Source organism: Dermacentor silvarum, chromosome 3 (assembly GCF_013339745.2).
Source record: "Dermacentor silvarum isolate Dsil-2018 chromosome 3, BIME_Dsil_1.4, whole genome shotgun sequence".
Taxonomy (NCBI): Eukaryota; Metazoa; Arthropoda; class Arachnida; order Ixodida; family Ixodidae; genus Dermacentor; species Dermacentor silvarum.
In genome coordinates, this window is record NC_051156.1 from 160,747,973 (window position 1) to 160,820,061 (window position 72,089).

General features: G+C 45.5%; 1 long non-coding RNA gene across 1 annotated transcript; it reads left to right on the forward strand.

Moving 5' to 3' along the window:
* The first annotated feature begins 17,582 nt into the window (after positions 1-17,582).
* LOC125944559 (uncharacterized) lies at positions 17,583-28,789 on the forward strand. Its single transcript, XR_007466272.1, has 3 exons — positions 17,583-17,692; positions 21,045-21,086; positions 28,692-28,789. It is a non-coding gene; the product is annotated as an uncharacterized LOC125944559 (long non-coding RNA).
* Positions 28,790-72,089: the final 43,300 nt, after the last annotated feature.

The following is a 72,089-nucleotide window of genomic DNA, read 5'->3' on the forward strand; positions in this document are numbered from 1 at the left end:
TCCAGAGCAACTACAGCGAATGCTGGACCTCGGGGCCTGCACCGTACGAGCTCGAGCGAAACAAGAATAGAAATTTACTGGGGATGGTAAGTTTAAACATGATGATGCACCAAATAGATAAAACCTAATGGAGAAGAAGAATATAATTAGGTTCCATAAATTGCGTGAATGTCCAACTCAATAAAATAAAAATCAATTCGATTCACTTTTCGTGCATGTTTGTCAGGTGCATATCAGCTAGCCAATTCGGTACTTATGAAGGTATTTCTAGTTTTCAACAGTGAAAATCAATTAGGTGGGAGCAAAGACGACTTTACTTATCCATACAACTCTATACTTTGCCTAATATCTACGACTGTCTAGATATAAGGCCGCGCTGTTTCCATTCTATTGCCACACTACCTGAAAATTTTCTTTTGTCATTTCTTTTTATATTTCATATTACCATACGTTATTTACATGCCAAGTGAGGCTGGAGAGTCATCATACCTTTTATAAGAATATTATTAGGCGTATCAGATAAAGTGAATGGTGTCTTCAACAGACACTCTAGAATTCCTGGCAAAAAAACAACAACAACAAAAAACATAGTTAAGCCTCATCGCGGATCCTTAAACATAACGGTTACCTTAATATATTACAGGAAGTGTTCGGTGTCTAATCCAGATGTTTTCACTCATACCATGGGCCTCCAAACGTTTGGCTAGAGTGCCCGGTTGGTGACCAGTGCTTGTCTTAATGGCCAGAAAAAATGAATAAATATTAATGACAATAAATTCATAAACAGGTACTGAGCGTTGACTGAATGAAAACTTTATTACAATTATTAGACATGATTTCTTCAAATAGCTTCCCATTCTAAATAGCTGTGTTGCCTTTTTGACATAACGTCGAGAAAGGAAGTAAATAACCATTTTGTAATCGGAATTTCGCATCTACGGCGATGTCTGCGTGGGTATACTGATATAACATATATTTTACACATTCGTGGTGGCAAACAATCTTGTTCGGATTTCCTCGAAGCACACAGTTATTTTCCTTGCTCGCAGTCACTCTGTCTGCACCAAAAAGGTTGCCATAGGACGTTCATATGGTCTGCTAAGCGTCACCATTCTTTAGAAAGATCCCTTTGCTCTTGGTGTATCCTTACCGCAACACCGGTATTTCTGCGAATCAGTGCTGACGTTTGTTCGTATTGCTTACGTTTAGGCAGTGTAGAAGCATAGGCCAGTTAGTGTAGTCGTGCCAAGAACAAAAGAGCTAAGTGCACTAGACAGAGAGGGCTCGTGTTGTTTCGTCTTCGTTTGTGTCCTGTGTATTGCGCTATTTTATCCTTGACAATACTTACCTTTAATTTAAGAGTTGCCAGAAGAGGCGATTCGTGTAAGTTGGAGTATCATCTTATATGAATAAAATGCGACTCGAAATTAACATTAAGTAATTTCTGGGGTTTTACCTGCCATAACCACGATTTATTTATGAGGCACGCCGTAGTGGGGGACCTCGGAATATTTTCGACCACCTGGGGTTCTTTAAATTGCATCCAAAGCGCGGTACACGGGTGTTTCTGCGTTTCGCCCCCATCGAAATGCGGCCACCGCGGCCGGGATTTGAGCTCGCGTACTCAGGCTTAGGTAGCGCAACACCATAGGCACTAAGCAACCTCGGCGGGTATTTTTGCACACTATGTTGCCTAACTTTGTATCGAATTTACTGGTAGAAGGCTGTAGCGTTTATGCTGAATCTTTAGTGGAGTCTAGACTAGCCGATAAGGCTACGGGTCCGAACTCTTGCGTGTTATTTGCTGTGTTCTATACTCATAAATAAATCAAACGAAATGAAATCAAATCAAATCTCACTAACAATGATGTGATGAAAATCTTTACTTTTTTTTAAGGTGCCAACCATGGACGTCATGCTCACGATGCCGTGGCTCCCCTTCCCCTCTCTGGCAGTGTCCTTCACCATGTGCACTCGGATGTACAAACCTAAGTTGGCGCCGAACATTGATTCGGAGTGCGAAGACAGCATGATGCCGCCCAATGGCACAGCGGCAGTACGTTGTTCAGCCGTTGACGTATTCATTTTTATTTGCTTTGAAATAAGAGGTGTGATAACGTAACGGTAATTCAAACTGTTTCTATTTCATTTATGCAATTAGGCCTTACGAGTGGTCGAAAATATTTCGGGCTACCCCAGCTTAGCCTGTCTGTCACGCCACCTAATGAAAACCGCGAGAACGCCCTATCTGATATAACGTGTACACACTGATTATGCATAATTAGATTGAACAAGGGAAAAATTATTTCACATACGCACCTTCTCTTGCCCTATAAGCCCGCTGCACTTGGTCAAAAGTTTTAGGCTGCGCCCATTTCGCATTTCTATCGCGCGACGTCACAACACCGCAAAAACTCACCACGGGAAAATGACGTCTACGCATTAAAGATGCATTAATATGCGGAAAGAAATAGAACTTTTTTTCGGAATAGCGGGAGACTCGCCCGTTCTAAAAGTTATAGAAGACGTCTGCCTACCGATCGCTCTGACACTGGCTACACTCAGATGCCGGGGTGAACGGATTCATTTGCGTATATTATAAAATGTTACGTGGTAGTATAGCGCTCTCGAGCCCTTTCGACAAGTATACGGCATCGCTCTGCCAACTCTTCTTCGCCGAGTATCCTTTTTATGGACATCTTACAGCGAAGCTGTTAAGGGCTCAGTCTCCGATGGTCGTGTCCGCGTGTAGAAAAACTGTCAGCCCTTCCACTGGGATGTAGACCAGCGAAGCTGTACTATGGTGGGAATTATGTCTTTCCAATTATGACTGTTGAGATATGATGGTGTAATTGGTTATTTGAACTATTAAACAATGAGAAATACATATGATCCGGTGGCTTTCATTTATTTAGTTACCACAGAGACCATGGCCTTTTGGTGGCTACAGTACACCGCCATAGGGTGTACGGCAAAGGTTGGCACGTTCTTCATAAACACGTCACCGAGCGTTCGGTGCGTTCTTGGCACCGAACGCGCGAAGAACGCCGCCGCCGTCTGCAACAGTTCTGCGCGTTGTTTGTGTGACCACACACAACCACTGTCAAAACGCTGGCCTGAGCAAGCGCGCCAGCAGCAGCGGGCGAAGGTTCATGCGGTCTATCACTTCAACGGAGACTGAGCGGCGAAAGGACAGCGCATACAAATGTAGGAGCCGTGTTGCAGATCGCTTCCAAGATACGGTGCGCGCGACCCCCCCCCGCCGCGCAAAGTACAAGTTGCTCGCAGAGCAGAAGCCGCAACCCCTCCCTTCCGCGTTGCCTTCCCTCTGTCCTCCTTTCGCGTGGGAGATGGAGTCGCCCGTTCCCCGTCGCTCGTTGCGTTGTTCCTCCGAACGAACGGCACGCGGCCGGGCCATAGCGAGTCGTAAGGGCAACTGAAAGGAGCGCTAGCGCGATGTGTACGTGACGGAACGGCTAAACGCCGTTGTCGACACTGTTAAGGGAGAGGCGGGAGACAGCCTAGAGAGAGTGGGCGTCTACTACTAAGTGGTTTGTTTGGAAAAGGAAAGGTTAGCGCTACCTTCTGCAGCCCTTGAAGGAGCATGGCTCAGCGCCAAGAGTGCGTCTCGTCAGGCGGCAGAGGCCGGCAGGGCTGCGCGTATGCGCCGCAGTGGGAGAGCGGGCACGCACACGCACAGTCTAGGGTGCCTCGATGCCCTCCTCGCCCACCGCTCCCCTTCCACTGGGAAGTCGCGTTTGCTCTCCGCCGTGCGTTCGCTCCGCGTGAAGGTGCGTGTCCCTCGCCCTCGGGCGCTTTCACTCGCCCATACAGGATACGGCCAATGAGAGTTTCTTCTATATCCGGACGCGACCATCGAAGAGTGAGCGCTTAACAGCTTCGCTGCAAAAAAAAAAAAAACACTCATTATTGGCCGTATGCTCTATGTGCGAGTACCAGCGCACGAGTAACGCGCGCTTTCACGGGGAGCGAACGCACGGCGGAGAGCAAACGCGACTTCTTCCGTCGCGCGAAAGGTCGTGGGGGGACGGGAGGGAGGGAGGGGAGGCGGCCTCTTCTCAGCCAACTAGCTTACCAATGCGTCGGACTTGTCGGACGCGTTCTCACCTTCCTAATGGCATTTAGAGATAGCGCGAACTTTGTTTCATGTCAAGTGCAGGGGCGCAATAACGTAAAGGTATTGCAAACTTTTATTGCGATAACTATTTTAAGGACACTCCAGGCGCATTTCTGCCATCGCCGTCGTCTTTGCCGTGAGGTTCCGTGTAAAGTCCACGTGCGATCAAATCGTCGCCGCGCGCCGTACACTTTATGGGCGAGCCAAAGCGTGCGACGGTGAACCGGCAATCGCGACTCGCGCACGCAAGGGCGGGAAGCCGGAAGGAAGCGCGCAGTATTATAGTCGCGCACAACGCTCCGGAGGATTGATAGTGAGGTGGAGGGGCCTCCCTTTACTGCGGCCGCTTGGTCCCACTGCCTGGAAGGCTCCGGTGGGAGGGTAAGGAGGGGCTAGGTCGCGTACCACGCCGTGCGCTCCCGCCCGGGCGGCTGTATCTTGAGAGGCACCTGCCGCGGTTATTGAGTACACCCTCCCTGTGTTTTCGAGGCTAAGATCGCGTTGATGCGAGCATCGGCGTGAAGCTCAATTCGCTTGCTGCTGCAGCAGCGCCGACTACAGCGTTTTGACAAGTTTCCGCGGTCATCGAGTGAGATGCGTTCATGTTTGCTTGTGCGCGCGTGACACCATGCTTGTTAATTTAGTTAGTGTGCCTATGTTTACAAGTTTATACGCTGATAAGACTATAAGTATAAGGCCGATAAGTTTATATAGCTGCGCACTAATTTACTATCGCAATCGATGCTTCGCCTTTCGAGCTAACCTGCGACTTTTTCTTATTCCACTTCTGCAATCAACCCTCCACGACTGGTCAAAAATGCTTTACCAGTTTTTTTAACCCCAATTTCGCCTGTCCGTCACGCGACGTCACGAAAGCCAATCTACTATGACGTGAACACACTTATTAGGCATAATTAGACCGAACAAAAGAAAAATACATATTTCTCATTCAACGCCTTTTTGCCATCAGCCCTGTGCTATTGGTAAAACGTTTGCGGGCCGCGCCCACTTCGCCTGTCTGTCACGCTACCTCACAAAAATGCGAAAGCTCATCGCGTCAAAGTGAAGTGTACATGTTAAAGATACATTAATATGGCGAACGAAAACTGATTCTTTTCCGGAGAGTCGGAGACTGCCCCGTTCCTAAAGGAATAAAAGATGGCTGCCCTCCGGTCGTTTAGGCTCTGGCTACTCGCACCTGCCGTAGAGCATGGATCTATTTGCGTATAATCAAACGTATTGCGTGGCAGCATAAAGTTATCGAGCCCTTTCGGTACTATACATCCCTCTGCCAACTCTTCTTTCCTGAAGCTCGGTTTTTGCGGCATTCTTAAGCTTCCGTCGCACGCCGCCGCGATCTTCGACCAGCCACCGCAACCTAAGTAAGGGGAAGCGGACCAATTGCAAACGCCGGCACCACCCTCCACATCCGGTTATCTATTTTCACTGCGCTGTCTTGGCCCGATCCAACCCTCGACACTTGAGCGTGCTCCTGACTCTTGTCCGCCGATTAGATAAGAAAAACCGCTCTATGTAGGCAATGTTTTTTTTTTTTCTTTTGTAAGCAAACAAAAGTTACGTCCTATAAACGAGGGTAGCATTTGATTGGTCTATTCAGACATGGCTGCGGGGCACTGCCCGATGCCTGCGTCGGAAGCTGCGTAAATTTGACGTCAGGAGATCGGAATAAAAACAGCTGAGAGTAATTTTACTTTATATAGCCCCAGTTTCGGCGTCCCAGGTCCCATACCAAGATTTTAGGATTTAATTTTATGAATTCATTATATACATGGTCGGTGTCAGACACAAAAAGGTTCCACAGTAGACACTGCAGCGGGAGCTCGTTCTCAGTTGAGTAAGAAGAAATTGTCAAAACGCTGTCAAATTCCAAAGCCACGCGGGCCATTTGCAGCTTGTGATGCACGAAGTACTCCATTCGATTAAGCCAGCCTTGCTTTTTTGGGCCCTTCTTTCCGCTCATTGAACGAAGACAGTTCGATCTTCGTGTACGCGTATCACCTCACTCACTGTAGTCACATAGAGGCTCTATCCGCCGCGGCCAACCACCTAACATCACAATTTCCAGTTGGCGATTTCGTGTGGCTGTACACCAGTACATCAGCGCAGTTTATCCCAAATACTGCTCACTACAATCTACCATCGTTGTCTTGGACCGTTTTAGTAAAATAAAATAGGCGTTGCCATTTCTCGCCTCACCGCACATATCCAGGAATTTTGGAGATTGCCCCTGCGGCCATCTTCAGACGTCGCCACAGTGCACCAGCGTAACATAAAGGCAGCAGTTTTATTGCGATAGCAATTATATGAACACTCCAAGCGCATTTCTGCCGTCGCCTTCGCCGTCGTCGTCGTCGCGTCGCCATGAGGTTCCGTTTAAATTCCAACGGCGATAAAACCGTCGCCGCGCGCCGTATGCTGTATGTGCGAGTGATCCTCGCTTGCTTTCACGCAGAGCGAACGCATGGCGGAGTGCAAACGCGAAGTCTTCCGTCGTGCGAAAGGCCGTGGGGGGATGGGAGGGAGCACGGGAGGCGACGTTTAGCTGCGGCACCAAATGAGTAGTCTCGCGACCGGGCGCAAGGCGAACTGGCGACTCAATCTCCCACGCGAATGGAGGAAAGGGGGGAGACATCGCAAGAGGGAGGGGGCGCGGCTTCTACTCTGCCAGCAACTCCGTACGTGTACTTTGCGCGGCTGAGGGCTGTCGCGCGCACCGTATCTTGAAAGCGATCTCCACACGGCTCTTGCCTTTGTATGCGCTGTGCTTTCGCCGCTCAGTTTCCGTTGAAGCGATAGGCCGCACGAACATTCGGGCACTGCTGCTGCCGCGCTTGCTGACGCCAGCGTTTTGACAGTGGCTGTCTGCGGTCATCGAGTGTGATCTATTCATGTTTGCTTGTGCGCGCTTACACCATGCTTGTTAATACAGTTAGTAAGCGAATGTGCCCAAGTTGATCCAGCCGATAGAAGTACTATCCTTACTCCTTATAACTCTCTACTAGTAAATTTGCTATCCCAATTGATGCTTTGCCAATATCGCGAAACTGCGACTTTAAAAAAATTATATTTCATAAGGCAGCCTGAACTTTAATACATTTCAGTTAGCAACGTTGACAGGGCACGTCCTTCTAATAACATACGCATTTACGCTACTTATTTGTAACTTTGCGTGTGTGTTATAGAAGTCAGTGTTTTAACTCTCACCAAATATCTGCTATAACGCAGCAAACTCGTTACGACAAATGCCGTAAGTACACGTGCTAGTAAACGGGCGTGCTCTCTCGACGTTGCTAACTGCGAGGTACGAAATTCAGGCGGCCTTCTGAAATATAATTGCTTGAAAATACTGCTCATTGATGTACGATGGTGCACTGCGGTGAAGTTCTACAGATAGTTGAAGGAGCAATGTCGAAAATTCCTGAACATGAGGGTACAACGCAATGCTGAGACTTAGGTCACGCATGTGGCCACTCCGAAGCCGCTAATGTCTGAAGCTGTGAGGGAATCAGTGAGGGACGAAGTAATACGCTTCACCTATAACTTCAGCAGGGATCGTTTCCAGGGATCAATTAGAGTTACGATATAACCGCGCCTTTGCCCTGTATGGCGTTCAGCATCTCGTGTTTGAAGATAGGCCTCTTTCGCCCACATAACATTATATTTAGGTCTCTGACAGGCAGTAGGAATTCCTTACTTTTAATTCTTTGTAAACATTTTGCGAAATACATGAAATTTTGAGGTCTCAGTGTTGTCATAATATCTGTTATTCGAGGTAATCCAGAACAAAAAAACATTTAAATTGGTTTCTTCTGCCTTATCAGGGGCTCAAATCTCGAACTCGCAGCTTATGAATATTCGTTATTTCAATCTTGGTTCGACATACCTCTTCAAAATCCGGAGATTTGTTTAGCGATCAGTGCATTCCTAATGAAAGTAGTAAAATAATTTGCCTGAATTGTCACGACTGGGCGTTTCACACAGCGAACGTCTTCCGCCATCTATTTTCTGCAATTCAAACTTTGAAAACAACGGTCTTATTATACTCTTCGCTTTCTGGGCCCGAATTCACAAAAACTTCTTACGCTAGAATGTTTCGTAAGAAAGAATTTTAACCAATCCGGATGCCAGACATATCATTAGCGAAGGCAGCCAGCCAATGACAAAGCGAACTTACGAAAGAAAAGCTTTGTGAATCTGGCCCCTGGGGATTAGAAAGAGCAGTCATTGATAATGCTGGCAAGCCGGGAATAAAATGAGCCCGGTGTGATGATTGCACTTGCATCTACTGCATTTTTCTACTTCCGCTATTTGGGAAAGGAGGTGGAGGGTTGAGAAAGTCAGCCATGATGCAACAATATGTGTGGCGGTGAAGTCATGCAACGGGTATCCGATGTACGTCCAGCCAGCTTAGCGTAACACATTGTCTATCTTAAATTGTTTATCACAGGGCCGGTAACTTAGCTCACTGCGTTTTTGAGTGGTCTGTAGATTTCGAGTCCACTTTAGACCATAAACTTTATCTATTTGTGGCTTTCTGAATGTTATTAGAAACGCGTTATGTTGTCAAATAAAAAAAAACAGCGATGTTATTTAAATGATAAGCTACTTCTATCAACTAGAGCCACCATACGTATTTCATGTGTTCTGCAAACATTACATGCCATGTAACCCTCCAATGCTCTTTCCTTTTCAGTTTTGCAACTTCGGTATAGAAGCTTACCGGTCCCCAATGTTGAATGTGAAACAACACACGATATACGCCATAACAGGTGGGACGACCCGACCTGCTGGCAACCTACGATAACGCCGATACCATAAATTGGAAGGTAAGGTTAGCCTTTTATAAAAAGCGATGCGGGGCTGAGATAGTGCCGCGATTATATTCCATTCCTGTCCGTTTCCATGCCTTACCAGTTGTCTGAATTGCACTACAACTACGTTATCGCATGCATCAGCCGGTGGGGAGTGGTAGATGAGAAGACGGAGAAACGATATCGACTGAAAGAGAATCCCAATAGTAAGCAAGCACCACTCGCACGCTGAAACTTGCAGGCATAAAATGGTGCTGCTGTTAAGCGTTGCCTACGGACCCTGCGGTCAGTGATGAATATAAATACATCTTGGGTGTCGGTCACCATGGTGTACAGTCCCAGCTCAAAAATATTAGCACAAATGACTGGTGGCCGGAGCGGCAAAATCACGACACGCGGCACAAGTGACTGGTGGCCGGAGCAGCACGCTCCATTTTCAAAGCAGGGGTGGCCGTCAGAAAGCGTGTCGTGATTTTGCCGCTCCTGCCACCAGTTAATTGTGCCGCGTGTCGTGCTTTTGCCGCTCCGGCCACCAGTCATTTGTGCTAATATTTTTGAGCTGGGACTGTTCGTACAGGAACAGTGGTACAAGAACGTTATTCGTTCTAGGTGTTGTTTCTTCCTTTTTAAGAATAAAAACTTCCCATTCCCGCTCTGCTCCAGAAAAAAAAAGAAGATTCTTGTTTGCGTGCAGGCATATTGCCTCAAAGGTCAATGTGGTCAAGCATACTGCCTCAAGGTCACCGTCTACAATCATTGTTACCGTCGTCATCTTGCTTCTGTCGTCACACACCGGATCCCGTCATAAATACAGTTGCTTGCTTTACACAAGCACGCGTAGGTGCATCTGCTAATTCTTCGAAGAATCCCAAACAATGCTGGATAGCCAGCTATCTTGAAAGTGCATCGCAGTCACATCGATTCCCACAGCACGTAGCATCTCCACAATGTCTCGCTAAAATATTTACTGGAGCTCTGCACTCACGTAACGTATAAAAAGCAATATTCTCTTTGTTTTCGAATATCAAGTGCATTTACTTGTAAGTTCAATGGCCTCAGTGACCATATATGGCATTGGGCATTTCTTGTACTGCTTCTCAAAAACATTTTAATATTACCTATTGGGTAAAACTACAGTGTTGAAGAGTAGGATCTGCTGTCCATACTCTATACGCTTCAGTGGCAAGAAAATTAGTGAATACATTATTCACAAAAAAAAAACTGCCTCAGGGAAGGCGCGAAAAATATGCCACCGAAAAAGGCAGTGAAAGAACACCTGCAAAAAAAAAGTATGTTTCTAAAGAGCAAACGAATCCTCATGCGCAAATTAAAGACCGAGAAACATCAGGCATAGTTAGGAGAAAGTAGAAAACGAAGCATAAGCACTGCATTTAGCTTGCTGATGAGCTCCTGCTTTCTCTCTGGCAGTGGCAAAACGGTTCCGATAAACAGCAATCAAACTCGCTGCAAGACCAATTCTTTTGAGTTGCTCGATTCCAACATGGCAGTATTTTGTGTTAGCTCAACCCTGTACATATAGTGGCCGAACGGTGTATCCTTCAAAGTTGGCTGCGTCATCGCGATAATTGTCTACATTCGAGCATACGGTGCTCCGCCTGGTAGGCGAGCGGCGAAGTTGCACGCAAATGTCCGTAATTCTTGGGCACGTTGTCGCACACTGTTCATGCAGTGCGCCACATTTCCCTGGCTCTGTAGTACGCCGTGCACGAAATGGCGGATTCCGACGTGTGAGCATTCAACTAACATTAGGCCCGCGTCCAATACTTTTGATAGAGAATTCCTGTCATTTTCATTTTGCTGCATGCAGCAATGTCATATCACATAATTCTTCTCTATTGGTGCAGATGTGCAGCATCAAGCGGCGCTACCGCGGAATCTCTCTTGGCATGGCTCTATTTGATATCGAGTGCGAAGATTGGGCCGACTTTTGCCAGACCTATACAAATGAGTTGGCAAACCAAACCAGAATTCGTGCAGTGGTCGATTACTTCCGCCACAAGGTGACTGTGAGGGTGCACTCAAAAGTCAGCTGCCCTTGACTACACGCAAAAACAACCACGGCCCCTTATGCTACCCGTCTACGAAGAAACGTCATATGAATGTCTCTGTGTCTTGTTTGTACCTCTCTACGCCAAATGAGCGTGTAGTGGAGAGAACAATATTGTGATTCATTTTATCAGGGGATGTGAATTTGCGCCCCTAAGGTAATGTAAGCAATTGAGGTGAAACTTTCAAAAACCTGTCGGTCGTTTACTGTATATTCATATTGAGAGGAAAGTCTAATTGAAATTAAAGTTGTGCCTTTGGCGCTTCCGTTAGAGAATTTCTACTTTGCTTTTTGAAATGCTGCGAAGCGCGTGAATTTTTGTTCATAATTTCTCAATATAGTCGGCAGGTGGTAAAATTTGTACGAGTACATTTCTTGAAATTACGCGGAAAATGGAGCACAGGCACAAAGTGAACTAGCGATGGTGCAACAGGATGGAGAATTGAATATTTATTAATGCATCTACTTGGATTATTCGCCTTCAAGATAACAGAGTTCAGTAAATTAAGTAATTGAATGATATCTTTGAGTTTCCTTGCTCTTTTACTGTTAATGTTCTTCAGAAGGACCGCCTGTTGGGCTAGTTGGTCTAACATAGTTAATTTCACATATATCGGAAATAAGTACACATACACGCGAAGATGATACGATAGACACGGACGAGCGCTTTTAAGAACCTTCCCACCATAAAATACAAATCAAACGCTCGTCCGCGTCTGTCCTTTCTTCGTGTGTCTGTGCGCTTGTTTGCGCTATATCTGAAAGTAACAATGTCATGCAGTTCGTAGAAAATATGTTTATGTTATAATAATTTTTAAGAAGGAATAAGTTTTACTTCATGTTCGACTTTGTTGTGTACATAACTCTAGAGATCGCGGGCAGTTCACCATTAGAAGCTAATACTTGAAAAGCGTCTTTCGCAGTCGCTAGAGATGTGCCATATTTTTTTTCACCATGGAATCATGCCTAACAAGTCAAAGTAATCTAAGTGCTCCATGACAGCGAAAAAAAGTTCTGTCGCACGTAAAACATGTACAAAATTTGCAGCACTGGTGCCTTGTACTTCAGCAGCCGTAGTTAATTTGCTGCTACTACTAGTAGCTCTGCTCAACGCATTACAACAATGTTTATAGGATCGCCAAGTATTCCTTTTGTAGCAGCGTTTATTGATGGTTTGCGTTCACCGACAGTTAGCCTCGAAAATTGCTGAAGATATTTCACAGTCATGAGTACTAGAGTAGTATGTGCGGATTGGCGTGGCCCCGCAGTCTTGACCTGCAGGCCAGCCGTTGTTGTTGCCTCAAAACAGTGTCCAGTCTGACAGGGCTCGCGACACTGCTCGCGTGTTCATCCTCCTCTTCAGCACGCGGATCACCCTGGCAGTTCCTACAAGTAAAACGCCCGCCTAGCCAGGAACAGCTTCTTATTTGTCGTTTATAGTATTTTATGGAAATACGAGCACTTTCTCTTGAATCAATGAAGAAGACTGCTGCAATAAACATGTAGTTTATTTCTTTTTACGCCTGGCTAGAGAAAACATCTTTCACCAAGAAAGTATTTTTATAAGCCGACTGCTAGCTTCAACAGTACCGTGATACCACTTCAATTCGACACCGCAAGAGCGATGCCTTGTCGCATCCGAGCCCTAACACCAGATTTCCGTAGATAATATTGGCGGAGCCAGTGTAGCATTACTTCCGCCTGTGTCTGAGTGGCGGAGGCAGCGTCAGTAGCCATAACAGCGGAACCGATGTGACGCCCGCTGCGGAGATCCAGGGCCGGCTTGTGGCTGGATTACCATGCACCTCCACCAAAATGTTACGGGGAGAAAATATACGTATTTACAATATACGCAGTTACAAGGTTGTAGCTCAGTGGCCAGGGTAACCCCATCTACTAGTCTCCGAGAAACTTCAACCTCCTCTTCACCTCCCAACGTCATTTTGTCCACAGTGGCACAAACTCATACGTGGCATTACATTCAGACAACAATAAATGAGTATATGTGACACAGGCTCAATTCCGCTTAGCACAGCCAAAAATATTAAAGATGTTTTGTTGTTCAACAATTGCTCATATCCAGTCGCACATGCGCACTGACGCAGGTTAAAGTCGAGAGGGTTCATCGGTAAGCGCCACATACACAGAGGCGCATACCAAGTCACCAAGTTAATGTGAAAGAGGGTCATTGAAGAGGGGCACCAAGCTAGGGTCAAACACCCAGTTACCCATGTTAACTGGTTTCAAACGTCGTCTGGTTTCAAACCTCGTTCCCCCTGCACAAGCCCACCGATGCTCTTCCCTATAGAACATGGGCTACGCAGCGGCCCAATGTGGTGGGAAAACAGTTAGTGACAGACACCGGACAGTTCGTGAAGTATCCTATAGGAATGCTAATCGCATTCCTTAAAAGGGTCAAATAGCATAATACAGTGTCAACTAAAATAAGTTGATTAACGCTAATCAAGATTATTTAAGGGTTATTAAGATGGTTTAAGCCTAATTAAGATTAATAGTGATTGCATTACTTCAGCCCAATCAAGAATAAAAAGCGTAGTGAAGATGAATTCATAGGACATTAGTTAGCCCTAATTCAGTATAATTATGGTTACATTATTGTCGTCTAAGAAGAATTCCGACTAATTGGTTCTTGAATTATTTAATTGAAACGGGTCATTGCACTACTTGAAGCACATTGCGTCATCTTAGACACATTGAGCGGTGGTATGCGAATTGGGCCACTCAATCAACAAATCGTTGCATGCGCGGGAGACGTGTGGGAACACGTCTGGTCACTTGGCGGCGACGTTTTCTGAGTTTCCCTCACACACGTCATAGACGTGTGTGTGAGAAAACCGACACACGTGGGGAGCCGACACATGTCATAGCCGACACACGTCATGGGGAGCCGACACCGGGGGCGCCGACACACTTCATAGACGTGTGCGTGCCAGATGAGTGACTGCATAGAATGCTTACGCACTACCTGACGAGATCCACTAGAGAGTTTCCGCAGTAATTTTTGTTGACGCTTGGTGGCGCGTCCTCCTTCGTTTCCAAACGAAAAGTTATCTTTTTTATCTTCCGCTGAGATTAAATGTTGATAAAATTGTGTCCCCGTGGCAGAAACGCCAAACAAAAAGGTGGAGTGTGCTGGCGATCTACCATGCTGAACGAACATTGCATTCATTCGATCTGTCGGCTGAGTGCAGTTCTCCCAAGTGTGAATGTGTGATCCCCGTTTTACTATAGCTTTGCTTTGTCAGCCTACAAAACAATTCACAAAATCATAGATACTTGCACGTGTGGTCCTGAAGTGAAATTGTACAGGCCGCACTTTCGGCCACGTACAAGCATTATTAGGACAGTGCGTCACCACACACAGAACACACAAGAACACGGGGAAATACGTTGTCCTTGTCTTTTGTGTTTCGTATTGTGTTACGCATTGGTAAAAATTATGCAGAACCAACTCGCCCAAAGCCCCCCCTCCCCCCCCCCCCCCCCCGTATTCAAGTGTACAAGCACAACGTTTCAGCGAGTTACAGATGTGAATTAAGAAAATAAAGCTGTACAAGACCCTCGCAAATAATCCATTCCTGTGCTTTACCACGTTTATGTAGAGCGTCAGCGGTCCCGCTCTACGTTTGGTTGTTTGTTTTTCATCAGGAGTGGCTCACACCCGCTATGGTGTATTAGCGAAGAATCGGGAGTTCGCGGAAAATAATTCGAGTCTAAAAAGCAACGCTTAGGACATTTTGTTTTCGTAATAAAAAGAGTAAAGTCAGACAAATGTTTGTTTAGGCTACCTCAAATCTTGTGCAGCACTGCGGCTTCAAGGTCGCAGTAAAGTGTAATGCCTTTCCTAACAAGTGTCTGCCTTAGTGTATGCTTTAATATACTTCTGTTTTCCTCTTTCCTCTTTAAATTGTTATTTCAATGTCAGTTTAGAACACCGGGAGGTTGTGAGAGTTGGTAAAGATTTGCGCTTGGAAATGTCAGGTGTAGACAACACTTTCCGTGTTTCAGGTTCGAGCATTTCAAACTAGAAATATCAATGATTTATTTCTTCTTGGGGTATTGCCTTTCAGCCTTTACCCTGCTAAATAAAAAAAACAATTTGTTGTACTTATTATTTCCTTGGCCAATATCTTCTTTTTGGTTTATACCACACAACGCAGTGTTGTGTGAAGACGAAGGTAAAGAAGAACAGGCAAAGATGGTGAGCGTAGCTGTGGTGGCTATCGTATCCACTATATGCGCGGTAAGTCTCCCTTTTTTTTTTTCCTATGTGCTGGCTGCGAAGGGTGCGACGAATAACGTAATCTCAAGGACGTTTCGCTGCAATTTTACCGTCTTGATGCTATGTAACTAAACAGCGAGCTCATAAATAATTCACACGAATATCTTTTCCATGGCGCTTTATTATTTTCTGCAATACTGGAATGGCCATTTTTGAAAGTCTTAGGTTGTTTGCGAGCTTCATTTCATGAAGCTTTAGGTAAAAGTTACATTCTTCCTTCACATTCGCGATGCCCAATATGGCTTTGTTTTTCCTGTGCTTTCACTAACTACTAAACATTGCAAGCGCCATATTCAACTGATATTAAAACGTTCTTCACGTAAGCGTGAAGTTCGAGCTTTCTTTTTTTTTCTATGTAGATACGACCACATAAAGCCAATCGCAATTAAGCCAAGAAAAGCATAAGGCAAAGTTAACTGTTCAGGTGAGCTAAATTTGGTCGTAAATGCAACTTGTCACCGAGGGAACCGAACCTAAAACACCGCACGGCGCCCACAATCTGCCAATTGATTTACAGTGGCGGCTATTTCAGCGACCACATTCCTGGCTATTTGTGTGTATGTACTAGCTTATGCACTGGAATTTTGTAAAGAGCCACTAACCACCATGATGGTGGATTTGGAAGAGCCTTTTTGACCACACCTATCACAAAGTGCGCATATGAGTAGCATGACAATTTCCAATGAAACCTCACGTACAAACTAATGGCGTCAAAAGAGTGCTGCAACGCTGACTTATTTGCCAATTTTCCATGCGAGGCATGTATGCAGTGTTTGAGCTCAGCGCTTGCATTGCACTCACAATACAATTCTGTTTTGCGTGTCTGAAATGCCTTAAATTCCAAACGGCTTGTATAGCGTCGATACGCTGGTTGCACTGTACCTTGAGGTATATAATTGCTCCAGATCTCCTACAAACTTTGGAATGCATCTCTCTCTATTTATTTAATTATTAAACTAAAGCGATTTGCCCTTTTTAGATCACTTTATTGACCTTTCATGCCACTTGAAAAAGAACATTGAAACTGAGGATATTGCGCATCGAAATGACTTTTTTTCTGCAAATTTCCACAATTACAGGTAATCAACTCTTTTTCTCTGGTAACCTGTCTTGTCAACATGGCAACAGTTTTTCGGCGTAAGTGATTCTTCTGTTCACTATTGCGTTATGCTCACGGTTCAGTCATTTCGGCTTTAACTAAAAAAATGTAAAAAAGTGCGCCATATTGTAGGGCATTGTGCCCTCGATGTAGACTCATTGTTGAAAGCTTTCTTATTTTGTATATTGGATGCGACTACAGTGCTTAAGAGCATGATGTGAGGTCGTGCAGCACATTTCAGTGTGTATAAGTATGAACCGAGTTATTTGGCGAAAAAAAAGTAACTTAATTCAAACTCGATACAATAAAGTATCCACCCAAGAAAAAAATTCAGTGAGACCTCAAGGAAAATTTGTGACCAAGGCCATTTGCGACTGAAAGTGAAAACCAAAGATGTGCTCGTAATTACCGAAAAATCAAAATGGAAAACACTGAACTCACTTAATGACAGCCTTCACGACAGGGATTTTATTCTTTCTTCCTTGGAGAGCGACCTTATAACAATGAAACTACATCAATGGTATGTTTCTTTAGGTCCGTTTTCTTTCATTGCAACGGCCCTTTATTCCTACAATTTCCCCCCCAATATCGCCATATATTGCTGATTTCCCTAAGACACCAGTTAGACAACATTCCCACAAAGTAAAAAGGGTAAAATTTGTTTCACACCATCGCTTTTTAAATATCTGGCATTTCACACAATCAAGTCTCCTTAAAAACTGAATTACTCTACGGGGTGGACATTGCCCACACGAAAATTGAAATTATACATGCGGATAATTAACAAATTATTGATAATTATGCATTAAAGAAATATCTTAACGGCGAATACATTACGACATGGCTCTTTTTTGTTTTTGGAAGTAAGGTATATTTATTTGTTTATATATTTGTAAAATACAAAATTTGCGAGTCTCTGGCATATACTGCCCAGCGAAAAAGGTATTTTGGTTGTTTCTTACTTAGTTTCTTTTGGCGTAAATTACCCGCCCTTGCTGTGATTGCTCAAAGACTTGTGCGCACGTGCCTATGACCTGGCGCTGTATCGCTGTACCTCTGCACAGAGAATTAATGGTACTCTATATATTGTTCTTATACTGTCAATGCACGCTTTCTTTTTTTCGGTGCAGCTCTCGACTGGGTTTATTTTACTTGTACCTACCGGACTTCAACTACGGTGGGCCTTTCATTAGCCTCTACCGGAATAAGCCTCGTCAGTGACGTCCTGCTGCTTCACTCTGTCAACTATGGAGTACGTTTCCGCAAAAAGCTGTTTAACTTTACTCAGAGGTAACGGGCTGTTGCCGTACTTTTTGTCTAATCATTGAGCAAGTAAAACATCGTGAAATACTGTGTGCAGTTCAAAGGGCTCCGCATCAGGCCTAATTCAAATTTTAATAATGCACTAGAAGTTTTATGGAGCCGTCTAGAGATCATCCTTGCGTGAGACATTTAATTTATTAATTGCGAACATACAACAACTCGATGCGTCGTATTGCCACGTAGCCATGAGGTGAGCTTTCCTGGCCACGAAGACACCCTCAGCTTCTTCCACGACAAGCGCCCGCAAGCGTCTCTTTTTCCCCGCCTTTTCTCGCACCATAGCCGAAGGACCACGTCATGTTTATGTCGGTAGGCCCATCCCCCTTTTCTTAAAACATGATTAGCATTCTTAGTTTCCTACTTCCGTCACTTTGTGTCAACCTGTATATCGATCTATATAGTCTCTTTACACCACTCTCCAATAAAAAGAAATCCACGACTAAATGTTATTTGCACGCCACTTGAAACGAGAGGACTAGGAAACGCCAGACACAAGCGCGAACTTTCAGCTGGTTTTAATGGTAGGAATTTGAGTGGTTTTATAAATACATGTGACGTAACATGAAAAACATAAAATATGCATGTGTAATCGACAGAACACACTTGTCCACGTGCATTCGCAACAACAAGATAGCCAGTAAAATACTAAATATTAAGTAACAGACCTAAGGCACCCATATCGATGTTACTTATTATGTAGAGGTTATCTGACTATCTTGCTATTGTGAATCATAAAAATAATGCAATAATGCACTTCCCGAGTAGTTACCCCATGCACGGAAATGCCAAAGCAGCTCCGCATCACAGCTGTTCACCGCAGGTGGCTCATACCGAGACCGCCACTACCGTCACCTTGGCCAACTATATTACTCAAATGACACTCTAGCCTTTCTGGCTGTGTGGCAACGGGAGCATTGGTAGTGCAAAGGGCTGCCAATTAACCGCAGCAGTTCAGTGCAGCAGGAGAGTGCGGCCTCCAGAATGCACTATGGATGACAAGTATACGCACTGCCCAGTGACTTAACTCATCCGCTGCTATCGAACGCTGAGTGAAACGAGTGAAGGCGCTTTGGTGGGCACCTATGCAGAATTTGTGTGCGTCGTGCACTTCAAGGTGCGCGGAGATGGCTGTATCCATGACAAACTACGATAACCGATAGATACCGAAGCCACGCAGCAATATTCGCATATACAGGCGAGTGACGGTCGTTTGGACCAAATTTTAGGCTGCAGTTAAAGGGAGCAAAACACGTAGCCATCCATAATATGTGGGCAACTGCCAATTTTGAAGCAAGATTCCCGAGCAAAATGTCCCCAGATTTCTATCACCCTACAGAACTCGCTGCACAGAACCACTCCACAGCCAAGTGGTGCAGGACGCGAGCCCACAGGAAAGCGCAATCCTCGGAGAATTGAGGGAAAAAGTACGCGAAAGAAGGAGAGAGAAGCTGATGCCGCGTCCGTAGCGACCCCTCGCAGTATAACGCAAATTGCAATAAATTACAAGTTATTCTAAAACACACTCAGTTCACATGTAGCACACCCTTTAATGATTATAAACTACCATAAATTGTGCAACACATGCTGTAATTTCTGCAGCGAGAAGCACATAATTGTGCAAGGAACGGTAAAAAAATAAACAAGGACGAAGGAATGCAAGACAAACATGAGTACTCGTGTTTGTCCTCTTTCATTCCTTCTTCCTCGTCCTTTTAGAGCGGAGCTCTTAGGTGCCTATCCTGCGTTGAGAGTCGGCGTCCCTCGTAACCAAGCGAACGAGCGCAGCGAAAGATGAAAGGGGGAACCCGGAACACAGCAGGAGATGAAAGACGGCGAGAGTGAAGAGGGCGCGAGGAGGAAACCAGAGGAGGAGGTTGCAGCAGAAGCGTAAGGAAAAAGGTGGAGGAGGAGAGTATGGCGAAAGGCTGAGGAGGGGAGCGGAATACCGCACGATACATGCTCAACGGCGGTGACCAGGCATGCGGCGAACGCTATGGAAACAAAGCGCTGGCGTGGGCTTGGAACCCACTGCGCATGCGGTACATCGCCTGAGCCCCCCGGCGCTAGAGAATGCGCTCCGCGCGAGCCACACGTTCCCGTATTCAGGCGTTCTTTCTGACCAATGAGCGATGCAAGCGGTGGAAATGCTTCATCTGCCGCTGCTGGTAGACGAGCTGCCCTAGCAGAGGCTCAGCACCGCTGCCGAGAAGACCCTGTCGTTCAGAATCAAAATCTTGTGCAACAGTATGTCGCGAATTCAAAACACCTAAACAGTTCTGCTCAAAATTCGCCTTATGAAGTATCGTAATCGCCGGTGAAGCTTTTTTTTTACGTTTCTTTGCGCACTTCAGTGCATCCCGCTGCAGAAATTATGCCATGAACATAAACCAGCTCGCCTACATCGCTATTCTTATTGTATGATAGAATTTCACCAGAATACGTTCATATTTATTTCCACGAATATTTCCATATTTATTTACATATTTATTTCCTCTTGTGAAACGATAAACAAATGACAGAAGGCGATGAAGGTATTCCCTACGTGACTTCTGTTTGTCTACCGCCAATCAGGTAACGCCCAAGTGATGATAACCCATGTGTGAATCTAAATAACCCAATGGCACTGCATGCGTTCCGAAGGTTGCATTCTGTGTCTCCATACGATTAGTTCATTCATCTGAAGGCGTTGCCAGAGCTCGCAGAGATCGCGAGTTTCGCCTGGCTCGAAAACTTCTGCATAGCGCCCCTAGCTTCAAGGTCGCTGGTTGCTCTCAGGATTTCAAAAATAGCGCGACAATTCTTCTCACAATAATTGGTACAAACTAGTTGCGCAAGGCGGCATATGTTTTTCGCTTCAAGCGCAAGAATGTTTCACACGTTCCTCGGTATGAGAATTGGAATAGTAATGAACAATATAATATTCTACCGCTACTGCTGAGTACTTTTTAATAACTTGTTTACCAAGAATGCTGTATTGATGCAACGTGAATTGGCTCCTGTTTAGCCTTCTATTGTGCATTGTTTTTATATTCCTGGAATTTAAAGTCGCCGCAAATATCGTTAACGTCAGTTTTCTATGACGTGCTCTTTCGTACTTTGGAAAAATAAACAATGTTTGAGTTCATGACTTAGCTGTACATATGTGGCACCACTGCAATCGCAACCACTTGCTGTAGTTACGTGCTTGTTGTTGTTGTAGTTATTGTTGTTGCAGAGAATTATTGTTCATTTTCACCCTTTGTACAGAGAGTAAAGGCTGCATTTCGTGGATGTTTTCGCAGAGCGTCAAGCAGCAATCTTCCACTCCTGAAGCCGTTCCACGAGTAAGTTGCGAAACCACCCTCCGGCAGTCATATACGCTTGTCGTATAAATTACAACAAAACTGAAACAAATGCAGCCTTTCATCCATAGTCTTGCATTCGTACTCATCATATTATCGGACGATAATACGTGACATGAATATAACACAGAAACCTTAGCAGGTTGCCTTTAAAGGTAGTTTTCCACTCAAATGCAGTCCAAACCTGCAAAGGGAAGCAGTATGGGTTGCCTTCGCAGCTTCAGGCTACACTGGACTAAACACCAGAAAGACATCTAATAAGCAATTCGCAAAACCAGTATGCGGTTGCTTCCCAGATGCATGTTACATTCGAGTTCATAATATTTGTATCTATTTTATAAAAATATCTTTCCATTTCGCATTGAAGTAAACGCATCGTCGTTCCAGACAAGTATCTATATTGAGGTCAACAGTGATATACATTCATTTTGCTGTTTTAAATACAATGGACGTAAGTTGCGAATGCAGCCGATTGTAGGATGCGTATGATGGAACCTCCCTACGGATTTTAAGCTTAAAGGTAGTTATATGGGAGCGATGTGAAAATTATTGCGCGGCTAGGTGTCGCTTAGTTTCTGACGCTTCGCATCAGCTAAAGTGCGTGATGGTAAGTATTTATTATTGCGCTACCGCTCTACGGCCACCTAATCGTTAGGCATCATCCCAAGACTCAGTGAGTCAATTCTCGATCAAAGAATAACAGATTTCCGAAATGATGTCCCCACTGCGGATGCACGGCTGCAAGCATATTTTGTACTTGTACATCCAACGAACCTGATATTAGGTTGGCCACCCACCGAACATCGCGCTGTGTATCACTTTCTTCTATGCCCGATCATGGACGTTGGACACAAGGTTTTTCAGGCGCATTTTCACGATCCGTCTTTTGCACAATGCAGCCATACGCACAGAAGCGCCGCATGGCTGTAGATTTCTTTCATGCGTGCGTAATGGTCGCTGCAAACTCATTTATAGTCGCGATTCCGCGTTATCCCTCGCCACCTAGCTGTCGCGCCGGGAACATGCCGATCCAGTTTCAGGCTTGAAGCGAAGCAGGCTCTCCTCTTACGACATGCTCCGAAACGTTGCCTCGTAGCTCTCAAATCATCACGATGGCACCGCGTACAAGCCCTCCAAAAATAGATGTCGAAATACTTTTGCTGTGTATCGTTATGCGTGTCAACGCGCTAGAAAGATAGCAATGTATTATTTCACCATTTCCCGAAAGAAGCAGATGACGCGCATCAGAAAGCGACATAAAAAAACATGCGTATTACGAAAAAGGTGATTGACACTGTTGTGGTTTGTTTGAAACATTTTACTAGGTATGAATTCCTTCGTCCCGGCAAGTTGACCATTGCCTTCCTTCTAAGTATCCTGGATATCAATATAGCGTTGCAAATCGTGGAGTCTCCTTTCTTGTAGGAAGACACTTTGATAAAGTGTGGTGATTAGGCCTACGTTTTATTTGATTTTGTTAAATGAGTTTTCTTCCCTAAAAGTAGTGTTGCAATGCTTTGTGTAAGCAGCAGGAATCTTCTTCTTTCTGAGGTTTTACGTGCCAAAACCAGTTCTGATTATGAGGCACGCCGTAGTGGAGGGCTCCGGATTAATTTTGACCACCTGGGGTTCTTTAACGTGCACTACAACGCAAGCACACGGGCGTTTTTTTCATTTCGCCTCCATCAAAATACGGCCGCCGGGGCCGGGAATCGATCCCGCGATCTCGTGCTCAGCAGCGCAACGCCTTAGCTGACTGAGCCACCCCGGCGGGTAAGCGGCAGGAATACTTTCGCTAATCTACTTTTGCCGTGGGCATAGATGCTTTATCTTTATGGTGTAAGCAGGGGATGCTGTTTTGTCGTTCAAGCATGGTGAGTTGTCAGTTCAATTGATGGCAAGATATTCAGAAGAAACTGCAAACAGCTTTCGTTCTAACTTTGGAGTGTTCAACCAGCCCACAGGGCCACTAGTTTTCGTTCCGACAATGTACACGGCAGTGAAATTGCATTACAACTGCTTCAACTCATTTCAAAGTCAGCCATTGACACTATTACTGTAATGTGTTTTAATTACAAAGGCACTAGTCGTTGAAGATTAGCTTATCAGCAGTGAGCAGCACGAGCTCTCTCTTATAATCACAGCACGGGTCGTCGTCCATCGTCATCGTCGACGTCGTTTTCGAATTGCCACCGAAACCGCGAGGCGCCACTGCTTCATTACATCACTCACGGGCGTGAAACGGAGCCATCCTGGCGACTTTGGGAGCGCAGACGATAGGTGGTTGAATATAGCTTTAGGCGGCTAGCATGTGCAGTCTCGCGACCACGACAATGAAGGTCTGGTGATGGTGTGACGGGCTCAACGATATAGTTCACAGGCGAGGTGGCATCGAGGATATGGTACGTACCGTGGTACCGCGCCACTATTTAGAAGATGGCCAGCGGTGTGAGGTCGTATCCAGAGCCAAACAAGGGAACCGTCGAGAAAGGTGGGCGTGGCCTGATGACTGTATAGTGTCATTCTGACGCCCCTAATCTTTGCTGGTCAGCGAACGAGCCAGCTGGCGGCAATCTACACCGTAGCGGGCGGCATTTCAAATTGTATAGTGCACTCAGAGGCTTGAGGTCGGTATGGCAGCATATATTATCTAGTGGATACGAAAGGTCACGTCCATACAAGAAAAAAAAAAAGGAAAACCCACGACTCGTTTCGATTCCGCTCAGCATCCGGGAAATTTTAGGAATCTTTTTCGGGACCTAAGCTGGCATAAGAGAGGTTTAGTTAGGACCAGCAAAGACTGAGTGGCACATACCCAGTGCTCCATACGTTAGCCTGAAAGAGCTTCTTCGAACAGTGGTGCCTACCCAGTCTCGCATCTTACAGTCACCCATGTTGGCGTGAAAGAGGTTGGTTGAAGAACCGCACGCATGTGCACATTGTCGCATACTCAGTGACCTAAGTTGGTCCGATGATTGGTTCCGATCACTGTTACCTCAGCGCAGCAGCCCGATGTGCTGCCCACTGTCCAGTGACCGAGTTAGGCGTTAAAGCGGCTAGCTACAAATTCACACATATATAGAAACATACGCTCGAACCTCCTTATAACGAAGTTAAAGGGGGAGTCGAAATTAGTTATATCTGTACGGAAGGCAGTGGCCATGGTGCTTGTGAAAGTAGAAGACAACAACAAAAAATTTCCAATTCCACCTTCATTTCACCCTGTGAATGTGGATGTACAGCGAAGCTGTTGCCGACGTTAGACTAGCACTACCACCGCAAGGCATCGCACCGTCGAAATCAATGTAGCGTCCACGACCTCGTTCGCGCCTTTCCGTCGGTGCTTCGACATCGGGGTGCACGTTCGCGGCGTCTATACGCTTGCGCGTAACCCGCGTTCACGAAGTGAACGTCACTGTAATTTTTTACAGCGAATCTGTATTTGCCTAGGCTGAAACACTCCTGGTCCGACCACAGAAACCCTCCGGCGGAAATAAACCTATCGAAAACTCGCGTCTCATTCACTTGGTATATATCAAAATTGGTATGGAAAGGTACGAATGTATGACTAACATAAGTGATAGCTCATGACATCAATAACATCACGTGCTTGTCAGTTAGGTCACCATTAACGATAATAAAATCACCTGGGGCCATATCCGCATTGGAAATGGGGGTATGAGCCAGGGACAAGAAAGAGAGAAAGAAAGAAGGAAAGGAAGAGTGAAAGAAAGAAAGAAAGAAAGAATGGAAGAAAAATCACGTGTGGATTATACCGGGGCCGCACATTTCAGCTTCGCTGGTTTACCATCTGTACGGGGTGCATGGGCTGGGAATTTTTTGGTCCTGTTTCTCTGGAATATATCTCACGTGCCAGTCCGTCCTTTTCAACAGTCTTGCCCTTAAGTTGATTACGGTCGCAGCGCACTCCGCGCGACCAATGCAACGCACAGTGCGCCCACTCAACAAGTACAGATATATCGTGTGCAGACGTTCGTCACGCGCGCACCCAGATGTGCCGGAGTGCAGCATATATCCTCATTCTAGTAAACCCTCCGCCTGGCGCAAGCGCGTAATGGAACTATTTTAATTTCTCAAAGAAAAGTGTGTCATAAAATTTGTAAAGCACGATTTACACACAACCTGTCGACATGATAGCATCGGATTGTAATTTGAACATACGAGAAAACATAATTCAGTTAGGCGGAAATTCAAATTTACACTAGCTCTGCAGATGAAAATTTTTCTTTGTCGACGCGACGGTGTACACGTACGGACGCAGAAAATTTGCCGGGATATAGCCATATACAGCTTCGCTGTAAAAGCGCTTGCTCACCTGCTTCGCCGTGGCTCCGCCTGACTTGTCTTAGCCTACCACTGCAAAGTGACATCAAATGCTGCTAGGCGAACACCTCCCATTGCATATCCGTTACTTCAGTTATATCCATTATTTCCATTTACTGAAATATATGCCTAATGGTGTGCACAATAGTAAACAACATGGAAATAAGCAGACGACTTTGCGGCCGGTGGAACAGTTACACGACCACGCATGCGATGAAATGTTTAGTTTAAAAAATTCGGCGTGTGCAACATGTGACTTTTTAGCACCTGACGCAGCAGTCTTTAGATAGCTGCCTTATCCTTCAATGGGATGGTATTTCGCTTCGGATTCCCACTTGGCTCGTCGCGGTCGAGCATCACGCCGCACGCAAGGCAGCGCTCCGCTGTGTGATCGAACAGGCAAGCGTACTTTGCCGTGCCAGCTTGGCTCGGCTGCCTCGCGGCCTCCGAGGTTGCACAGGGGCCAATACGATCTCGGAGGCCACGCCCAGCTACCAGCCCGCGGGCCGTGCCGCCATGGAGAGGGACTAGTGAATGCAGTAATCTTATACGCGCCGCCACGCGTGGCTGTACAAGCGCGGCCTGAGCGTGAGCCCTGAAATTGCGACGAGGAGATCTCGGAGACCATGACCAGGTACGTCTGTCTGCGCGACGCGCAGCACAGGCAGGCGTGCAGCACTGATCCTTTGCTTCGCTGTGCGTAGCCGCGCTGCCAGGCACACACAAAAGAGAGAGGTCACTGGAGAAGTGCGAAATTAAGCCACTGCTTCTGCGCACGTATACGCGCCGCGGTGATAAAGACCAGTGTTGCTTGACGGCGTATTCAACGCGGTGGCGCGGTAGTTTTAACTGCCGCGGCAAACGAGTGCCGAATCCCGCGGAAGTCAATATACTTGGCGCGCAACGGTCGGGTATTTTTCGGTTTCGGAGACGGATCTAGTTCGTTATATTCATTGACAAGATAATTTGAATTCGTTAAAACGGGGTTTTAACCACATTGTTCTCTATGGGGGTAGCAATTAAGGGGTATTTGATTTACTTGATATATCTATTATTTCGTTACATCCCATTTCCTTATAACGAGTTTCGAGTGCATGCATGCATGCATACATACATACATACATACATACATACATACATACATACATACATACATACATACATACATACATACATACATACATACATACATACATACATACATACATACATACATACATACATACATACATACATACATACATACATACATACATACATACATACATACATACATACATACATACATACATACATATACATACATACATACATACATACATACATACATACATACATACATACATACATAGCCCCTGGAAAGCGGAGCGCTTTTCCTTTGTTGACAGCCGGTGCAAATTCAAGCGTACTGCTAGACAAACCGGTACAGCCCACGCCAGTAACATCGTTGACGCAGTCTTGTATAAATATTTAGGACGCCGGCCTGGGTGCTTTGAGGATCGGCTTGGATGCACGCGCAGATAAGGAAGCGCATGTGACGAAGGACAACCAGAAGCCATTTCCGACCATCGGGCGTATAATTGCCGTGGTAGAGAGAGGGAGGGTGATGTCCTCATTCCTGGAGTCCACTGGCCAAGGCTGCTTGAAGAACTTCCTGGACGAGAGCTTGTCCCGCCAGGGTATCGCCGGTCAGCTGTACCTCCCACCGCTCAAATGACGTGCTAGGCGTCTTTAAGTGTTGACGTTTGCCCCCGTACCCCCACTAGCTGTGAAAGAGTGTAGGGCGTGTGTCGCCGCACGGCAAAGTGGGTTCCTTGAAGGCGTAGCGTCCGCATTGAAGGACCGACAGATGGAGTGGCAAGGTAGTCGAGCAGCAGTACAAGCGATGGGCCCTTGCGTTGCTTGGAGGGCATATCAATGGCGGTCAGTGTTTCGCTCATTTCCTCTTTTGCTAACTTTATTCTCGCTTACTTTTATCGCACGAAACACTGACCAGGTAACTTTACAAGATGAACCTCGTTCTATCAGTGCACAATACGCGTATTAGGCTTCTGAATGCGCTACAGACACTTCCGCATAGATATTCGCAGTATATATATATATATATATATATATATATATATATATATATATATACTGCGACACGAGTCGCAGAGTGGAGTTGCCTGTGTAGGTCGAAAGCAGTCAAGTGCTTTCGAAAGGTGCAAGCACAAGTGATTGCACCTTTCGGCGAGGTCAGCGATGCATAACCACTTGCCTTCTTCAACCTCTCGATCGCTTGAATGGCACTTTGCTTTTAAAAAGGTCTGATGCGGCTTGCCAAGCAAGTCGGACGTTTTTACGCACAGTGAGACTAAATTCGTGGTTTCTTTGCTGAAATCATTGAGACGGATCAAAATAAAGTGATCGTCAGCAAGGAGCCTTTCTGCTTCGACGAAACACCTCGATTCGACTCCACAATCGAAAAACATAGGCGAAGCACTGCGCGAAAGCGCCACTGTGGCCCTGGATACTGTAGCCATCTTTGTTTATTTGGACAGTGTTGGCAGTGCAAGTAACGTATTCTGGAGTTGCGAATTACAAGCTTTACTTACACCTCTACTACTTCCTTGTGAGTAGACGCTGCATAGAGTTCATAGACGCTGCAATACCCGAGAACACCTAAGCACTTATGAGTTGTGAATGCGAAAGCATTAATGTCCATTTGAACGCCGCTGAAAGGTCTTTCGAGTTATATGAACTACCCGCGGGCAAGCGAACGCGTTGAGATGCTTCACGCGTTTTAATTTGGCCTTACCGATGCGCAGGCGAGAGCTTGCGCGGACAAGAAACGCTCGGATAACAGAGACTTACGATAGTGAGAGCGACGGTGACGTGGCGTCGAGGCGATGCCCTCTCCCCTCACGCAACCCCTGGTGCGCCAATGGCTTCACCAGGTGTGCTCTTTCTCCTGCTCTGCTCTGTCGAGGCGCGCTCGTGCCGTGGGGTGGCAGGCAATGACAACTCTGTCGAATCGTGTTCATGACGTAGCTTAGGTGCTATTTCGCTGCTACGGACGACAGACGCGAGCCTTTTTCGCTCAATGGGCCATTTGACACTATCGTATAAAACATGCGAAAATTTTATTTGCCTTTCTTATACGTCGTAGGGGCCTCGTACATTGTATCACGTGGTGAAATTTTTATTTTCTTCAGCATCTACTCACTCACTAATGTTTCTGTGATCTTTTACACCTCCCTCTAGAACGTCTTTTCGATGATGCGGTGGGCTCTCAGTATGAAGCTGTTCATCATATTTTTCGACTTCTATGAAAACATATTCTGCTTCTATACCTGCACTGAAGACGTAAGTTGCATTACGCGGCTAGCTCTTAAGGAGTGCTTCGACGCAACTATTTTCTGTCTAGTCCTTTGAGGGTTCTACTAGTACTTCTACTATACTTCTACGAGTATTACGAAACGTGGTTACAGCACTAGGGTAGACGGATAATAAACACGACCTGCAACCCGGCACCGTAATTACGATCCATAACGCCAGTAACCAACTAGCCCAACTAATAACATGAATTACTAATTAGTACAGAAAAACTGAGCCACAATACACATAACTTTTACCGTACAGCTACCGCTGGGGTCAAAAAGTGTGGGTGAAATTGTGGTGATAGCACTCACTATTTAAGTTAACTACGGTTAGAAATCAGTGTGATAATTACGTCAGTATAATATGTCTCTCTGCGAAATAATGTGTATAGTTGTAGGTTGTAGAAATGAAACCAAACTCTTTGAACAGAGCGCCTCTTCACAGTATTCAGTGTTTATGAAGTTGGTAGCCTTTACGTTTGAGAGAACGTAAATCTGCGCAAGATTTGCCGCATTAAGAACACACACGTACACACACACAAACACACACACACACACACACACACACACACACACACACACACACACACACACACACACACACACACACACACACACACACACACACACACACACACACACACACACACACACATATATATATATATATATATATATATATATATATACCCTATAGGCGTTTCAGCTAATACTTATAAACTCCTTAAAAATAGATTTAGCGAGCACTCATTATTGAAATAATAAAGTACTGAAAATTATACTGTTGCATCAAAAATACTTTATTCGCCTTGAAAGACATTTCAGTATAATCACCAAACTATTATGCAAATGACTAATATTCAATGCTCACACTTTTGTTTGTTACTTTAGTTGGTCTAAATTCATTTAAACTGCATCCTCTTTCTACTTGCGACACGTTCCTTACGTACAGAGGTCAAATATTACTAACACTAACCTAATTTTTGCCTGCACTCAACTGGGACGCTGACATCCTGAACGTAGTGGTAGTTTCTGGATATTTTCGTGATAGTTGTAGGTTTGGTTCATTGATTATGGGGTTTTACGTGCCGAGTAGTAGGTCCTTCAGTTATGATGGGGCTGGATATGGCAATTTCAACATCGAAAAATAAGCTGATTTATGTAATTTCCCCTTGACAATTGCGCATGTAATTCAGCAATTCTGTGCCTAAAGTAACCGCTCAGTATATTTTCAAGGAAATGCTTCGTAAGTCATGCATACTAACAACTTTTTCTCATTGCATTTCAGAGAACAGTAAGTTATTTTCCTTTATTATGCTGCGATTAGATAAGTGTCGGCGTACGTCCGAGTAGGTGGTGGCCATCGGTTGCGGCAGTGAAGAGCGACGTGGCAGATGCGACAGCAGTGTAAGCAGATCGGCCTGTCATCAGGGGTACGCCATTCGGACGGGTTGCGGTATGGAGCAGAAAAGGACTGCCGGGGACGAGGAGGGCAGCTAGAGAAATGGTGAACGCTGGGTTGAGTCGTTGAACAAACGGAGTTCAGACCCATGTTCTCAGATTCCTGTCGTACGACGGCCTGAATCATTGCAATCGTGGCTGCAGGCGGATCGGGAGGCGTCGCGGAGAAGCCTGCCGAACAGGTGGCCTCAAGCTCGCGGCGAACAATACGGGTTACGTCGTCACAGGTGGTCGTCTGACGAGGTCGACCCTCACATGTCGACGTAGCAGCAGTGTTTGGTAGCCGCGTGATGTGGTGTGAGATACGGTGGCTCTTAGCCTGTTCAAGGCGACGGCATTCTTTGATGACGGCGTCGATAGTCGACACGTTGCCGAAAACAAGCAAATTGAAAGCGTCGTCGGCTATGCCCTTTAGCACAAGTGCCACTTTACCTGCTTCAGACATAGTGTCGTCCGCTTTGCGGCATAGAGCCAAAACGTCGAGGATGTATGAAACGTAGGGCCTCCGTAGAGGTCTGCACACGAGACGCAAGAGCCTTTCTCGCGGCAACCTTGCGCCCAATGGGGTCGCCGAACAGTTCCCGTAGCCTCTCTTTGAAACTGTCCCAACTGGTTAACTCATCTTCGTGCGTTTGGTGCCACACGCGTGGGGTGCCGCCGAGATAAAAGATGACATTGGCGAGCATAATCGTTGGGTCCCACCTGTTATTAGCACTGGCGTATTCATAGAGCTTGAGCCATTCGTCAATGTCCTGTCCGTCCAGGCCAGAGAACACACCAGGGTCGCGATGTTGGGCAACCGTGACGATTTGAGCAGGCAGGACGAGCCGAAGCCGTTGCAGACGCGGTCTCGTCACCGGAAGGCATGGTGACAAGGTCGACGTACCGACCACTTCGGAGTTCCGTGGCGAGGACGGGGATCGCAATCCTCCACCAGAATGTTACGTGTGGAAAGGCACAGACGAAAGAGGCTATTTACAGACGGTCATAGGTCACCATGGAAATATTACTTGAAGAAACAAATGTTGTGGCTACACCGACTGATGCGGAAATCCTAACCATTTCAAAAGACATTACCTGTCTTCCCTTGCACCCCGAACCCACTACCGTTATCTGCGCTGACAGCCGAAGGGCATTCTGCGCTTTCGCTCACATCGATTTACTTCGCCATATCCGAGGAATATTTTCATGTTGCATGAAACTACACAATGAGCTACGCGTCATCCTGGAGTGGGTACCGGGTCAGCAGGGAAGGCAGATAAGCCAGCTCGCTGACCCCCTCCCTTCCGAGACACAGATAACTAGCGCCCATATTCTGTAGTCCAGTGTGTATTGCCCAAGGGTTTGTCGCGCTTAGCAGAGAGAAGAGCCTCGATCTAGATTGAAAGACATGCGACTGTCGAAGCGCTCTATTCAGTGCCTCCTCATACATTCAACCACCACCGCCATGACTGTTCCCTCGTCGGCCAAGAACAGGCACTCGCACGAGCCAAAGATGCCGGGACTAAACTTATGGAGCGCTGCCATGCTCACCCTTCCACTGAGTGTGTGGCGGCTACCCCAACGTCATCCACACCCACGGAGCACATTTCGTGCTAAGTGCTCACCGTGTTTCCTACATGTCTTTCTTCTGTCCCATCATTTTCCCACGCGTGCGTGAGCCCTATCGTTTTAACAGAACTCCGGCGCAATGTTATGGCAACTCCTCATGCATTAAGGGCATTTCCCGGCCTCAAACAACACCTGATGTTTTACAAGCGACGAGGCCTCGGACAATCCGCTGGTTGAACAATTAAGTTCAGGTCTCTGTTTCTCTTCCCTTGTAGTTCTGGCATAGTTGTGTTGCCACTTGTCTTCACGACTTCGTAAAAGTCAGTATTCAGTCAGGAAGTCTCGACTTCCCAAAAGTGTAAGACAATAAGTCTTCAGGCTGTCCAAAAGCCGCGCATATCATTAGACCTCCTTCAATTTGAAACATATAGATCATATGCATAGAGTACATAGGTGCACAGAGGGCACGGTACTTTGTGGAAAAAGGAGTCTGTGTTTCTCTGTTTTTGTTTGAGTCAACCTGTCTCTTTCTTTATTGCGTTTCTTCTATTTGCACTGTTTAACGAAACCTACACTGATACAATGCTTGCTCGTGCTTCTCTGCAGTTTTTCTTAAAGAGTTTGTCTGGAAGACACTTGAAGTGGCAAGAAGTAAGGACTTGCTTTCAATGTCTTGGCTTTGACAACGTATGCAAAACTTCATGCTGGGCGACTTGGTGTATTGTTACAATAATAGACCGGGAGCGAAAATGTATGCAGGCATAAAATGAGACAAGTGAATTTTGCTGCCGGTTGGGTGTTTTCGCATGCATGGACAGTTCTCACGCCGCATCTGAAATTCCATTTAAGACCGATTGTTGGCAGTTTTCATTCAGATCCCATTGACTTGGACGATTGTAGTTTCATAAACACACACACACGCACGCACGCGCGCGCGCTCCCAAACACACACACACACACACACACACACACGCACACACACGCACACGCACACGCACGCACACACACACACACACGTGTGTGTGCGTGCGTGCGTGCGCGGGTGTGTGTCATAAGAACTGCAAGCTCAAGTAGAAAATTCGACAAGGCTGGCCTATATAGAAAACAAGTTTACAGGCGCAGATAGCTCAATTTAGGCATTTTCACTTGTCAGTGGTGCACATGACTACCCTTTGTGACTTTGCAGAAAGAAAGGGGGAGAGCGACAAGCCTGTGCACACATATTTCCTCACAAAAAAAAAACAAAAAAAACAAACAAGGATCATCAAATTCCCCATGGGGGATAAAAAAAAAAAGCGACGGTCCGCTCACATTAGCAAAGGGATTGGCTGGCCATGAGCGGTAGATTATAAAACTAGCATAGAATACTGCAAAGCGCATTGCTACAGAATGCCGGCCCAGGCCTGCTGTTGTGTCCCAATGCATTTTGCTTGATTCTACATTACCCTGACGTACAGTTCTCGGCCGGCTCATCCCATTGATTACGCTGGCGGAGCGTCACTACGACCGCTGACGCGCGCAAACAGTGCGAGATTGAGTAGCGCCACTTGTAAACACGCCAAACAATCACGCCAGTGCCTCGAAGCTCGGTGCTCGGAAGCAGCTGTTGTACATACGTGGCTGCCCTGGCGGTGGTTACGTTACTAAGCAAAATACCACAAAAAATTATCTACTAAAAGTACCGCTGCATGTACATTGAGCTTTTGTAAGGAAGTCGGCGGTTACCAGCGCATATTGTGAAGGCTTCATGTTGGCTTTACGCAGTGGTTACCCTTATATTTCGTGCATTCGGTTATCTCAAAACTCCGCTTAGCTCGAATTTTTTTTCCAGTTTTTACTACTTCGAGTTAACAAGGTATTGCTGTAATTGTTTCAACGGTTCTTTATTTCTAAAGCGTCTTTAAAGCATTCGATTTTAAATTGGAGTTACTTCCAGCCCTATTCGAATCACAGGCGAGTTACTCTCCAAAATTTTGGTGGCACACCTCTACCAGCAGCCGTTGTAACAGGCCTTTCCCAGGGAACTACAATTGCTATTTTTTGGGAGTAACAGTTGTTCGTTAGGCGAGGCCTTTGTCTTACGGTGGACATGACTAGGCCGACGATTATTACGAGCAGCTTCCACGGCAGCAAAGGGGCATCCGCGCCGAAGGTGCATTTGAAGTCTTTTTTTATGCGTGTGTGTGTGTGTGTGTGTGTGTGTGTGTGTGTGTGTGTGTGTGTGTGTGTGTGTGTGTGTGTGTGTGTGTGTGTGTGTGTGTGTGTGTGTGTGTGTGTGTGTGTGTGTGTGTGTGTGTGTGTGTGTGTGTGTGTGTGTGTGTGTGTGTGTGTGTGTGTGTGTGTGTGTGTGTGTGTGTGTGTGGTGTGTGTGTGTGTGTGTGTGTGTGTGTGTGTGTGTGTGGTGTGTGTGTGTGTGTGTGTGTGTGTGTGTGTGTGTGTGTGTGTGTGTGTGTGTGTGTGTGTGTGTGTGTGTGTGTGTGTGTGTGTGTGTGTGTGTGTGTGTGTGTGTGTGTGTGTGGGTGTGTGTGTGTGTTTGCGTGTGTTGCTCCTTCTGACAACGCAGCTTTGGTCTGCGCGACCGTGACCTCTGCAGCTGTTTAGTTCTTGGGATGTCAGTCGATGTACCCACGACAAAAGAGCACAAATGTTCCCTGTTATAGCATTACGAGGTCCAATAAATAACACTCAGCGTTGTGTATTTTCATTGAAACGGTCCTCCTCCTAAATTTTTTTGCGAGCGGAGTATTTTCACGCCTGACACGGATGAATATCATTTCACTGCTTCGACAAACCTTAAGTGTATGCCAGACTGTCGAACTATTGTTTTTTGAGCGATGTCACGTTCACGGTCTTTTTTCTCCTCCTAGTATCTCAAAGGAGCACCTACTTACGACTCGGACGGTGTTGCTGTGAGTTTCAAAAGCCGTGCGTCAACGAAACTAACACAGATATCTCCTACATTACTCTCTGCTCTTACTTCCCTGTTGTGCGCATACATCCATGAACGATATGCTCTCTGAGCGAGTACTACAATTTTTACGTATTGCCTTTACGTTATCATTTAAATGCTCAATAGTGTCACAGTGAAAGCTGTTCGAATACGAAGCAATTATTTTTCGCTATTGTATTCTATAATGACCCAACCGTTCTTCTAGTTATGTTTTTGTTCATGTGCCGAATAAGAACATACCCACTCATAAGAATTTTTCCGCAACCTTTCTAACTTCGCGTTCTGCCTATAAAAACAAGCTTATCCACCATTTCGTATCCCATTTACACGTGAATAAACACGTACGACCTAGTTACCAATTAAACAAATCGGCAATAACCGCGGCTCGAGTGGTAATGCTATTTGGGTATGTGAAAGGACTGCGTGCTCCTTGGGACATTCTTAATGCTTATAATCAATATTTATGTGCCACTTTATCCACACACCTGCACAATGAAGTGCTAATGTATCTTATGGCATATCAATGCAATATTTTTGCATCATCTAGCTTTGAGAAAAACTTTCATAACATAAGCGTAGCACCGGCCTACTAAGTGGCGTGTATCTCAGGGAATGCACCTAAGTTGGTCCGTATACGGTCCTTTGGTCTATGTGGTGCAGTGAACTAAAATTCGACAACGTTTGTAATGATAAAGATGAATAACATTTGCTACGTAGTATGTATAAACACAAGTCTAAACTACTAAAAGACTAACCGCTTTAGGCGATACTTAGGATGTCCTGTCCGATCAAGCACTGCGTAGAATAAAACCGAGCATGATAACATTTCCACAGACGCCATTACACTGATATTTTGACACTCGTCCTTAAAGACACTAATGCAATCTTTAAGAAATTGCAATCATTATGCAGAAAAGGTAGCATGCATTATTTAAAAAAGAGAAAACAACTCAAAGCTAGTAACAGAACATGTACTGGCCTGTTCCTCACCGTTATCTGCTATTTTATTGATGTTGTCGGTTGTTTAAGCCTTTTTTTTTAATAGCCGTTCCCGCTGGCCATTTTTTTTTTTGGAGCCACGTGCTCTGCTTTCTTTACATTGCCTATAGTCGTAGTTCATGTTTGTATCGCTGTATTTGTGAGCAGTCAGTGGGCTCACGGTTATCTTTAGCATTCGCTGTACGTTCGTGGATGCTATGTCACGCTAAAAACCGCATTTCTATTGCGATAGCAATTATATGAACACTACAAGCGGATTTCTACCGTCGGCGTCGTCGTCACCGCCGTCACTTTGAGGTTTTGTATGGAGTCCAACGGCGATGAAATCGTCGCCACGCGCCGTATGCTGTACGTGCGAGTGAAAGCGCGTGTCCCTCGCGCTCTTTCACGCGGAGCGGGCGCACGGCGGAGAGCAAACGCGCGTTCTGCGCCGTGCACCCTGAAGGGCTGCACAATTAAGCGTCTCTTTCCTCCTTTACAATAACCATATATATAGAGAAAACCCGACTTCCGCTGCGCTAAAGGGCGTGGAGGGACGGGAAGGAGGGAGGGGAGGCGACATTTAGCTGCGCCACCAAATGCGTAATTATATAAAAAAAGTTGTCGCAGTTTCACCTGAAAGGCGAAGCATCAATTGCGATAGCAAATTTGTAGAGAGCTATACGGAGTATTGATATTAGCTTTATCAGCTGTATAAACTTGGACATGCAGCAGCACCGGCTACACGCATAACTGTTGTCGATGCCGTCGGCGTTTTGCCCGCGTTCGCTCAAAATGCGTGCGGCGTTGGTGACTGTTGCCGGAGCCTCTGATATAAATAGGCACTTGGTGCCGCAGCTAAACGTCGCCTCCCTTCCCTCCCCCCTCCCCCACGGCCTCTCGCGCGTCGGAAGAAGGCGCGTTTGCTCTACATATATGCTGATTGTAAAGGAGGAAAGAGACGCCTACTTCTGCAGCCCTTAAGGGAGCACGGCGCAGAACGCGCGTTTGTTCTCCGCCGTGCGTACATTCCCCGTAAAAGCGCGCGCCCCTCGCGCTCTTTCACTCGCACATACAGCGTTCGGCGCGCCGATTTCTTCTCCAAATGACGTCATACGGAACCTCACGGCGACGGCGACGGCGACACCGACGGCAGAAATCTGCTTTTGAGTGTCCATATAATTGCTATCGCAATAAAACTTTCGACGCTGCTCGACGAGTGTCCCGTTCTGATCTCGTCGAAAACCTCCGAGTCGCCGCCAGAGGCACCGGCAACAGTCACCCGCGTTCAGTGCGAACGCGCGCAAAACGTCGCCGGCGTCGACAACACTTCTGCGCGTTGCTGGTGCTGCTGCATGTCTAAGTTTATACAGGTGATAAAACTACTATCCTTACTGCGTATAGCTCTCTGCGAATTTGCTATCGCAATTGATGCTTCGCCTTTCGGGTGAAAGTGCGACAATTTTTTAGCAGTCGTCGTTAACTTTTTGTAGTGTTGTCATGCCCAGCGCTATTTGTAAACTTATCTAAAGGCAGGCCGACGAAATTTTTCAAAGCTTTTTATTTGACGCGGTCATACACACCTTACGGGGGTTTGACGTAATGGTTCAGCGGAAACCCGCTAGGTGGAGAGAAGTAATTAAAGAGAAAATGAGACATCCACCCAAATGTAGCAATTGCTACACAGGAAACCCATACGGGTTCCTCGAAAGAAACCCACGCAGTTGAAGAAAAATTCGTCCTGGTCTGGGACTCGAACCCGGGACCACCGCCTTTCCGGGGCAGCCGCTCTACCATCTGAGCTAACCAGGCGGCTAGCAGATGGCAGGCCAAAGTCGAATTTGTCAACAACTCGAAGCAAAGGCAAGTTTTTGACGTAATAGTTCAGCGGAAACCCGCTAGGTGGAGAGAAGTAATTAAAGGGAAAATGAGACCCCCCCACCTTACGAGGGTGAGCCGCCACCAGGTGCCTATTGTTTTGTAGTGTGTTTTGTATATGTCTTAATCTGAGCGAAAAGCGTGCATTAAAAAAGTTACGTTAGGTTAGGTCAGGGTTGGATCAATTTAGGCGCTCTCCCCGCACTTCAGCATCATTCGCAATCCTTGCTGTTCTCCCAAAAAAAATTTGAATGAAGAAAACATTAGCATTTCAGAGTTCTAAGTATTGAGCTACATTGACGGACACATTTTTATAGATAAACTGATTTCAAAAGACCTAACAGTAATTGTTACCTTTATTCGTGCAGCAAGGTTTTTTATTCATGAGTCTCCGACTTACTGGAGTCACCACCGCCGTTAAGGTGAGTGGATATCAAGGTTCGGTGCAGCCTGCTTAGTGCACTTACACCGTGTGATCTTTGATGTTTATTACGTTTTGTCACATCTACACAGGAGTAGGGTCTCAAATATCGAAGTTGATTTAAACAGTGCGCCCCATGGCCAAGACAGCTGCATTCCAGTCAGCGCATAAGGGCAATATGCGCAAACACTTTGGGTTTGAAAAGAAAACCCAAACCCAAAGCTTTCGGTAACATAAGGTTAGCTGTCACCAGTGGCCAGCTACTTTCGCAATGAAGTGCTCAAGCGTGCTAACCGCTTTGTTCATATAGCTGCCCTGCGCTAACCTGGTTGGCGTATTAACATGCTAATAATGCAACTAATATGGTAATAAAACAGTTGGCGCTAATACATTCGGTAATATAATTTGTGCTACGATAAACTAAGCAACAATAGCGTTGCCTTCCACAATATTTTGTCTGATATTTTGCTCTTGTTTTTATTATCTGATTCATAGTAACAGCGTATTGTAAAAAAGTGCGGGGAGCTTGTAGGATAATTTCCGTGCAAGGTACACCGCGGTGTTCGTTTCATCGTCTCCTTAACTAAATCTTTTCTATTGGCGCAGGGTGTGGTGCTTTTTTACATACACGACTTCTACGAAGGCGTGAAGCAACAGGGAACACTGAGTTCAACTGGGCTCTTGGACGGCTTCACGCAGCACATACCTAGCAGTGTGATGTACCCTACCCAGGTAGTGTAGGCGTTTGACGTCGCATTAAACGCTGTACTTCAAGCTTAGTGATGTGACTGTCGGCATGCTGTCGCCATCATGGTTTCTACTCTGACCCAGCGGTCCAAGTTGCCTAAAGCTTATGCCACTAGGTGTGTGTTTGGGGCCGTCATTGCACCATGGTCGTCACACAGTCATCGTCAGGCCGTCGTCACCATGATCGCTGTCCTTTTCCCATTGCCATGACTTCAGTAATGTCATACAACTGGCACGCCGCCATCGTCATACCGCTTTCGTCGTTCCGTCGATGTCAACGTTTCATCGTCATTGCGTTGTAATCATACTGCGGTCATTCAGTCGCGATTATGTCACCCTTGTCGTGTCGTCATCGTTGGCACTTCTACATGAGTAGTAGTATGCTGTGTTTCCACTAGCCCAAATACAATACTGCGGGGGGAAAGTGGGGCAAAAAGCTTCTCGTGGCAGCTTTACTAGCCCCAAAGACCCTCGTCGTGCCATCGTCGTCGTCATAACATTGTCGTGATGCCAGCGTAGTCCCGCTGTTGCTTCATCACCATCAACACTGCGCTATTGTAGGCGTCATACCATCGACGTCATTTCTTGTGTTCGTATTTTTATCGTAATCATGCTGTCGTTATCCAACAGTGATAATGCCGCCGTTGCAAATACCATCGCCGTAAATAATTCATTCGTAATTTCACCTTTACTGCGTTGGTGTCGTACAGTCGTGCTGATGGGCGGCCTTGGCAAGTGATTGCCACAGCGCGGTGGGACCATACAGGAATATAACGCACACAGCCGAAGCAATGAAACTAAGGATTGTCGCTACGCGTGTTAAATAAGCGTGACAATGATGGCTTCGCTTCTTTAACTCTGCGATCTCGGCACTTTCACGTTGCGAACGGCATGCGCGTATCGGTGTGCAATGACACTCCTTACGGAAAGGTAGCGAGCACAGAGTAATAAATAAAGTAAGTCAGTGTACGCAAGATTGGCGAGAAATATTGCTGGTGATCAAAAAAAATGTCACAGTTTCGCCCTAAGGGCGAAGCAATGAATGCGATAGCAACACAGCAATGTCATACGAAGTAAGGTGAGCGGCCTTGGTAGCAATATGAATTGTAGTAAACATGAGCTGATTAAGTAAGCAGGTCTGCTGCGGCGTAAGTAGACCGACATGAAGAGAGACTCGATGACCACGAGAAGGCGCGTGTGAAACGGTGGTGTTGATGAGAAGCGCTTACCGTGGGCAGCGCGTGCGAAGGGACACACCTGTAGTGCTGCATTGCCGATCTGGGCAGCTTTGCATGTGTAGCGTGCGTTGGAAAATGTGGCCCGACTATTACTAACTGAATGAACAAGCGTGGTGTGAGCGCGCACAAACAAACATGAATAGATCACACAGAATGACTGCAGCCAACGACTGTCAAAACGCTGGCAGCGGACGAAGGTACGTGCGGTCTATCGCTTCAACGGAAACTGAGCGGCGCATGCACGGCGCATAAAGGTCAGAGCCGTGTGGAGATAAGAGACGGTGTGGTCGAACGAACGACGAGCGCGGTTGTTGGCAGCGTAGAAGTGCGCCCCCCCCCGCCTCCCCCCCCCCCGCTCCCTCCGGCGCTGGCTTCCCGCTTCCTTGCTTGCGCGTGGGAGAGATAAGAGACTGTGCGGACGAGCGACGAGCGCGGTTGTTGGCAGAGAAGTGCCCCCCCCCCCCCCTCCTGCTCCCTCCGGCGCTGGCTTTCCGCTTCCTTGCTTGCGCGTGGGAGATTGAGTGCGTTCGCTCTCCGTGATAGCGCGCGTCCCCGCACGCTTCCGCTGGGGCATACGGCGCACGGCGAAGATTTTATCTATACGGAACCTCACGGCGACGGCGACGGCGACGGCAGAAATCCGGTCGAAGTGTCCATATAATTGCTATCGCAATAATAAACGCCAAAGGCAGTGAATTTTTCGGGCGGAGCTTCTATACGTTAGCCTGCGCCGGCGATGTAACGCTAAAGCTCGTTAGGCACGGTGCCATCTTTGCAGGTGCGCGCTCACGCCACCTGCGCATCCAATCAGAGCTGTTTCGCTTCCGCCGGGGAGAGAAAGGGCAGGAAAGGTAACGCGCGCGCTGCGCCTGCTTCGTTTTCGTTCAGTTCAGTCTCGGAAAACCGATGGGACTGCCGAGCATTGTGCGTACCACCGAACAACAACCAGCTCTCGCAGAGCACTGACGGGAGATCGCCCGTCAAAGGGCGCGTCGTCGACGGGCCCATCCTATGGTGCGAGCCGCTGAAGCTGCGGCACTTAGCCAACGCCGAGCAGATCACCTGAACTTCCCTTGGTCACGGTAAAGTTACAAGAAACATAGCCGACAAACACAAGGTGCATCCAGGACAAGCTTCGCTTACCCCCATTTTTCGGTAGGGGAAGGGTCGACGATTTCTTTTTTACTCGGCACCTGCAACGACCGTTTATTACAATGGTACACTATTAGTTAAGTCCTGTATAACGTAAACACGACCGCCGCGGCCGGGATTCGATCCCGCGACCTCATGCTCAAAAGCGCGACGCCTTAGCCACTGAGCCACCGCGGTGGGTCGAGCGTGAATGTCAATAACTCCAGGTGGCCACAATTAATCCGGAGTTCTCCATTATTGCGTCCCTCCTAATCCAGAGCAGTTTCCGGATGCTAGCGCAATATAATTTTTTCAAGTAATGCCTTGATTTCTTTGCTCTCTTCTTTCTTTTAACCTCGACGGCACTGAAGGTATGGTAGCTAGTCGCAAACTCACATGCGCGTAGCAGGTGAATAGGTGAAAACAAGCAAGGCGTACGCAAAGCAGCGAAGCTTCCGGTATTTGCAATGCAGTTACGGTAGGCTCACGGGTGGAGATACTGCCTTGCTGCTTCAAAATAAACACTGAATCACTAACTACAACTAAGCGGCATAAAAGGCCCGGTTCGAGAGCATTTTTCTTGTACTCGCAAAAGCTATATAGGCCGTCTTACGGACAGGGCATGTTTGTCGGTTCAACAAACTTAGACGTGCCGGCAAATCCCGCCAGCTCATTCGACGCCTCAGAATCGCGGAGCCGTACTGCCCTTATAACGGCGAGGCAGCGCAACAGCGCAACCTTGAAGCAGGTGTAGTTAATTATAGATGCAGGTGTGCATGTTGGCGGCGGATCATTTTTAACTGAACCTTGTGGACTAGGCTGAAGGTTTCTCAAAGCCAAGCTCCCGGTCAAACAGCAACCGCACCGAACAATCTGCAGCATAGCGAATGAAGGCAAAACATTGAAGAACAACATTCCCTTGGCGAAGCCGTTTTTTCTTTTCGCGCAGCTCCCATCCTTCGTAATCTCAACCTCTATCGCCTTTCCGCCCCAGATGACTGTTGTTGAAAGGGGTAGTCGTATACTACTGCTCATTTAAATACATCATTACTATCACCAACCACATAAGCCTCGGCAAGAGTTACAATAATCTATATGTATATCACGCAGGATAGCCGACTGTGAACAATCGACGTAAAACGACAGACTTGGAAGCACAAATGTATCTACAAATAGCTATGCGAGTCGTGTGCGCCAGTGTAGTGATGTGGTGTGGTGGTTAGAGTGTTTGGTTGTCACGCGATGTACCCGGGTTCGATTCCTAGTGTTTCCGTGTTTGTGTAATGCGCGTTTCCATGTTTGTGTGATGTGAGTTATCAATTTCCTATAATGTGGTTCTTTGCTATGCGTGTGACACTGCGTGCAACACGACTCTGCGCGGCACCTGCTCATGATAATTTTTTTCATAAACAGGACCTTTGGCCACCTAATCTTGAGCCGCATAATATTTCCGTCGCTTCGTAAGGCGGACAGACTTGATCTAAAATACCGCTTAAAGATATCGCGTTATGCGTGCCGGTTTCCAGGCGGCCCTACTCTGCAACGAATGCGGGCCGCATAAACAATAGGCCACTTGCAGTGAGCCATTTATAAGCGTCGAAGTTTTGGTCTACTTTCCGCGTTATACGGGTTGTTTTATGCCCGTAATGACTAAGAGTGTATATTCAACGTTTTGAGAAGGGTTTGTCCTTTAAATTAAGCTCGAATAAATTACACAAGGACACATCGAATAGACGAGGTCAAGTACTTGTCCTTGTCTGCAATCCTTGACATTTTCACAGACGCAGCGTGATAGGTTAAAATCGGTGTTTATCCGCACCGCATTTCATGCAGTGTGATAGCAGCGCCAAAGATTGTTGTGACGTACATTTCTTTCGCGGATATTTTTTTTCCTTATTATAGAGAAACAATTACGGTGCTCTTGTAGTTATTTAGGTACAGCTAAGTCGAATATTTGTTCGTGTGCTTGACAACATCCTGATTGCACAGTTTTTTCTCGTAGCTTCAAGGCTTCCGAATATAATTCAAGAACCTTGATTAAAATTAGACTCAACGGAATACAAAACTTGCGATCTGCTCTATGAATTGGACAACAATTAGTTTTTGTTAGGCTCCTATAGATGGTGTCCATTGACGTCATCGTAGCCACCATCTTACTAGCACGTCGAGAACCTCCATAAACAAGAAACGTGACAACACGACAGCAAGACAGCGACGTCTCGCCCCGAGAAACAAATCGATAACAGCGATAATGGTCACTGTCAGAAAGCAAAAAAAAAATGTACGCGCGATGATATCGTGCACTGATCTCATCATGGCTGCCACGTGCGGGCACTACCACGGTGAGACGCTGTGTCCATGACGTCAGGTGAAAGTTATCTAAAAACCCACCGGAATGTCTTTAAAACATTCGCTCAAGATACTTGGGACGCCTTGTATATCGCCCATGTTCCATACAGGACCTAAAGCGGGCTGATGATGATTATGTCCCTGCAAAAGTATGTACGACTGAGTATGATTGCGCACACGTCCAACTGAATTTCCTCAACATTTTTCTTTCCGCGTTAGACGGTAGAAGTTACCCTGGAATCCCTTCAGCTACATTATTTATTCAACGAGTCTATACGACACAGACATCTGTACGCCCACGCCGAAAAAAAAAATGAACTGAACGTCACTCAGCTGAATAGAACGCCAGTGAATGATGGCAACACGCGCTTGCAGGTGGTACCGATTTACGAACAGGGTGACGTGCTCGGTGGAACGGGGACCCCACCTAATCCTGGAAGCGTCGCCCAGCCGTCCGGCGACGCCAACTACCCACATGAACTACCCACGCCAACTAACCAGCCGGATAACAAGCCACCGACTGTGACCTAGCTGGAAACCGGAAACCCGCTGTGGACATCTTGTGCGCGTGCCTTTGATTCAAGACACAGCGTGAACTCAACTTTTTATGTTTTAACATTCGGAATACGTTCCTTTATTGAGAATCGATCACGACTTTCGAGTTCGCTGGCGCTTCCACAAGTCATGTACGCGATACAACTGCAAGTCCGGTGGGCATGTATCTCACTGTGGAAAAAAAAAAAAAAGACAGACAAGGGCGGCGGTTTGATGTAAGGTTTCGTTTTCATCAATTCTATTTCTTCCTTATCGTCCATCATTTACGACTGGCCAATCCCGGAGATAACGTGCACGGAGCCGGCAATCAGGCCACTGATGATGCGTGGGAAGAAATAACATTGGAATGCAGTCGTTACATTATTCACAGCCGGTTCTTACACTGCAGAAACAGTGCACATAATCCACTATACGTACTCTCTGCGTGCGTGGAGCGCGACACCTTGAACTAATTTCACTATGTGTGAAAGCGAAAAGGCATAGCTTACTTAGGAAAACTGGGCCCCTCTGTTCACTTTCTTATTTTTATATGTAGAAGGTACCGAATTTGCCAAAATCATCTGTCTGTGGCAGACAGAATATTTCTTGTCTTTGAATTCCTCAATGACGTGCACGTGCACGAGAAATACAAATGCATAATTGACTAATTCAATAAATTCACTACTTCAGTTTTTAATGAAATACTTCACCGCACATATTGCAATTTACGAATCCCCTTGGAAGGAATTTTCAGGATCGCACCAGTTTCGAGATATTCATGCCCAAAGTGTGCAACGAAATACAGGGGCATTCCAGTTACTTCTGTACTTCAAGGCATAAAACCGCGGTTTGTTTTAAAGTAAGTAGCAAGACACTACATTCTTGCTGCATGTTTGACGGCGCATATCTCAAAACCCGCGCAATCCTTAGAATTCGTTCCTTGCAAGCTCGCCGGCTACAATTCGTAAATTTCAATATATGCTGTAAAGTAATTTATTATAAATTATTTAGTAAATTTTAATTAAATGGTCATGCGTTTATTTCTCGCGCAAGCATTGTCCAGCGCTTCGAGTAATCCAACTTGACTACAATTACGCGATCTGTCAAAGGCCATTAAAAAAAAGTCTAGACAGTCAAGTGGAGAATACGCGGGGGGGATAAGTTTTTCGCAAGTTTCAAAATACGCCTGTCTCAGGCGGCATAATTCTAGTCCTTCTGCGGGAATATTCAGAGAAGTGGAGATTACCTTCACGGATAATCAAAACACGTTCGTATTTATTTATTTATTTATTTATTTATTTATTTATTTATTTATTTATTTATTTATTTATTTATTTATTTATTTATTTATTTATTTATTTATTTATTTATTTACCATACCTAAAAGGCTGCAGTGAAGGGGTTTCAGATGAGGAGTGGGCTTTTACAGATGTTATAAATGTTATGTAATTTCTGGATCGTTGCTTTGAAGTCGGTGCTACTGGAGTGGAACACAACCTCAGTGGGGAGGCCATTCCAGTCTCGTGATGTCCTGACAAAAAATGAAGAAAGGTGCGCAGTGGTTCGAGCAGATGGCGGGTATACAGCTTTTTCGTGACTGGTGCGATCTGAATGAAGATGGGCTTGCCTGACGGCAGGAGTACAAGGCAACGCGTGGTAAAACTTTAAGAGTAGGCACCGACATGCTGAAAGACTTTGCGGCGCAATGAAAGACTTTCAAAGTTTACACGAGATTTTAGTTTGGTGACACTAGAATGATATGAGTAAATGAGAAAAATGAATCGGGCTCCACGGTTTCGTTGGGATCGTAGCATTTTATTAAAGTTACTTTGGTGAGGGTCCCAACCAGCGCATGCGTATTCGAGTTTAGGTCAGATTAAGAGGTGATAGGTGGAAGTGCTAGATAGGGGGTGTGTAGAGAAGAGAAACGCTAGTGGGTCCTGCGCTCTTGCTCGGCAACGGCGCTCGTGCTTGAAAGCTGTGTCCTCGTTTGACTGCCGCCGCTGCGCTGTTTCGAGTCCTAATAAACCCTTTTACAATTGATGCAGGTGCAGCGCCCTCAAACCAATGGCCTTATAGAACGCTTAAACCGCACGCTCGGCGACATGCTTTCAATGTACTTTGCCTCCGACCACACGAACTGGGACACTATTCTGCCCTTCGTCAACTACGTGTACAACACCGCTACTCAGAGCAGCACTGGCTTTTCGCCCTTTTTCTTACTGTACGGTCGGCACCCGTTGCACACCATCGACACAATTTTACCCTACCGGCCGGATGCATCCGAGGGCTCGCCTATTTCTGCCACAGCAAGACATGCGGAAGAATGCCTGGGCCCACTAGAGCCGGACCCACTAGCATCTCTCTTCGCTACAATTACCGTATACGTATACAACCATAATCAACTAATTAAAAATGGCTAATTAACTGCCTAAATGCTTAGTTTGCAGCACAAATTGTAACTTACACATACTGGATATTCATTTCAGGAGGATGCGTCTTGCAAGCTCGCCGGCTACAATACGTAAATTGCAATATGCGCCGTAGAGCAAGCAATTAGGAAGTCAATTATTGAACTTTCGTTAGTTGAATATGTGGCTCGATTTCTTGTGCTAGTAATGTTCGCCTATTCGAATATTCCAGCTCAAGGACAAGAATTATGCGTTGTGCAACAGGCGCTTTTTAATATTCCGGGAGACTTAAAAAAGATCACCCCGTATATCCCGCTCTACTCTACCGTGGCTTAAAAGTGATGAAAAAATATTTTGCTCATCACCATGCTTGGATCGCTCTTCTTTCAGACAGCTTGTATATCCTCCTGACACCCCTGGTAAAATACATTGCACATTACCTTCTACATTTTTTTAATAAATTTACTCGCAAGTGATTACGCATTATAGTCATTCTGGGTAGAAAGTGCGATGTATGTGTAACTGTAAAGAAGTGCTTTACTCATATTCTTTTCATCCGCTTGCTAGAATTTGACACTCAGTTGATCTAGACCTCTGTATTGTCCCAGACAATCGAAAGCAAACTTGAGGTGTGTTTCGAAATCATTGATATTGCGTGAAAATAACGGACGCGCCAGCAACTTGACAATGTAATACACGTAGTTCCATCTTCATCTCTGCGTTTAAGCAATGAAATGAAGTTTCTATCATAGCAAACATAAGGAGATGAGGAGATGCAGTATTTGGCATCTAACCGTGGCGTTCAAATTAAAAAAAATGTTTTTCAAGTTCATAACATAACAGTAGACAATAAAAACCACCTAGAAGAGCGATTATATCACATAATTGTGCTCGGGTCTAAGGCGGATATAGCACACAATTTGTAATTTTTTTGCAGGAATACATATATGGTATATTTTTGTGACATAGTATATATTAAATGCTCCAAGCGTGGCCCTATGTGGATAAGGCGAAGTACTGAACACGAAGAAATTAAAGGCTGTGTTCGGGTGACCATGTTTACCTGCGACCGCAACCTCCTGCTCGTAGTACAAAGAGAGCGGTGTGGATCAGAGAGAAAACGGGGATAGCCGATATTCTAATTGATAATAACAGGACAAAATTGAGCTGGGCAGGCCATGTAATGCGTAGGATGGATAACCGGTGGATGATTAGAGTTACAAAATAAATACCAATAGAAAGGAAGTGCAGTCGACGCCGGCAGAAAACTAGGTGGGGTGATGAAGTTAGGAAATTTGCAGGCGCAAGTTGGATTCAGCTAGCGGAAGACAGGGGTAATTGGAGATCACATGGAGACAGGCCTTCGTCCTGCAGTGGTCATTAATATAGGCTGCTGCTGCTGATGATAATGATGATATATACGGATGAATGCAGCGGAAAATCTAAAAACTTTAAACGAAGTAAATAAAGACGCGTTGAATAGGATGAGAGGGGCAGTGAAATGAAGATGGTGGTAGAGAAGTGCTTCGCGGAGTAATCGAATTTCAAATTTCACATTTACTTCAATGTATAATTAGTACAAAATTTTAAAAAAATGCAGCACAATCATAAACACCTTTTCTACTTCAGATCGACTATGCGCATGCCCCAAAATACTTCGCGGCAACAAGGTACACAAATACAAAGTACGCTTTATCCACAAAGAAAAGAGAAAAAAAAACTGATTTTCACATTTAAAGCTAACACAAAATCGCACAGAATTGGCCAAAACCGCGTTACAAAGGCAAGAACAAAATTAGGTGAATGATAAACAAAAACACATCAACGCGCACATAGCACAAGTTATATTGGAATCTGAGGTAGCAATCAATTCATGTTTGCAATTGAAGCCTGGACTATCTGTGTGTGTCTAAGAACAGGAGTTGTTTATCAAAGGAGATCCATTTCTTGGTGGTATAATTACCTATCTATATTACAATCATTTACAACATCATTTGATGGAATAGCTATGGACGATTCTCGGCTACTGATTTCTTCCAGATAAGAGAGAATGGTGGGTAAGATTTCTAGTCCATAAGGACATAGCGGGCAACATTGATGAATTCTACAGCATTATTGAGACGGTAGCTGTCATCGTAATAAACCTTAATAGGAGGTATAGAATGAACGTAGTACAAGCCTATACGACCCAACGTCAAGTCACGATGATGAAGAAATAGAACAATTTTATGAAGATGTTGAACTAGCAATGAGAAAGGTGCAAACTCAGTATACTTTAGTCATGGGCGACGTCAATGCAAAAGTGGGGAAAAAGCGGGCTGATCAGCAAGCAATTGGCAACTGCGGCATCGATTCTAGGAACACCAGAGGAGAGATGTTGGTAGAATTTGTGGAAAGGAATAGGTTCCCAATAATGAATACCTTCTTCAAGAAGGGCGGCATCAGGAAGTGGACCTGGAAAAGCCCTAATGGAAAAACAAGGAATGAAATTGGTTCCATATTCTCTGCCGATCCCAGCATAGTGCAGGATGTAGAAGTGTAAGGTAGGGTAAAGTGCAATGACCATAGGCTTGTGAGGTGTAGGATTTCTCTAAATTTGAAGAAAGAAAGAATAAAATTAGTCAAGAAGAAACAATACGGACCTAGACGCAGTAAGGTTAAAAGCAGACCAATTCAGGCTGGTTCTCGCAAACAAATATGCAGCTTTAGAACAGGAAGATACCGACAACATAGAGGTAATGAATAAAACCGTAACTAGGTTGCTCTCAGAAGCAGCAATTGAAGTGGAAGGTAAGCTTGCACCAAGGCAACCAGTAGGTAAGCTCTCCACGGCAACAAAGACCTAATAAAGAAACGGCAAAACATAAAAGTGTAAAAGTCGAGCGATCAGATAGAACTCGCTGAACTGTTGAAACTGATCAGCAAGGCGAAATTAAGGGATATCCGAAATTATAACGTGGAAAAGATTGACGAAGCAGTAAAATATGGACGCAGCATGAAATTAGTGAGAAGAAAACTTGGCATATGACAAGGCAAGATGAATGCACTGAAATATAAGCAGGGTAATATCAGCAATGTCGATAACATAGTAGAAGCAGCAGAAGAATTCTGTACTGACCTGTGCAGTATCCAGAGAAGCCAAGCTGCTTTCATTTGAAGTAGCGATGAATAGGATACAGAGGCTCCTTCTATAACTAGCGCTGAAGTTAGAAGGGCCTTGCAAGACATAACCAAGGGAAAAGCTGATGGAGATAATAGAATACCAGTCGATTTAATCAAAGATGAAGGATATATCAGGCTTCAAAAGCTTGCGGCCCTCTATATGTCCTGCCTCACGACTTCAAGTGTACCAGAGAGCTGGAAGAACGCCAACATATACTCGTCCATAACAACTGAGAGATTGAAGGATTGAAGAATCATAGAGCCATTAGCTTGCTTTTTGTATTGTGTAATATATTCACCAAGATTATTTCCAACACAATCAGGGCAACACTTGACATCAGCCAACGAAGAGAACAGGCTGGCTTCAGGAAGGTATATTCTACGGTGGATCATATCCATGTCATCAATCAGGTAATCGAGAAATCTGCGGAGTACAATCAACCTCTCTATGGCTTTCATTAATTATAAAAAGGCATTTGATTCTGTAGAGATACCGGCAGTCATAGAGGCATTGCGTAATCACGGAGTACAGGAGGCATACGTAAATATCTTGGCAAATACCTGCAAGTACTCCCCAGCTACCTTGGTTCTCCACAATAAAAGTAGAAAGTTACCTATCAAGAAAGGGTTCAGGCAAGGAGACACAATCTCTCCAATGCTATTCACTGCATGCTTCTAGGAAGAAGTATTCAAGCACTTAAAGTGCGAAGGCATAGGAGTGAAGATCAACGGCGAATATCTCAATAACCTTCGGTTTGCAGACGACATTGTCCTATTCAGAAAAATGGGGACAAACTACAACAAAAGGTTCAGGATCTTAACCGAGAAAGTGTAAGAGTGGGGTTGAAGATTAATATGCAGAAGACAAAGATAATGTTCAATAGCCTGGCATGGGAACAAGAATTCAGGATCGCCAGTCATCCTCTAGAGTCTTTAAAGGAGTACGTTTATCTAGGTCAATTACTCACAGGGGACCCTGGTCGTGAGAAGGAAACGTACAGAAGATTAAAATTGGGTTGGAGTGCATACGGCAGGCATTGCTAAATCCTGACTGGAGCTTACCGCTGCTGTTGAAAAGAAAAGTGTAGAATCATTGCATCCTTCCGCTACGAACATATGGGGCAGAAACTTGGAGGTTAAGAAAGAAGCTCGAGAACAAGTTAAGGACCGCACAAAGAACGATGGAACGAAAAATGTTAGGCGTAACGTTAAGAGACAGGAAGAGTGCGGTATGGATCAAAGAAGAAACAGGGATAGCCGATATTCTAGTTGACATTGAGAGGAAAAAATGAAGCTGGGCAGGCCATGCAATGCGCAGGCTGGACCTGTGGACCATTAGAGTTACAGAATGGATAACAAGAGAAGGTAAGCGCAGTCGAGGACGGCAGAAAACTATAGGTGGGGGGATGAAGTTAAGAAATTTGCAGGTGCAAGCTGGAATCAGCTGGCCCAAGACAGGGGTAATTGGAGATCACAGGGAGAGGCCTTCGTCCTGCAGTGGACATAAATATAGGCAGCTGATGATGAAATTTTGCATCAAAATTTTATAAATAGCCATCCGATCGTTCTGAAAAATATACCGAATCAACTTTAAACGTTGTCTGCGCCTACATGCTACGTATAAGTGCTTGCTTTTTCATAATATTTTGAATATCTTTAGTGCTACAAAAATGAGTCGTAGCAACATGGCGGCGCCTATGCGATCCCCGCTTTTTTCGCCCAGCTTTTTCTCTAGAGTCAGTGTACTAACTCTATGTTCGCAGCGGTAGGAAAATGCGCGACGGAATGCATGTGAATCGAAACCTCGCGAAAAATTTTGCAGCGCCGCGCCGCTGTTCGCTCTATTCGCTCAATCGCTTGCATGTGAAACAGGCTTTACGAACCTGGCTCATTCACCCCCCTCCCTCGTAACACAAGCACCTATCCGGCCTACCAGCTCCCCTTGCGCGCACGAGGAGACGATGTGCACCTTCGCCGCCTTCCTCCCTTGTGAGCGCGAGAAGACACCGCCACATCAAGCCACCTTCCCTTCTTGGCTCACCCTCGCAAGCGTTCGCTCGCACATACAGCATAAGGCACGTAGCCGCGGTGTTATCGTTCTTAGACTTTATACGGAAACATCGGCGCGACGGCGATGACGACGCGGAAATTCACTTGAAATGTCCATACAACTGCTATCGCAATAAATTAAAAAGCTGTTGTGTGTAATATGTAAAATTATAAAGGCTACATAAGTCTAACGAGATCGGGCTGTAAACGCATAGCTAAATATTTTAAGCGCGAACGCTGTTTAAGACAACTTTGATGCCGTTTTGGCTTTTCCTGCCGTGGTTCTTTATTGGCTTTGACGTTGCGCTGCTAAGCACGAGGCCGCCGGATCAAACGCTGGCCGGCGTAGCGGCATTTCGATGGTAGCGAAATGAGAAAACGTCCGTGTACCGTGTGTGTTTGGTGTGGGTTAAAGAACGCCAGGTCTTCGGAATTAATCCGGAGTCTCCCACTACGGCGTTCCTAATAATCAAATCATGGTTTTGGCATGTACGTAAGACGCCAGAATTTATTTATTCAATGAATTTCGTTTTTTCTCGTATGTAGTACGTGTACAAGACCAACGAGCTTCACTTTTATGAGTGAACCAGCGCTGGACAGAAGACTTTGCGGTAGTTTGAATGTGCAACTGAAACATGCCGATGCCGTCCAGTATAGGTAGTCCTCAAAAATGACACATTTCGAACTATAACACACGCGCGCGCCTGTATCAACGTTTTCGTTCAGGGGTAGGGTAGAGGGTAGGGGGAGGGAGGAAGGGGCAGGAGGAAAGGGAGAGGGGAGAGGGAGGGAATCGCAGTTCACGTTAGCGTTGGTTACAGTGCCGGGAAGCCGATCCGTATAAGTGCGTGCCCGACTTAACCCGACTTAACCAGTAAGGCCTGGACCAGATAGGTGCCGATCAGCTCCGCTTTTTCTTTAGCCTTGTGCCACTAGTGCGAGCTACGCTAACTTTTTTGTAACTAATACAATAAAAAATAAACCAGTTTTTATTATTACGAGAATGTAACGAAAACGCTCTCCTTTTAACTCAACTGAGTTGGTCAGTTTCATCTGAGATGGCGACGACTGACGGTTGCTCAGCTCAGCTGGCTCAGCTGCTCATGCTTGTTTGGCTGTTGTTGAGTGTTGCCTGCCTATTCCTTGGGTTCGGCGACAATTTCCAGTTTCACTGGAAGACCGCCTAAGGTTAACTTCGGAAGTTTTCGTTTTTTCGGGGTGTCAAGAAACTACTGAAGCAGACGGGCTTAGATCAGATGACGAGATGACTTAGACAGGTAATCACGGCACTTGCGCGGCTCTCTGGAACCCTAGGTTCTTTCGATTCCCCAAAGACGACGGTTAAGCGATATTCTGTTCTGCAAGCATTCGATTCTCGTTATTAAAGCATTTTCGCGTAGCCGCGGAAAACATAAATGCACTAGAGCAGCTTTATGCCAATGCATGGTGAAAACATAGTTTAATGTATACAGTATCATGCGATGAGTTAGGGTAGTCTATATCGTGGCCTAACGTTGTAATAATAATTATCGCGCACCTTACGATAACGTGCGTGATTGAAAAAAAAGCAGGTTTGTTGACAAACGGTGATGCTCGCGCTAATTCATTGCTGCGTCTCGAGGCACGCAGTGAGCTTACAATGATTTTCTCACGTCACAAATTGAAGCACACACAATTTTTGGGCCTTTTTGTTTATTGCCTATTTCAACTAAGTCTAAGTGAAGGAAATAATGATCGCTATTTTTCTCCGTATAAAGAGAAGCAGAGGAAAACTGCTAGGAACAAGGTAGGGACGTTGGGAACCCTGCCAATTTGCAAACATAATAATACGCAGAGCCACCTGGAGAGGAGTAGCTCAACTGTCGCATCTTTTTATGATCATATTTAATGTAATCAGGGCATGTATATGAGTCAGCGGCAATATATACGAGCCGTGAAACGGTGCAAATAATTATGCTTACAATACGCTCTATGTATTATGACCCGAGGTAACATTACGGAGAAGCAGCCCTCGAGATCCGGACCGAACATGACCCGAGGTAAAGTTTTCAAGCAGCCTTTTCCTAAATATTTAACACGAAATTTTTTCACATAGTTCATTACTTCATAATCATTGCTAATCAAACAAGTTTAAAGAGAGCCGTCAAGTCATCAGTTATGCGCCCTTAGGTCGTCGATATTGATCTCTCGCTACAGATACCACTAAAGAATAAATGGGGGAATAAGGAGCTATGCAGCACCAGCGGCTGTCACCAGGTGGACACAACTTTCGCTCATAAATTCATTGCCACCAATTAAAACTAAATCGAACAACGAAAACTGCATGTTCGTTTGTTGTTAAAATAAACAGAATATTAACGTCCTCATTCAAATGTTCTCACAATAAATTAGTTATGCTGATAGAGAAAGCTGTTGAAGTAACTGCCAGAATAAAGAATGGAATCTATATTAACAAGCATGCACATCATATGGCGTGGTCAATATTTGTTTATGTTCAAGTCCATCTACAAATATTACTACTACAAGTGAAGGAGTGCCCAACAGCAAAACGCCAGTAAACTGCAAAACCGGGGAAGTACGGGCTACAGAAACTTGCGCAAGGCCTTTGTTCATAACTTCATTGCTTTGAATAGAGAAACTCCTAAATCGCTTGCTGTAAAAGATGCAAGCGTTGCCTTTGTTAAATTGTGCGCTCGCATATTTTTCCAGATAAATAAAACCCGTAGGCAAAAAATATGTATGTTACACCTAAATTTTATTCTGTTACGACACACAGAGCAAAGTTTTGCCCTGTGATAATCTTGCACCTGTGATCCACACACAAATACTGGTGTGTGGCTCAGAGAGCAAAAGGGGAAAGCGGATATCCTAGTTGACTTTAGGAGAAAAAAATGGAGCTGGGCGGGCCATGTAATGCGTAGGGTAAATAACCAATGGACGATAGAGTTACAGAATGGATACCAAGGGAAGGGAAGCGTAGTCGAGGATGGCAGAAAATTAGGTGGGGTGATGCAATTAGGAAATTAGTAGGCGCAAATCGGAATCAACTAGCGCAATACAGGGGCAATTGGGAATCGCAGGGAGAGGCCTTCGTCCTGCAGTGGGCATAAATATAGGCGGAAGATGATGGCAATGATTTAAACCGACACTCGGTGCAAATTTTCGCCGTCGGCGTTCCTGTTGGGTTTCGCAACTATTTATATATGTGTATACTTGTCACGGCTGTCACCCGTTCGCCGTCGGCACGAAGTCGTCGACGGGGTATACAAGCCAGGTGGTTGTTCTGTACTCAAGCGAACACAGTGAGAGTCAGAGTCGGGAGTAAAAAAAATAAGAATAAAGGAAATAAGCAAGATATTTATCGACTGATAACGATACACCAATTAATAAAATAAAATAATAAAAAATGTCACAAGACAAACAAACACACCTGAACTTAATATAACGCAATGATGGCGACAAATAAATATGACGAGCAATTAACAGTGGATATAAAAACGAAACAGGGAGCAGACGAAGTATACAAACATGCGCTTACCAGTATTTAACTAATCTTCTTCTTCTTTCTGGTGTTTTACGTGCCAAAACGAGTTCTGATTATGAGGCACGCCGTAGTGGAGGACTCCGGATTAATTTTGACCACCTGGGGTTCTTTAACGTGCACTACAACGCAAGCACACGGGCGTTTTTGCATTTCGCCTCCATCGAAATGCGGCCGCCGCGGCCGGGATTCGATCTAACTAAACAAAGCTCAAAAGAAAACAAAGTTCAAATGAAAACCAACGGTGTCATACGCGTGGCCGGGCACCAGCAGCAAGTCCATAAACCGTGAAGTCGGCGCGCAGAGCTTTCCCGAAGAATGCCGGCGAGCCGATCTTGTTGAGGTGGATGCGATTGCTGGGCTGGGTCTGCCGGGATTCTAGATCACTTCTCTCAAGTAGGTTGAGCTAACTTGAGGAGAACTACCGTGAGCTTCGTTGCAGATATTGGTTGGTTGTCTCGTACATCAACTAGTTACTCGGAGTTCCGACGTGGCTACGCGGCCCAAGCGATACTAGACGGCACTAGCCCCCCACTGCTTCTTAGCAGAAGACAGGTTCAGTTTCTAGACTGTTTAGCAGGGACTGAAACCTGCTCTTAAATAGCCTCCCCTTTCCCTAGTTCCCTAGGTCGGGGAACGGCAGGTATGCATGACCGTTCACCTAATTATTTCACTACACCTCTGAAAGGTCTTGGCCGCGCCCCTTTTAATCAGGGGCAAGGGAACGGGTGATTCCCCTCTCCCCTCCCGGTGTCCGAGGTCGTGCCCCCGCACTGAATCACACACGCACACGCTTAATTGGGTCCGTTTCGAAGCACAGAAGCAACAGCGGCAGCCGGCCACACGGCGCCCGTTAATCGGTGCGTGGCCGACTCGAAACTATGCCGCTCCGTGACAATTCTATATGCTTATTCATGCCTTTATGCAGGTTTTATTGCTACTCTATTTATTCGCTAAATTTGCCCTTATCAGGTCTTAGGTTTTTGACTAAATTACTCCTCAGAATTTTCAGAATGACAGCCTGCAAACAAGTGCCATGAAGCATAGCCTTCACAGCGCATGCATTTTACCTTAAGTTTTCTCAAACCAATATATATTACAAGCATGAAAGAATATCACTGCTCAAACCTGAAAGTCATGTAATTTTAGTGACACGGTTCTTTACGGGCAGCATAGTGGTGCCCGTGCGAATCATTACAGACCCTACACGGCATGTTAAAGCTTCTAAGGGGGCCAGAAAGTTTGACGCACCCCCGTATGTCACGTCCGTGTTAATCGGACCTCCGTATAGGTACAACACCGCGCGAGAAGGTCAACTGCAACGCGAAACCTCGGTATTGCAATCAGTGCTTGGCCCTTTTCTGCCATTTTCTACGTCTCTCAGGAAAGGCGCCATCCCACAAGTTGCTCATCATACTCCCTTAACCGTTTCTAATGCTCACAAGTTTGAGTGATGTATAATATCTTGTCCTCGAAGTGAAGTCAAGTAATGGTTGTCCACGCATGAGGCAAGTTATTCACTCGATATTCATGAGAGCTTTTTGCCACTGCCATCACAGGCATCTTTAGCCCATTTGCCAACCTTCATCTGGCGTTTGGGAAAATGCCTCATGCCGCGCGACGGGGCGAAGCTAGAGAAAGAAAAGGTTCAAAGTCGCGTGATCTTGGTCCTTGTCTAGGATTTGTAAACAAATCAGTGCCTTCCCTATCGCAACAACATCTACAAACTGTCTACGTGTAGCAAAATCTGAAAAAGCGCAAGTCATAGTAATCAATAATCTAAGTTACATCAGATAAAATTAGATGCTTATGCAGAACGTCCTGACATAAAAAGTCTAAAACAGTTCTTGCTTCACGTTGTCAGGCATTTTTGCAAGTGCCTCGAATTGTTTCATAAGCATAAAGAGGGTGGTGTAATCCAAAGGAATTGCAGGAAAGCAAAGACGAAGAAGACGAGGGCGCAGGGCGGGGAGCACGTGGCCTTGTATTGCGATTTCAGGTTCAGTGCTAGCTCAGTCGGGTTCAGAATGCCGTCACAGTACAAACACTTTAAAGAGGTCAACTCGTCGGAACTTCTTTCTGTCGTAGCTTGCTTGAAATCGGCAGCTCCGGGTGATGATGGCATATCTGTGAGCATGCTCAAACTGTTTACACGTTACTTTACGGGAGAGTTGCTAAACACTGTGAACATTTCCGTTGAGAAAAAATGGCTACCTTACGAGTGGAAGATAGCTAAAATTATGCTACTTCTAAAGAACTCCAGAAAAGGGCTTGATTTAGACAATATTCAGCCAATCGCTGTAACTTCTAACTTTGTAATATAATTGAAAGAGTTGTTTATGATCGTCTATCAGAGAAGATGAAAAAAATTATTCCATTAAACACCGCTCAGGTTGGATTTCGCAGTGGTTGTTCCATTTGGTCCGCGCATCTCGATTGAGAAAGCAAGATACGGTTAGCTAAGATAAACTTCCCAAGTTTCGGCCTTCGAAACACTAGATGTTGCAAAAGCTTATGACAGCGTAAAGTATAGCATTCTACTGAATAAACTTGCTGCCTTAAACCCTCCATCTTACATAATTTCTTGGATCAGGGATTTCTTGCATTGAAGAACATTTTTCTGCACACATAGAAAGCACCATTCTGATTGGTTCTCCCGAACCAGAGGTGTACATCAGAGTCCAGTGTTTTCCCCACTATTGTTAAATATACTACTACACGATATTCCAATTATACATGATGTCATGCTGTTTGTGTGTGCGGATGGCATTGCATTCTTTACTTCTGCAAAAGATATTCACATGCTTCATCAAAGTTGCAAGCGTTTTTAAATTTTATTGCGGTTTGGCTGGACAATTTGCGCATGGACCTTAACAATAATAAAAGTGTCCTTCTTGTATTTCCTTTGCGTCAATCGGTTTACTAATCGCTTGTGTAATAGAATACGATTGATTCCGCAGGTAGACACTAAAGGCAACCGGGAGTCATTTACGACCCTGGCCTAGATTGTTATCTTCATACAAAAAACGTTGTGAGAAAAGGTGAAATCGCCCTTGGCCGGTTGACGCGAAAATGCAACAACAGAAAATTCCGTATGCGTAGGAATACTGTACTTTACATTTCTCGCGCTTATGTAAGAGCCATTCTTGAATTCGGTTGTGTGTTCATATCTGGCTTTCCAAGTTATAAGTTTCCACATTTATTTACAACAGAGAGACGCGCCCTACGTCAGTGTCTTGGCGTCCCTATAAGTACGTTGCGAACTCTGCGGTGTGTCTAGAAGCCAACATATTATATATTTCGTCAAGATTTCAGCTGCTAGCAGTAAAAACACTTCCTAGAGCCTATGAACATGTTCCCGGGACAAGGCACCCGGTGTTTGTCGCACAACCAGTGCTATTTTTTTATTATATTTGGCCAAGATACAAGCTCCCGCAGGTCATCTTTACGCAGTCTTTTAGCAAAAATAAACGTTAACATACGATAACCTCAACGTGTCACTTCAATAAAAACATGTAATACTTGTAAGCTTGATTGCGTCTTTCCGATGAATGCTAAGTTCATAGCCAGACAGACACCAGTTGGACTCTTGAATGAGTATCTGGAAGATTTTCCCTCACACGATGTAGTTAGTGTCCAAGGATGCCTCTGAGAAAGATCAGAAATCGGCGATAGGTATTTGCTCTGAAACTCTATCATGGAGCTTTGCTATCTGTCTTTCTGATGGTACTCCAATTTATGTTGCCAAATTCATGACCATTTTATTGTCTGTATACAAAATGCCAAACAATGTGTTACACGTAGTATTGCTCGCAGACTGCCTGTCGGTTCTTATGTCGTTGGAAAGCACAAATGCTTCACTACTGCACCAGTCGCTACACTTTTTCGTTCCAGCTCATGTTAAAGAAATTCTGTTTTTTTGAATACCTCGACATTGTGGATTAGCACTTAATGAGACTGCAGGCAGCTTGGCAAAGGCAGCGATTGGTAGGCCAGTAGGTTTCCTTATACCCAAACTTACTCTGCTGGCGGTGACAAGATTCCGAAGACAAGTCCTAGGGGAGAATAAACGAGCGCCTCCTTGCTGCACCAGATTACGGACATTTAGCGTTCCCCTGGAATGTCCGGTCGTATCCCTATCGGCAATGCAAAGACTCGTTTATCTATATTGCGATGTCGAATAGCGCAAATAAATGTTTGCGTGAGTAGGGGTGGTTTCGCCCCATCGAACCTTTGCGCGCCATGTGCGGATATAGAATGACTGGACTATTTCTGCCTCTATTGCCGAAAATATCATTCCGAAAGACAGACCTACTTAGAGCAGCCCCTGATGCGCATGGGCCTTCTTCTCTCGGTGATGAATAGGTTATTCTTTTGGTGCAAGTACCCTTGGTCGAGCACGAAAGGAAGTTTGTCAGATTGTTCATGAGTACGTCAACGCTACATGGAGACTTTCATGTTAAGCACCTTTTCCTCACTAATTATCCTAGATCGCCTTATTTTTATAATCTGGCACCGTCGACAAAATTGGCATGACCACTTTTCAAGAAACAAAAAAATATAATCAATAAGTTAACAGGAAGCGAGAACTTCAAAACATGTTTCCATTGTGAACCATGACCAATCCCCCCTCGTGGGTGCGTGCCGTAACAGGAAGGAAGAAGAAGAAGAAGAAGACATTAGCAACATGGCTGGTGCTTCGTTTGTGGCTGCGGCAGCCTGCATTTGCGCGGTAAGCTTATCTTGTTTATGCCTTCGTTACCAACGACTTATCGCTTGGTGCTAAGAAGAACCGAAATTATAGCATGCTAAGAAACCTGCGAGCTTTCGAGGGTCGCGTAGTTCCTTGAAAGCTAACGCCCTAATCACAATCACCTTGAAGACTCGGTATAAGGGCTTTGGAAAATGTCCCGCAGAATTGCTCAGGGAGGCTAAATATTTGGCGTGAAAGTTATAGCTACTTATTACCATGCCATTTATAGCGAGATCCGATGAGTCGCGCCATGAAGTTCCTAAGAATACTTGCGCAATGCTTGAGTGGAAATATTGCAAGTTCTTTCTTGTGTGAATTCATGGATGTATTAGATAGGCTCCAGTGTCCCTTACTTGAATTCTCAGGTTTTCCATCTGCTGTCATTAGTGAGCATGGGTTGAGATCGACAGGAGTGCCATGTCGTCTCGCGCGGTACATGTCTTTACTGAACTCCTTATTGTAAATTCGTGGCAGGGTACTCAATAGACAATCAAATTCAACACGGACCCCAGTAAGCGCTGTGCAGCGCGGCAAATGCATTTTTCATTTAATTCCACGTCCTTTCAATCATAGAAATATGGGCCGCTCACTCATATTTCCAGCAAACATTAACCAGCCAGGAACCCAATTTATGACATCACTGGGCTGCCACGCGTAGCGGCGTCGAGGTCGTCCTGCTGCCAGGACTAGATTAATTGCGGCCGCTTATTCTTCATACGGTGTGCCCCTCGCTTCTACTTCCTTCATTGTCAGCACTCGTGCAACATATTCAACACTGACGTCTAGTGAAGAGAGAAAGCGGAGACAGCACCTGGGCTATAATTGCTATATTACTTTATGTCTTGCATTTTCACTTTACAGTACGAATGCAAATTAGTGTGTGGGATCTTTAAGCGGTTCATTCATTTTATTGAGAAAGGAAATATATAGACACCCCAGGCGCATTTCCGCCGTCGGCGTTCTGGAATGCTCGGTATAAGTACAAGTGCGATAACATCGTCTTTGATTTGCGAGTGAAAGCGTGCGAGGCTTAGCCGACGAGATGGCACAAACTCGCGCACCCAAGGGAGGAAAGTTGCGAGGTACCGCGCCTCCTTCCATCGCTCGTAAGGCTCTGGGGGTGGGGGAGAGGGTAGGGACGCTTCCTACTTCGGTGGCTGCTGCGTACGGCGTGGCCGCGCGGGCCGTATCTTGAAAACGATCGGCGATGGGGACAGAGTGCGCCGTGTGCAGAAAGCTTCGTGTGCACCGTGCTCTCGACACGTAGTTCGCGTTGAAGCCAGGGGCCGCACGAAAGTCCATTCGCTCGCCGCTACGAACCCTATCTTGAAAGCGATATCTTCTTACGTCACGGACGGATGGATGGACGGAAGGGTTGTAGGCATAGAAATGCTCACGCATTTTAAACTATTCGGTGCCGCTATTTCTCTGGCAGCAAGAAATTCATTATCCAATTTCAACAGCTCCCTAACCTATTGCATATTTTGTGAGCTAATAAATTTCAACACTCTTCGTGAAAGACGCTTTAGCACTTGGTGCATTTGTTCTTTTTTCCCCCAGAGTCTGTTTTTCTCGAAATCTCCCGCAGAATTTCGTTTCACAAAAACTACGTCATTGTACGAGATGGTTCAGTGCAGGATAGCACACATATATCGTGTCGTCGCACACCTACACCCATTTATACTACAGCTACAGACCCGCCAATAACCGGGTATGTTCTCTACGGCATAGTGCAACCAGACAAACGCAACGTAAATATAATCACTGTAGTAATTATATGCCTTAAGCTCATCGTCAGTTCAATGAGCCAAATCGTCTCTTTGACTTCTTTGGCTCATTCACCCCCGTTTCCGTACTCGGACTTTTTACGATGACGTCACTTGCTCTCCCACAACCGAATGGCGGAGCCCATTCATCGCCGAACGCCAACTATCGTAGCACCTTCTGCTGCGCTAGAGCTTTCTCGCGCCTTAATGATGGGATGTGTGGCGCTGTATCGCTTGGCCTGACTGCGCCCGGCTCCGTTTGTCGATCATGTCCGCTGCGGGTCTGTTGTCTGAATGATCCAGAATGTACTGCTCTTTTACAGGCAACACACATTTCAATGCTGTTTACTTGTAAACACACTTATGAATACTTTCGCTATTCCTGTGGCACTCAGCTGACGCATGTGCATCCGTAACCACGTTTGCTTAAATGGAAACTAAAGCAAAACAATTAATAAACTTAGATTGATAAAGTATACTTTGAAATCTCTGCTATCGTTAATTACACCGCAGTTGGTCAATTATTAAATGAGAAAATGAAGCTCAAAGCTAATTTTTTTAATTTCGTGCGGGAACCCGACGTCATCAGTTCAGTGTGACGTCACCACTTCTAAAGTTATTTTTCGTATTTTCTAAAGTTGCTTTTCAACTTAAGTCTTGCGCTCATTTAGAACACAATGTAGTCAATATTTATGGCTAAAGAATTAACTGAGACCTAGATGACGCTGTCAAAATTTCTGACATCATGGTGAGGTGGTGCGGCAACTTAAAGGTGGCGTCGCCGCTCGCCTTCTGTGTTTTTCGTTTCTTTCTGGCTTACCAAGCGGCTTCTCGCGGTGAGAGTGGTGTTTTCGGTATTGTTGAAGAGTAATCTACTGATACGGAAGAAATCATTTTTCTCTTTAGTGTCCCTAAATTTTAAGGCGAATAGGTCTCTAGGTTTTTTATTCACCAAATTTCGTTGCTGACGGTTGGTGGTCAGACTTTCACCTACGATAAAAAAATTGAAGGACGCTTAAGCTTCGCCTTTAAGAGTAGAACGTGATAGAATTATGGGGACTCGTTCGCATCGCAACGCGCGGCTGTAGGTCTGGTAGAAATGCTGGAAAAGGGGTTTGTGTTTGAGTTTCCTCGTAGCAGAATTAGGTTTTCTTGTACATTCAAATTATAATCCGATGCCGGTTGGTAAACAATCCGACGGCGAATCCGACGCCGAATAGTTAAGTCGTACTTTACCATTTTCCTGACGGATTTCACTGTTTTGTTCACCAAAACCTTGCACCACGTGGAGGGCCTGTGCGGTCGGGGTTGGGAATGATTTTCTCGGCCACCCGCATCGCATGCCGGTTGCCGACGCCGGATTTCCTGCGACACGGGGCCCTTAAAGCTATCGCGTTAAAAAGGGCATACACTATAACGTGACAGAGTGATCGCGTTGTGGGGCGTGGTTGTCGCCGTAACATCAACGATGATCGCTCCTTAAGATGCACGTACAGTCGCTCGTGAGGTTTGTGGCAGCTGAACGTCTACTATTAGGCGGCGTGATCGAGGGCACGCGAAGGGTAGAGCTTTATTTACAACGCCGCCCTCTGTGGCGATTGGGAGAGAGGTCGCCGGGGGGGGGGGGGGGGGGGGGCGTTAGGATGGCAGTCACCTTGCACGCCGACGTTCACGCCACTGGAGACATCGCACACATGAAAAATTGGCTTATATGTAAAGCCACCTATACTGCCACTGCAGATGTGATAGTTAATAATACTGTTTCTACTTAATTACGCAGTAAATCCAAATTCACTTCCTGAATATATTTCTGACTGTAGCAAATATGAGTCATCAACCATGCCAATCCTTTAACAAAGTCAATACCCTTCTAGAAACGTTTGCTATTGGCTTACATTGACATTCATCGTCGATGGTTCCAGCACAATTTTTAATATGTTATTCCTGTTTCAGGTAATCAACTTCTTATATATACTGCTAAAACTGGCAAGAATTGATGTTCACGGTTTCGGTAAGTCTCTACATCTGAATATGTCGACCTTCTATAGTGTGTAATCTGCTTTGTTGCCGAAGTGCTTCCAGAATAAAAAAAAAGCACCATCTTCCCGTAGGGGAACCCTGAGTAGTATGAGAAGCAGCCATGGGGTCGACTCAAGTTCCCATTAGTTTTCGGATCGGCCTGTCGCCTCTGCCGTTTTCGTGGCAGCGGCTCGAGCCCTCTTCTCCGCGGCGCTGTCGACGGCGCTGACACTGGCGTTGACGCTGGCGCTGTCCGTGGCACTCATCGCGGCGTTGCGGGAGGAGAATGAGGGGACGAAGTGAATGATGATGAGTGGGCGAAGCACCGGGGATCATTCGGACAAAACGCCGGAAGCGTTCTCCGGAAGCCGGAAGCTGGCTTCCGGAAGTGGAAGCGGAACCGGCAGTGGAATCAGAACCGGAAGTGGAAACGGAAGCGGAAGCCGGCTTCCGGAAGATATGGAGATTATACAAGGAGAGGAGGGGGAGGAGGATGCGCATGCGCAGTAGGGATGTGGACGCTACACGGCGGAGGGAGGGAGGGAGTGACATAGCCCCGACCATTAGCTGCTTCGCATCTAAAAGCAGTATGATGATATCAGGTTTGAATGCCTCATTCCTTTAGTCTTCTGTTGTTCTTACGTATCAGCTGCCCTTGTCGGTGTGGCAGTGCGTTCGCTCCGAAACGTCAAAGCCTATTACTAAATTTGTTTTCCAGGTAGTGCAACGACGATGCTAACAGTGCACGCAGATGTATGAATAGTTTTCAAGTGACGTCCCCTACGCAGCTTCTTAACGTGCTGTCTGTGCCATGCCTCAATAGCCAGCCACGACGACGTCTGTCCACCACATTATCACGCATGCGTTGTGTTGCTTTTTTACGGTGGCCGTTTGTCACCGGACCATATCACCGTTATCGATATGTCTGTCAGCGCAAGACGTGCCTGTCGTGTTGTGACGTTTCTTACGCAGCCTCTCGCCGCGCTGGTTCTACAACATGGCGGCCGCAAAGACCTCCTCCTCAGCTGAAGCCACCTAATATCTACACATAAGCGTGCCGTCAAAAAAAATCACTTTAGCGGCACTATTTTGTTGCCTTCCAGCAGGCGTCGTGTAGAGTGGCATTCATGATCGATCAATTTCGGGGATAATTTCACTTATGCATGCGTGACACAACCTCCAACCAGAGCCTTCACTTCAATGATGGGCATTATGTCACTGCACAAGATAATGACATTAACTGAACGTAGTGCTTGTTGTAGGTTCGCTACTCTTTTCTACCACATACACTTTCCCAAGGAAAATCCAGTGGAAGTGATGTGCCTGAAATTTGCTGATTCACAATGCGTCATTTAAACAAGCTCTCATTGACTGACAAAAGTGGTGTGGCGATAACGCTGACAATGCAAAAGCTCCATTGTTCATTTTGGAAGATGGGTGGGCCGAAAGAGTCACATTATATGGATGTTTTGCAAACAAACATCTAAAGTTAGCATAGTCATGTCCTTGCAGCAAATGCCAAGAAATACTAATTAGTTGGCTGATCTTAAGTACGTCACAGATGAAGCGATTTCGGCGAGTTGGTACAACTTGTCTTCATTCACGTATTGCATAAAAAAAGAACTTCGTATGTACTTCGTTTCAATGTATATAATCGCAGAAGACAACGAAAGCATCGTGTTTCGCAGAAAAAGGCATGGTTGCGTTTTCGTCCATTCTGGAATGACATCCCGTAGAATCGATGTCTAAACAAAACTTTTAATCAGCGATGTTTTGCTGGAAAATAAACATTTAATTATGGCACTCTTAATGACATTGAGAATAGCCGTCGTGATGTGCTTGACGTTTTCTTCTGTGCAAGAACACAAAAAGTCGATATTCCGCTAAAGGCCAATGTCTCGCTGAATCACACATTCAAAAATGCGTTGCGCTTTGTCTGCGAGAGCAACTCTGGGCCACGTGAACCATGTGATCCATTTCTCTAGTAAGGACTTAGAAGAAGCCCTATACTTAATGCGAACGCATAGAAAATTTTGATTAAAAGCGGTTGATGTGGTCGACGTTTATAACTCCTACCATACTCTGGTTTCCTGAAATCTTTTGAAGAATGGCTCGACAAATTTGGCTGCATGCGCTTCACTAGCATAACTGGGATTTCGAATGCAAACCTTCTAGAACCGCAAAGCTTTTTAGCTGTTGACAATGGGTTCGGTGGGATCGCAGGATATACCTCCTAAAGCAAGAAGCGTGCATTGTTTCTATTGCGCCACCGGTCCTCAGTTACTTTATTTTCGGTAAAAACTGAAACAGCCATTTCTGCGTTCTTATACCAGGAAAACATAAGTTTTTTTGGTATGTTGATGGCCATTTGTTCTTAAGCAAGTGCAGTGCCATATTTATTTTAATTCGCAACTGCTAACGTATAATAACCCTAGCCCAGAAATGCTTAGCCTCACACGAAATAACACACGAGGTGTCTTTTCACTGGACCATTAGCTTCGTTGTTGTACGATTATATGTAGAAGGTGAATATACGAGTACATGCTTGATATACTCACCAGGTTTCCATTATTTATTTGTCCTTACGACTCAGCCCATTCAGATCAAGGTAAAAGAGCCGTTATAAGGTTGGTTCGTGAATGCCTTTCGAAAATCTTATTCACCTCTCCTTCGTGTTCCTTTTGACGCTAAAATGGGACTCTTAGTGGACGCAGGCTATTCTGGTCATGTTTCAGATCTCTAATCACAAGTTCTTTTGGGGGATACAGTGTGGGAAACTTTATTGCGAAAAGCCTGCAGCCACAGAAAAGCAAGAATTGCGCCGTGATAATCTATTTTCATCTCGTTTCTGACAACGCGAAAATCTTGTAATGGGCTCTAACGGAAGGTCGTGTTCTCAACGCCCAATAAGCAACGGGGGTTATGCCCGCCTCAGTACGCCTCATGTTCCCGCTATTAACTTCTGTGAATCTCACCAGAATAAGTTTATTGGCTGATATGAGCGTGTCATTCACCACGCATACCTTTATCATGCGGTTGGGTCAATGTGGGCTAAACGGGCTTAATACATGCGTTGGCTCAATACAAACGGGTTGGGCAATGTGGGCTTAATACATGCGTTTAAGATGGACCGGGAGAACATCATAAACATGTCGACAAGAGAAATCAAGGGTCTCTTGACCTGCCATGCAGAGTTTGTGGCTGCCGACCCCTTTCAATAGAACAATGATTGTCGGCACAACCGTAGCCAGGTTATCAGAAAGATTATACAAGCTGAGTTTGAAGCTAGGCTTGTTGAGTTTTCGGTGTCAAAACAATAAATTGCACAGTCCGAAAATGCACTTGAATTTTTTTAAACAGATGTGAATGTGGTGACTATAAGCCGCTGAATCAATCAATCAATCAATCAATCAATCAATCTATCTATCTATCTATCTATCTATCTATCTATCTACCTATCTATATATCTACCTATAAGTGTTGCTTATAAAAATTTATGAACGCCGCCTTTATTCAAACTATCGCAGCAATTTCCTGCATTTTTCTTTTAATTTCGTACAGTTACACACTGGCGCAATGAACAATCAAATGGTACTTCCATACTCAGACTATGAAACACCATAAAATGCTTTGCGTCTTCTTTTTCCTGTGCAACCCAAGCCGGCATCTACAACACCGTCAACATCGCTGTTGCCGGACTAAGCCTCTTCTGTGACATCATGCTTCTCATGTCTACCGGGACTAAAGTACGTTCTTTCTTAAGACCTGATAGAAACATCTTAAGATTTATTTTAATGTTGCCGTAAGCACGAACGCTAGTTTTACAGAGGAAGAGAAACAAGCTTAGGTAAGGTATGGTCCATTGCTGTGCATTAATGCGATATAGTTTGCAGCGTATATTTAGCTAACGCGTGCGCTGGATTATCAGTGCTAACCAGCTGAATAGTAACCGTTTAGGCAATCAAAGGCATGTATTGATATATAAATAATGGGCTATTCTTGTTTTCATCACATTGCAATTTAGGACGCTTCGATACGGAAGAGATGTGACTGACTAATATCAAATATTAAAATGGGTAAATTTCGAGATCTATACAAGTGTTTTTTTATGACAATCTAACAACAAGGGTCATTGTAAATAAATGTATGGACTTCTACGCGCACAAGTCCTTCCGTGCCCGCAAATGTGAGTACGATTTCATCAATATGCTTATTTCTCTCTCTCTTTCTCTTTTTTTTTGCGTTGAGTTTGACATAAGTGAATGTACGCGATAGTATGCATGACGTCACTAAATGTACACGTGCTTGTGGTCATAGGCTAGGTTCCGTTTGTTTTTTTCTTACAGAGAAAATGTATAAATTGAGCTATGTGTGCTTGTAATCGCTCGTGTGGTCAAGCCGGACGCCGGCCGAAACGTCTATATAAACGTTATATATAAATATGTATTAAACGTTATATATAAATATGTATTAAACGTTATATATAAATATGTGTTATATAAAACGTTATATATAAATATGTGTGTGTGTGAACTGTACCAGGTCTGTGGCCACAAATGCGGACCACAATATAGTGGGCATAGACCAGGCATACTTTTTTCGCCGTTTTTCTTTTGTTTTCCAGAGAAAATGCATAAATTGAGCCCTGTGTGCCTGAAATCGCACACTTGCGGACGGCCGGAACCTGGCCGAAACGTGAAAATTTCATGTTTTTGCTTTTCTATGTCCGCCCGCACTTACTTAAATTTCTACTGTATATGTATATGTTGTTTCAACTGTATATGTATACAGTTGAAAAAAAATGTGTTTCGGGCAACTATTACAATATTACAGAAATATATGTGTATATATATACTTTTTTTGCGCAGACCTACCAAATAAACACGATTGAGACGGACACCGTTGTGAAAGTAAGTCATATTTTTCCAGTCTATGACCCGAACTTTCATTCGCCAGGTTGTCTTTCTCGCGTTGCCAGTGATATTTGCTCTTGACTTCATTGAGAGCCTTTCTGAGCAGCCATGCCACCTCAGGAGAGACGTGAAACGCGAGCCTTTCAAAAGAGCTAGACACACGGATAAAATCGAGTTCATATTAACTGACTAACCATACCAGCATTCCGTCTCAAGTATTCTTTCTGTTCTTGAAGTTTCAATCTATTCATGTAAAAATAGGCCGAATTTGCGAAATACAGACATTAAGAGAGATGAGCAACTAGCGCTTCTGGCAGCCCAGAGCGGAATCAAGCGTTATGACAATGAGCTGTATATATCTTGGGAATGTAGATTTAAGTGCCTGCATGCAGGCGACGCCCGAGTGGAACTGTTGTCACTTCTTGTTTCTCTTTTTACAGCGTAAGCTGTTATAGGCTCATTCCAACTGCCGTTTCGGTTCGCGATGGTGTCCGCCGCCGTCGCCTCCGCGGCGACTGCCGGTGACCGTAACCGCTATCGCCGGAAATGCGCAAAAAAAGTACCCGGTCCCCACCGGGATAGAGCCCAGGCCCGCTGCGTGGGAGTCGGATACTTTACCACTCAGCCACGCGAGCGCTTGCTATCAGGCAGCGGAAAAATGCCCAATAAACGCGTCCTAGGCAGGCGCGCAGGCGCTGACGACGAGATGCGATTCAGTCAAGGCGATCCCGAGAATCCGCCAGTATGGTGGCGCCGTCTAGTTAAGGCGCCTGCAAACGCAGCATGTGCAGGCGCAGCCGACGAGGTGCGATTCAGACGAAGCGCGCAATAAAAGGGATCCCGCGCCACCGCCAGTATGGTGGCGCCATCTAGTTAAGGTGCCTGCAAACGCAGCGTGCCCGACATGTAAGTTGCAGTTGCATGCTGCATGTAACTGGACCTGGTTAACTCAAGCAGGCTAGGTGACTATTTGTCACCAGCCCGTTTTGACGATTCCATTAAACAATCATGATCGTCACATCATCAACAACAACAATCTACAGTACCACGGGTCAAGGGATGTGAGATGTGCGCCACGCATTCTGGATACCCCTTCGGTACACATTTTGGTGTCTCCTCGCAAGGTACGAACCGCTGCTGAAGAAGCAAATCGTAGAGCTTCGTGCGCGGCTACAACCAAGGATCATCGGGCTCAGCCGACTGCTGTGCAGAGAGCATTGCAAGCCGCAGCTCGCCGTCGACGCCTGGCGGACCGTTCAGATCCTTCTCTTCATAACGATGCGACGATACTTTGCCGCAAAGACCCTGTTGTGCGCGGTGCCGAAATTGGAGCTACTCTTGAGCCGCTACACCAGCTTACGCTGTGACTGTGCTGCGTGTGCCGCGCAGCCTGTGACTTTTAGGGGCGAAGCTCCTTCGGGTGTGGGTCTGTCCCTCCTCTGTAGTATGTAGTAGTAGTAGTAGTCGTCGTCGTAGTAGGTAGCCACGTCTACTTTTATGAAAAAAAATTCCGAAAGTTGTGTCCGTAGCGCGGAATCGAACCAGGGGCCCCTCGCTTCCGAACGCGCGGCTCTAACCACTAAGCCACGAAGGGCACATGAACACACGCACCACGATGACAATAAATACCCAACATTAACGAAAGACTGCGCGTTTCTAACGCGTTTGTGCTAGCGCGTTACGGCCCGTGTAAGAAGCTGGTGTAAGACGCTGTGGCCTCTCGGCCTTACCCCCGTATTCATAAACGCTCCTCGACTTGAACTTGACTTGCCACAGCCTTGGGCAGGGCGTTCGAAACGCGTTGAAGGCGGTGGCAAGTCAAGTTCAAGTCGAGGAGCGTTTATGAATACGGGGGTTATACTCTCTCAGCAGTCATGTGATGGCGTCGGCAAACGCGGTGCACGTTCCGGCATGTGTAAACGGCTGCGTAAGACGCTGTGGCCTCTCCCCCTTACTAGAGAGTACTGCACGTTTCTAACGCGTTTGTGCTAGCGTCCCCTTAAGCGGGAGATGGTGCAATTATAATGAAGGGCGCTGTTATAAAATAGTCAATCGTTCGATTTAGTGCGGCGAGACTGGGCGAATTACACGGAAGATTCACGGTTTACCGATGATTCCCTCCGAAGCTTCGCCCACTCATCATCATTCACCCCGTGGATATGTGGTGTCTTTTTTCTCTCTGTTTAATTTGCGGGTTTACAACTTGGCACTCATTTTATAAGAACTTTTAAGGAAGGGCCTGGAATTGATATAAACCTTATTGCAGAAGTTTTACTACATTTTTCCTGCAGCAATATGTTTCACACAGGAAGTATATGGGTGTTGACTGCAATGCTTTATGGCGTTCACATAGGACACCACTCCCGTCGCGTTGCGCCATAGCCTTTCAGTACCATGAAAATGTCTCATGTTTGCTCGTTTTATGACCCAGTCAGAACAGATTGGCAGTCACTTAAGTATCCTTACGTGATTGAATGAGATAGCATATTGACTTCTCCGATTAATTTGGTTACGGCAAGGATACGTGAAATCATACATGGCCACGTGTCCTTCACAGCTATATCCTTATCCACCCTAATTCACTTTAATCAACCTTGCTGTAATTTGTACCAACCTTCATCCACCTTAATCAACTTTAATCCACCTGGCTCTAATTTGTACTATTCTTAATCCACCTTAGTCCCCTCCCCGTTGTACGACTTGTTCTACCTTAATCTACTTTAATTCAGCTTCATGCACTTCAGCATAATCCACTTTATTCCACCTTAAGTCTAACTCGTTCCTTACATTAACTCGTTCTAACTTTAATTCTGTATTAACACTGACGTCATACAAGACGCTGATGACGTCACCAATGATGATGATTTTTGTTACCACTCGCTGCGGAAAACGCCGGTTTTTCTGCCTCATGGGACATATAATGCGTTCACATTCACAACACGTGCGCTAAATTACACAAAATGCGTCCCACGCAAGCCAACATATAAAATATTAGTGCGCCTGTGGGAAAATGCAACAAGAAAAAAACTTTGACGGCAACCCTATGTGGAACAAATTACATAATTTTTGAACTCTATTTATGTGCAAAGTTAGACAAATCTTATTATTGATATCCGGAATGCATAAATTACAAGGGCGCAATAATCTTGCAGCCTAGATCTTCGTTCTGGCTAATGGAATATTCCAAGGCATGAAACTGATGAAGAAATGACCGTCTTTTATAATCGTGATGGCCTTTACGAGTGCGACGTAATGCCTTTCGGCTGATGCAGTGATCCCACCTCCTTTGCAAGATTGGTTGGAAAAACTGTATGGTTTCTCGACGACAATGTCGTCTTTTCTACTACTTTCCTTGAGAATTTGCATCGTCTAGGCGAAGCGCTCAGGTGACTTGCAAATACTGGTCTTCAACTAAAACCAAGAACTGCCG